Here is a 72089-nt window from a genome sequence, read left to right as displayed (position 1 = left end):
CCTGGCCCCGAACTCATGCCTCCCCTGGGCCCTGATCACATCCCTCTACAGTCTCTCACCGCTCCTTCGCCCCGATCTCGCCGCTCCTGCTGTACGTGCCCACGCTCCAATCATCGACCTGAACCTTGATGACGTCACTCTTCGCTGCAGCCGCCCTCCTGCACCAGCTCGCACTGCTCCCTGGAGTAGTCTCCCGGGACCTCCAAGCTGCTCCCAGGGCCGCTCGCCGTTCCTTTTATGGCCCCGACCTGCCGCTGGTGTTCTCCCGTTAGTGCATCCAGGCTTTGGGTGGCCAACCCGAGCGCAGCAGAGGGGTTTCTGCATGAGTTCTGGGTGGGGACAGTATCTTTCCCCTTCTCTCTTCCTCTTGTCTTTCTCCCTGTGCTTTTATTTCTCTATTTATTCCCCCTGTCTCAGTCTCTAGCGTTTGAAAGGGAACAAAAGATGAAATGGATGTCACTGTGGAACAATTTCTCTCACTCAAAGTTAGATGCACTTCCATTGCACCATGAGGTCTAGGTAGCTAGCCATTGATATTCAGGTTCAAATAAGAATATATATAAATATATCTACTTGTATCATAACTGTTCCCTGGTGGTCGAGGGGTTAAGATCCGGCGCACTAAACTGGTTTCAATTGTCGATAAATTCATCGCATAAAAATGATTGAGGTCTGTGAGACGATTAATAATTGCTGTCATTACCATGAATACCAATACTTTCTGTGATAGACCGAACTGACAGACTATCTGGCTTCTCCTGCCCTTTGCCGGGCACGTGTTCCGGGTTTAATTTTGTAAACAGGGCGAGTTCGCTGATGGCGGGGAGACGGTAGGAACCTCTGTGATCCCACTGTGAGGATGTGGAAGTGAACACGGTGGCTGGGTGATCCGTGACATTTCTGTAAAGGGCAGTGGAGGAGAAGGATTGAGAACTTTCAGTGTGGGACAGAAGTTGTTTAAGGTGAGCCAACACATTCCCGATCAGCACAGAGGGAGCTCACTGGTCAGCTCCCCTCTGTTGTGCCAGCTGTGCCAGAGGTTTCTGTAGTGTAGTGGTTATCACGTGTGCTTATCACGTTTGCATTACACATGAAAGGTATGAGGTTCGATCCCGGCAAGGAGCATTATGTTTAAACTTGCTTTCGAGGAACAATCAGAGGCGAGTTTCGTCTCCTGGCAATTGCTGCCTGACCTGCTGAGATTTCCAGCATTTGCTGTTTTTATTTGCTATTTATTCTCCTGGCAAAAGTGATCCCTTATTCCTTAAGTGCTCTTTATTTCACTTCAATAAATAGATAACTTTCAGTGAGAGAAAACGGATCCACCGGGGACATTTCGCGTGTGAGGCCAACGTGATATCCGCTACACTGCAGCCCATCAAAGGGCGAGAAACCACTGAATATAAAGGATGAGCTCACAAATATCAGGGGCAGTGCAGTCTGGTCAACGTCAAACCCTCCTTTCTTATTCAGCAGAGGCATGAACGGGAATCAGACGCCACAAAGTTTAATTAAAGACACAAATACAATAACACTTCCAAAACTTTTCACTGTAAAATTCTTAAACTTTATTTGAAATCCTACTGCGTTGAATATGAAAATGAGCACTTCACTACTGATTTTATTTTCTGTGCATGGTCGGAATAACCGGTGCTGTTAAATTTGAAAAAAGTTGCCCCAGATTCCTGATGTCATCGGCAATGAAGATTTTGAACCAGATCCTAGAATACAGTGTGTAAAATGGGTCAACATGCAGAATAACATAAGAACATAAGAAATAGGAGCAAGAGTCGGCCATACGCCTCTCGAGCCTGCTCCGACATTTAATGCGATCATGGCCGATCCGATCATGGACTCAGGTCCACTTCCCTGCCCGCTCCCCAAAGCACAGGACAAATGATTGAAGTATCGACTGTCCCTCAGTTAGCATTTCTTTCATTGTGCAAAAGAAGGTGATGGGTTAATTAATGATGCTTTCCCATGAAAGCAACACAAAAGTTTAAGAAAAAAACATACAGTGACTGGGAGGTGAGCGCTGCTTCTGACACCAGGTGGGAATGGGCGGAGATTTTAAAGCTCCTTGTATTGTGACACCTTCATATCGACGAACATCTGAGTCTTATGACGTAGACCTCGTGGCGCAATGGTAGCGTGACTAATTTCAGTTCCGAAGGTAGCGTGTTTAAATCACATCAGGGTTACTGTACTTTTAGATATTGTTCTTCCACAATTAATATATTCTTTGCTGTTTGGCAATAACCAGACCCTTGCTCCAAGGTCTGTCTCACTGTTTCCCCGGTGTCAGGCAGAGATACGCCTGCTGCCCTCATTTTTTTCATGTGACAGGATACAAAAGTTCAAAATCAACCTGCAGATGGCCACATACAGCATTAAATAGTCAGGATGGCCGAGCGGTCTCAGGTGCTGTGTTCAGGTTGCAGTCTTCTCTCGAGGTCTGTGTTTAAATCTGACATTTCTTATTTTTAATCATAAAGTGAAACTCATTGTTTGACACCACGATCAACTCCTTCAAAGTGGGATTCAGCAGTTCACCTGCTCGCTTAACATTTCCGTCTGACCTGGTGCTGAAAGTGGAGATGTTTCCGCAGTGTAACGGTTAACACGTTCGCCTCACACGCAAAAGCTAACTGGGTGGGAATATTTTCTGGAGCTATCTCCTCATGTATGCTCAGGGGCGAGTTTGTTCTCCTGTGAAAGGTCATAAGGTAATAAACATGTGAGGATTAGGGGCCGGATTAGGCCATTCGGCCCCTCGAGCCTGGTCCACCATTCAACAAGATCCTGGCAGTTCCTTGACAGCAAGTTTAAACATCTGGGGCGGAGCCAACAGGCGCCTGGCTGCAATCAACGACAAAAACGTCTATTTGATAGAAGCCCCACGAGATCAATCGGTCGAGCATGAGAATCTTAATCTCGAATTTGGGGGTTCGAGCCCCACGTTAACTGTTAAAGCATGTCCCATTTTGCACAGTGTGTTTTCGGTGTCTGGTTCAAAATGTTCATTGCTGGTAACATCAAAAGGAGACTGGGGAAATAGTGAAAAAGACTTTAGAGCAAAGGTCTGGTTATTGTGAAACAACAAAGGAAATATAAATTCAAGAAACATATAAAACATAGAAAATCGGTGCACGGTTCGGCCATTCGGCCCTTTGAGCCTGCACCGCCATTCAATGAGTTCATGGCTGAACATGCAACTTCAATATCCCATTCCTGCTTTCTCGCCATAGCCCTTGATCCCCCTAGTCTGAAGGACTACATCTAACTCCTTTTTGAGAAGAATAATCTCAAAAAAAATGTGACCCCGACACCCAGGAAGAAGTGTTGAGGCAGAAGATTAAATGCTGCATTCCTCTGTTCAAAAAATTCCTTTCACAAACATTTATCTGACCGTAACTGCACAAAACAAAAATGTTCCTTTCCAAGTCATTAAACTCCCGAATTTCCGCGCCCCCCGACTCTCCTGAATCAGATGCCTCCAGTTTTGCCGACTCAATCCATGTCCCTTTGCAATGTTCTGCTTCCACCCACACTATGAAATGTGCCACTAACTTATAGAATCATAGAATGGTTACAGCACGGAAGGCCATTCGGTCCGTCGAGCCCGTGCCGACTCTCAGCGAGTCCCACTCCCCCGCCCTTTCCCTGTAGCCCTGCAATTGTTTTTCCTTCAGACACTGATCCAGCTCCCGTTTGAAAGATACGATTGAGTCTGCCTCCACCACCCGTTCAAGCAGTACATTCCAGATCCTAACCACTCGCTGCTAAATGGCCACCTCCTGTTCCTATGTGTAAAGTCTGGGAAACACTCGATCAATTCCTGCCACACTCACAGACTTCCTAAATATAGCACCGTCTTTCTATTCTCATAAAACCAGGTCCTGAAGTATAGGCCAGCTGTGTCGGTTAAAGCTCTGGTTATATTCCGAACATTGCTGTAGTGTTTCCGTAATGTAGTGGTTATTAGATTCACCTCACACGCGAAATGTCCCTGGTTCAAAACTGTTGGGAAACATTTTGAAAACATGTTCAATTAAATATTTGAAGAAATGGATTTATTCATATTAGTGGTTCAATATTAACAAAAAACAATGTCCCACAACCTTGTTAAATTTTCTGATGTCTCTGTTCAGTTCTGTATACACTCAAACTGAATGCTCATAAAAATATTGGAGTGGGAACTCACTGGATAACAGCACAGCTGGCAATGTTTGTGGAATATATTCGCGCAGCCAAAACGCACAATGACAACCTGGAATCGTGCAGCATCGAATCCACGGGGAAAAACAGTTCAATGCTTTGTCCCTGGGTGGTCTCGAACCACCAACTTTTCGGTTAACAGCCGAACACGCTAACCCATTGCGCCACAGAGACTGACACAATTACACACTGCAAGACATCCCAAACCAGGGTGTCAGTCAGTTAAAGCTTCAGATTGCTCTGACCGGGATGGAACTTGTCCACTCTCAGTTGTACTTTTCCCAAGTAAAGGTTGGGACATTCATTGTGGATGTGTGGAAGCAGTCTGGTCCCGCACACTGCAGACACTTCCATGTCACCACCAACCAGCTCTCCCACAACCGGTGTGATCTACCTTCCAGCCTTCCGGTGCCTTGTCTGTGACGAAGTCTTCTGATTGTCCCGAAGCAGGTATTAGGTTTTAATTCCTTTTCAGCTCCTGAATGTGGATATTGCTGTGATTAAACGCGAACACAATGCTTACAGGGACAGTTCAATTCTCCATTTCTTTGCTTGGTGAAATTTCAAAGATTGAAAGCGACGCACATCAACCCCAAACCTCGTCACCTACTCGCTAACTCGACAAAACTTTGCATTTTCTTTCCATGCCAAGCATTTTACATTAATACATTGCAATGCCAACGCACATTTTACCTGGCAAGACTGAAGTACAAGCTGTGATGAACAGTGTGAAACAGAAACAGCTACTTGTAAAACCATAGCCTCGACGGTATCTGTGTGAATTGTTCTGCATCGATAATTAGCAGAGAGCAAAGAGAGGAAACTGATGGTGTGATTGAGAAAAGGCCGAGCCAAAGTGTACTGTTGGAGATGATTTTGTTGTTTTTGAGAATTGTTTCAAATATTTTACCATGGTTGGTTCCATAGTGTAATGGTGAGCACTCTGGGATCTGAGTTCAAATCTCGGTGGAACCTGATTCCTTGTTGTCCCAGCTGCTGAAAATTTGGGACAAACAAGTGAAAGACATATGGTGCTGGTGGGCAGTTTTGTTGAATTTGTCATTGATGCTTGATCTACAAGTCTAGTTATCAAATCGTGTGCTCAACCATCAGTTACCTGTCACAAAATGTTGTAAACGGCTGTCTTGCTCTTTTTGCTTCGTTGCATTTAACCTCGAATTACCCGCACACATTCAGTTGTAGTAAAGGGCAGGATCGGGTCTTTGATTTAAACATTCATACCAAACAAACCAAGTATGAAAGTTACTGAGAACACTTCACAAAGGCAGCTTGCTTCGATTTCCGTGGCTGCTTGAGACACACACCTTCCGAATGTCCAGTGTCTCTGGTGTCTGCGTGTGTGAGTCTCATCTTTATACTCTTATTTCTTTACATTTAGACAATCACGGCTAACGGCTTTGTGAATTGTTTAACATACAGACTTAACATTGCTTGTTTGACCTACAGATGTCATTAAATAGTAACAAAGGTACAATCAAATATTTAACATACAGACAATGACCAGTTACTCATTTCAATGGCTGAAGGCACCACATTGTCTAACAGTCTCTTTCGATCCAAACTTCAATCTTCCTGTTCTTTAATCCAAACTTCAGACTGCGTGCTGAAGCAAAGAGTTCAGCAATGCGGGACTGTGCTCCCACATTCCCCCACTTTTTCTCCTCGCCTCTCTGCAGGTCTTATCTGGGTAACATACATTTGCATGGTGGCTCGAGCTCGTTCAACAGCATTGTCCAGTTGTTGTCCTTGTTTTCCATCACGACATCCGCAGTAAATCAAAATGACCAGCACGACCAGCTGAACCAGCACCAGCATAAGGACAGGGTGTATCAGTGTGTTCATCACGCCTGTTGCCGTCGGGCTCCATCCCAACAATGACTCCCACCAGCTTACATGTCCAATCTGGTCCAAAGTTGTGTGCACGTTCTCGATTTCCGCAGTGTGATGGTTAATGTCCACAACGATTGCTTGATTCAAACTCTGTAGCTGTTGACATGTTGTATTCCATTTCCGTATTTCCTTCTTCCAAATAGCAGCACGCTTCGGTTCAAAGTAGGGTTCTTGTAGATTCAGATTCTCAGGATGCCATTTTAAAGTCCGTTGGTCTGTGATCACCATATCCATTTTTACTTAAAAGTCAATTTTAAATTTTTGATGTTTCCAACTGAATTCCATGCTGTTTACATTCAGAAATGTAAACTCACAATTGGTGTCTTCGACTAAGTCTGTTACCCTCTGCACAGGTTTTAACAATTTCCTCTGCTTTCTGGGAGAAGTGTAACAACATCGAGTAAAGGATGGCGGAAATGCTGAATAGTCAGTCGAGAGACCCAGTCCTTCCCTCAGTTCACCCTTCGGAACTGCTGTAATTCACTCTCTCGACATTAGCAACAATCCAACTTCTATTTCACATGCTTTAAGATCATGTTTGTAACTCCCACATTTGAGCTTTTCACTGAACATCTCATCAGTTCTGAAACAGCCCATTCCTGCTGACACTTTAAATGTTTCTGAACAAGCTTCTCCCACTGCTTTCATCTCTGACTGTTCAGTAACTGCTCCTCGTGTATCTGGGGTGTTGGGGAACTGTCTCTGAAGAGGGGAATCCCCTTCCTCCAGGAGAACCTTCATTTGTCCGGCAGACCCGGTGTCCATTTCCCGCTGCCCTTCCACACAAGCCTCGATAAGGGTATGGCCACCCCTATCCTGAAGTAAGGGTCTTAAGGAACGACATGTGTGGTTGAGGCGCGGCATCCCTATAGGGATCCTCCCTCACCTGCGGAATCTACCCCCGACCTCAGCAACTGAACCGACGTATCATTCCTGTCTGTGTCTCCAGCTTCTCTTTCCTGATTCTTCAACTTTTCTTTTAACTTTTCTAATTCTTTAGCCAGTCTCTCCCTGTCCTCTATCAACTGACGGCCACCACCTGGTCCTGCTCCTTTTATGTGACTCCTCGCGGGATTCATCCACTCAGGCCATTCTGCCTTCCTTCGCTGTAACCCCTGTCTCACTTCCATGACTGAAATTCCTTCAGCTCCCTGATACAAGCTTTCTACCGTTGCCAACCGTTTATCAAAATGATCGTCCCCACCCCAAGCATCTACTTCCAGAACTACTGACGGGGATAGGAGATTCAAAATGATCTCTCGATGTGTACCATCCCCGTAATGACTGATATCAATCCAATTACTTCCCAAACTTTTACACAACTGGAATATACATTCCCCAGCTTCCCTGGGTCCTTCCCCTCGTAATAATGCAAGCCGCTTTATTAACTGTGGCCCGAGTGAGTAACAAAGATTGCAGCTATTATTCTACCAAGCATGAGACCTGGAAGTTGTTTCAAAACCTACTCCCGTTCCCCGGTGATTCCCTAAAGCTCACAGAACAATGTGAACCCTCGGTTTCTCTGATATGTTCCCTGACTGCCACCATCCCAGAATATTACACCACCACTGGGCAAACGTATTAAGATCCTGAAGGTGTGCGGGTCCCACTTCACTAAGGATAGCTCTCATGTCCTATAACTTTACCCCTCCTCGCTCATACCAGGTATCCCCAAAACCACTTAAGGTCGTGTTCCCTTCACGAGCTCCACAGGGTGTAGAGGAATCGTGATCCTGCTCTCGCCTTGTCCGTTCGAGCGTGCTTCCCCCACTCTCCACATTACCGGAAGGTCGTGTGTAATGTTGTGGGGTGTTAAGCGTCTGAGTAACCGAAGAGGCACCTAACTGCTCCGCCTCTGATCCTAACGTTGCCATGCGAACCACACGGGTTCGAGGCTCCAAAGTCAGAGAAGACAAAGGAGCTGTGGATGGGAACGGTGGGCATTCTCCCTGTCCTTTATACCCCTTTTCAACTCTCAGACCCGGGGAATCCTCCGAATACCACCCGGCTTTATCAATTGCTGTCTCCGTGGGCAAACTAATACCACCATCTGCTGCAGCTTAGATATTCCTTTCTCTAGATCTTGATTACGCTTCTGTTCATCAGCAAGATGCTGATCCAGTGTCAGAACAGTCCTGGCTGCCCCGAGTGCCTGAAATCACCAATTCTCTACTTCTTTACTCACTGCTGTTAGCTGCTCTCTGAGTTCTGAGACTTCCCTAACTCGAGCCTCAGCCTCTTCTCCTAACGTTTGAATCCACAGCATGAGACACTGCAACACTAACGCTTTTCACTTTTTATCACTTTTTAACCCAAACACTTTAATCTTTTTTAACTGGACACTCTCCACTAAGGACTGCTGTGTCTCTGTCCATCTCCTGTCATTGTTTCCTGTCTTATCCCATAAGGTCCCCCTTTTGACTCAATCAACTCATTAAGAAATAACCGGACTTCAACTGGAATATCCCCTTAGCCTCCCATTACTAACTGAAGATCCCTTTAATCACGACAACGAAGAGAATGCTCACCCCTTAAACTGATGTGTGGGAAACACTTCTTCCAACAACTCAGCCAACTTTCTGCTTCACCTCGGGGTCTTCGAATAAGCCAACGAACTTTCGAAAATCACGTCGCGGTCACCAAAATGTTGTAAACAGCTGTCTTGCTCTTTTCGCTTCGTTGCTTTTAATATCGAATTACCTGCACACACTCCGTTGTAGTAAAGGCAGGATCGGGTCTTTTAGTTAAACATTCATACTAAACAAACCAAGTATGAAAGTTACTGAGAACACTTCACAAAGGCAGCTTGCTTCGATTTCCGTGGCTGCTTGAGACACACACCTTCCAAATGTCTAGTGTCCCTGCTGTCTGTGTCTCTACAGTCCATAAATATCTCATCTTTACACTGAAAAAGCCTTTGAACTCTTATTCTTTCCATTTAGACAATCCTGACTAACTGCTTTCTGAATCGTTTAACAGACAGACTTAATATTGCTTGTTTAACCTACAGATCTCATTGTATAGTAACAAGGTTACAGTCAAATACAGAACATACAGACATCATCAAATCGTTTAGTCCTGAATTTCCATTATTCCCACCGTAACAAGGTACTCAAATGTATAACATCCAGACAATAACAATTTACTCATCTCACTGGCTGAAGGCACCACATTGTCTAACGTCTCTTTTCCATCCAAACTTCAAACTTCCTGTTTTTTAATCCAAACTTCAGACTGCGTGCTGAAGCAAAGAGTTCAGCAATGCGGGACTGTGCTAACACAGAGCACAGGATTTGACAACTAGACTTGGAGATCAAGCATCAATGATAAAGGCAACAAAATTGCCCACCAGCACCAGGTATCTTTCACTCGTTTGTCCCAAATTTTCAGCCACTGGGACAACAAGAATTGAGGTTCCACTGAGATTTGAACTCAGATTGTTGTATTCAAAGCCCAGAGTGCGCACCATTACACCATGGAACCAATCACACAAAAATCATTGAAATAGTTATCAAAATCATCAACATTACACTTTGGCTCGGCCTTTTCTCATGTGAAGCATCAGTTTCCCTTCTTTACGCTCTGCTAATTATCGGCGCAGAGCATTTCACATAGATGCCGTCGATGTGGTTTCTCAAGTAGCTGTTTCTGTTTCACACTGTTCATCACAGCTTGTACTTCAGTCTTGCCAGGTAAAAAGTGCGTTGGCATTGCAATGCATTAATGTAAAATGCTTGGCATGAAAAGAAAATGCAACGTTTTGTCGAGTGCGAAGGTTCACCAGACTGATTCCCGGGATGGCAGAACCGACATATGAGGAGAGACTGGATCGACTGTGCCTTTATTCACTGGAGTTTAGAAGGCTGAGATGGGATCTCATAGAAACATATAAAATTCTGATGGGACTGGACAGGTTAGATGCAGGAAGAATGTTCCCAATGTTGGGGAATCCAGAATGTTGGAACACAGTTTAAGCCATTTCGGACCAAGATGAGGAGAACCTTCTTCACTCAGGGAGTTGTTAACCTGTGCAATTCACTACTGCAGAGAGTTTTTGATGACAGTTCGTTGGATATATTCAAGAGGGAGTTAGATGTGGCCCTGACGGCTAAAGGGATCAAGGGGTATGGAGACAAAGCAGGAAATGGGTACTGAGGTGAATGATCAGCCATGATCTTATTGAGTGATTGTGCAGGCTCGAAGGGTCGAATGGCTACCGCTGCAAGTATTTTCTGTGTTTCTATGTTTCTATGTTTCTATGCGTTGCGTTTATTCATCCTGCGGAATGCATATTGCACAGATAATCTCAGCACACATTGTGCAGGTAAAGGCAGCATGAGATAAAAAACTGGTTTCTCCTCCGCTGATTTGTAACAGGTAACTGACGGTTGAACACACGATTTGACAACTAGACTTGGAGACCAAGCATCACTGACAAAGGCAACAAAACTGCCCACCAGCATCAGGTGTCTTTCACTTGTTTGTCCCAAATTTTCAGCAGCTGGGACAGCAAGAATTGAGGTTCCACCACAATTTGAACTCAGATCACTGATTTACTGAGTCCAGCATGCTCACCATTACACCATGGAACCAATCATGCCAAAGTTTTTGAAACATAGAAACATCGAAACATAGAAACATAGAAAATAGTTGCAGGAGTAGGATTGCAAAAATTCATGGGACAACCTCCCCTGTGTTTGGACTCATTGGAAATGAAATTTAATTTGGAACTATCAACCAGAAAGTTTGGGATCCTAAAGTGCACATGGAAGAAACTACGATTTTTAAACGAATTTGGGATTTTACAAGGCAGATTGGGTCCATGTGGAAAGGGCTGAGAACTAAACGATCATTCAAAGAAACCAGTTTGGGTATTGAAGCTGTCTGGGATATTGAAGCTGAACAAATTGTCTGGGGAATTGTGTAAACTCGAAAACCCATCTCCCTGGGAGACATTAACATAGCAACAATCAACCCAGAGATAGCCAGCCATCACTCTGAGCAGGAAACCCATCCAGTGTATACATAATGACAATGGCCCATCCAGCCCGCATGGAAAACCCAGGCCTAGGCAGACATTGCAAATACCAAAAATCTAATTTTCCCGATCAAGAAACAAATTCAAAAGATCGACACATCCGAGACAGGTTACCATTAATGGGCCCGCCAAAATATAACAAAGAGATATCAAGCCCGCCAAAATTAAATCAAAGAATCGGGGCTCAATTGGCACGCAGATTAGAACGGCTCCCAAAGTATAACTGGGGCCCTGTTTTTTAGAAACATAGAAACATAGAAACTCGGTGCAGGAGCAGGCCATTCAGCCCTTCTAGTCTGAACCTCATTCAATGAGTTCATGGCTGAACATGAAACCTCAGTACCCACTTCTTGCTTTCTCGCCATACCCGTTGATCCCCCGAGTAGTAAGGGCTTCATCTAACTCCCTTTTGAATATATTTAGTGAATTGGCCTCAACTACTTTCTGTGGTCGAGAATTCCACAGGTTCACCACTCTCTGGGTGAAGAAGTTTCTCCTCGTCTCGGTCCTAAATGGCTTAGCGCTTATCCTTAGACGGTGACCCCTGGTTCTGGACTTCCCCAACATTGGGAACATTCTTCCTGCATCTAACCTGTCTCAACCCGTCAGAATTTTAAACATTTTTATGAGGTCCCCACTCATTCTTCTGAACTCCAGTGAATACAAGCCCAGTTGATTCAGTCTTTCTTGAAAGGTCAGTCCCACCATCCCGGGAATTAGTCTGGTGAATCTTCGCTGCACTCTCTCAATAGCAAGAATGTCCTTCCTCAAGTTAGGAGACCAAAATTGTACACAATACTCCAGGTGTGACCTCACCAAGGCCCTGTACAACTGTAGCAACACCTCCCTGCCCCTGTACTCAAATCTCCTCGCTATGAAGGCCAACATGCCATTTGCTTTCTTAACCGCCTGCTGTACCTGCATGCCAACCTTCAATGACTGATATATCATGACACCCAGGTCTCGTTGCACCTTCCCTTTCCTTAATCTGTCACCATTCAGATAAAGTCTTTCTCTCTGTTTTTACCACCAAAGTGGATAACCTCACATTTATCCACATTATACTTCATCTGCCATGCATTTGCCCACTCACCTAACCTATCCAAGTCACTCTGCAGCCTCATAGCATCCTCCTCGCAGCTCACACTGCCACCCAACTTAGTGCCTTCCGCAAATTTGGAGATACTACATTTAATCCCCTCGTCCAAATCATTAATGTACAATGTAAACAGCTGGGGCCCCAGCACAGAACCTTGCGGTATCCCACTAGTCACTGCCTGCCATTCTGAAAAGTACCCATTTACTCCTCCTCTTTGCTTCCTGTCTGACAACCAGTTCTCAATCCACGTCAGCACACTACCCCCAATCCCATGTGCTTTAACTTTGCACATTAATCTCTTGTGTGGGACCTTGTCGAAAGCCTTCTGAAAGTCCAAATATACCACATCAACTGGTTCTCCTTTGTCCACTTTACTGGAAACATCCTCAAAAAATTCCAGAAGATTTGTCAAGCATGATTTCCCTTTCACAAATCCATGCTGTCTTGCACCTATCATGTCACCATTTTCCAAATGCGCTGCTGTGACATCCTTAATAATTGATTCCATCATTTTACCCACTACTGAGGTCAGGCTGACCGGTCTATAATTCCCTGTTTTCTCTCTCCCTCCTTTTTTAAAAAGTGGGGTTACATTGGCTGCCCTCCACTCGATAGGAACTGATCCAGAGTCAATGGAATGTTGGAAAATGACTGTCAATGCATCCGCTATTTCCAAGGCCACCTCCTTAAGTACTCTGGGATGCAGTTCATCAGGCCCTGGGGATTTATCGGCCTTCAATCCCATCAATTTCCCCAACACAATTTCCCGACTAATAAAGATTTCCCTCAGTTCCTCCTCCTTACGAGACCCTCTGACCCCTTTTATATCCGCAAGGTTGTTTGTGTCCTCCTTAGTGAATACTGAACCAAAGTACTTGTTCAATTGGTCTGCCATTTCTCTGTTCTCCGTTATGACTTCCCCTGATTCTGACTGCAGGGGACCTACGTTTGTCTTTACTAACCTTTTTCTCTTTACATATCTACAGAAACTTTTGCAATCCGCCTTAATGTTCCCTGCAAGCTTCTTCTCGTACTCCATTTTCCCTGCCCTAATCAAAAGCTTTGTCCTCCTCTGCTGAGCTCTAAATTTCTCCCAGTCCCCAGATTCGCTGCTATTTCTGGCCAATTTGTATGCCACTTCCTTGGCTTTAATACTATTCCTGATTTCTCTAGATAGCCACGGTTGAGCCACCTTCCCTTTTTCATTTTTACCCCAGACAGGAATGTACAATTGTTGTAGTTCATCCATGCGATCTCTAAATGTCTGCCATTGCCCATCCACAGTCAACCCCTTCAGTAACATTCGCCAATCTATCCTAGCCAATTCACGCCTCATATCTTCAAAGTTTACCCTTCTTTAAGTTCTGGACCATGGTCTCTGAATTAACTGTATCATTCTCCATCCTAATGCAGAATTCCACCATATTATGGTCACTCTTCCCCAAGGGGCCTCGCACAATGAGATTGCTAATTAGTCCTCTCTCATTACACAACATCCAGTCTAAGATGGCCATCCCCCTAGTTGATTCCTCGACATATTGGTCTAGCAAACCATCCCTTATGCACTCCAGGAAATCGTCCTACACCGTATTGCTTCCAGTTTGGCTAGCCCAATCTCTGTGCATATTAAAGTCACCCATTATAACTGCTGCACCTTTATTGCATGCACCCCTAATTTCCTGTTTGATGTCCTCCCCAACATCACTACTACTGTTTGGAGGTCTGTGCACAATTCCCACGAACGTTTTTTGCGCTATGGTGTTCTGCAGCTCTACCCATATAGATTCCACATCAATTTGTATGCCACTTCCTTGGCTTTAATACTATTCCTGATTTCCCTAGATAGCCACGGTTGAGCCACCTTCCCTTTTTTATTTTTACCCCAGACAAGAAAATGCAAATTTGTTCGAGTACAAAACATGCAGTGCCTGCATTTCAAAAAGCGTTGATTTTATTGATCCTGCTCAAAGCATATTGCACAGATAATCTCAGCACAGATAATTGTGCAGGTAAAGGCAGCATTAGATAAAAAAACTGGTTTCTCCTCCGCTGATTTGTAACAGGTAACTGATGGTTGAACACACGATTTGAAAACTAGACTTGCAGATCAAGCATCACTGACAAAGTCAACAAAACTGCCCACCAACACCAGGTGTCTTTCACTTGTTTGTCACACATTTTCAGCAGCTGGGACAGCAAGAATTGAGGTTCCACCACAATGTGAACTCAGATCACTGGTTTACTGAGTACAGAATGCTCACCAGTACACCATGGAACCAATCATGCCAAAGTTTTTGAAACATAGAAACATAGAAAATTGGTGCAGGAGTTGGATTGCAAAAATTCGTTGGACAACCCCCCAGTGTGTGGACTCATTGGAAAGGAAATTTAATTTGGAACTATGAACCAGAAAGTTTGGGATCCTAAAGTGCACATGGAAGAAACTACAAGTTTTAATCGAATTTGGAATTGGGTCCGTGTGGAAAGGGCTGAAAACTAAAGGATCATTCAAAGAAACCAGTTTGGGGATTGAAGCTGTCTGGGATATTGAAGCTGAACAAATTGTCTGGGGAATTGTGTAAACTCGAAAACCCGTCTCCACGGGAGACATTAACATCGCAACAATCAACCCAGAGATAGCCCGCCATCACTCTGAGCAGGAAATCCATCCAGCCTATACATAATGAGAATGGCCCATCCAGCCCGCATGGAAAACCCAGGCCTCGGCTGACATTGCAAATACCAAAAACCTAATTTTCCCGATCAAGAAACAAATTCAAAAGATCAACACATCCGAGACAGGTTACCATTAATGGGCCGGCCAAAATATAACAAAGAGATATCAAGCCCGCCAAAATTAAAACAAAAAATCGGGGCTCATTTGGCACGCAGATTAGAACGGCTCCCAAAGTATAACTGGGGCCTTGTTTTTTAACGAAAGAAGGAGAACGGGAAGGAGGGAAAAAGGAGAGAGATCGCCACAGCAGTTTGTAACAAGCCTTCCAGAGAGCTTGCTGCACAGCCTCCTGTACAGCTCTTCTGAGCTCCAACATCTTCAGCCTCGACGACACTCCTGGACCACACTGCCCTGCTACCGAAGGAGAAGGAAGAACATCATCACAGCAGAGAAAGCAGTTCCCAGTAACTTCGGACATCATCATCGCGGCAGCAACTGACCACAGCCAACGTGGTAACATCGAAAACACCGCGATCGGCAAATTCTAAGAACAAAAGTCCTCAAGAAGAAACCGAAGCTTCGAAAGTTTCCCCTCTACAATCTGTTCCTCGATACCAACAGGTGAAACATTACCTAAAGAACTTTAAAACCAACTGCTGACGGAAGAAAGTGAGTACTGACCCCATAAATCCAATACGCACCCAACCGCATCAGCGGACACCACCCAACTGAACACTACGCAGTAAGAAGTCTTCCACGATGTTCGGGGTACGGCAAGCAGAACATACAGAGTCCAGCGAACCACGAAACTGCAAACCACCGCCAACTGACAATAAGAGGATTGGTGAGCATAATCCCTGTTTGCCCTCGAGTTTCACCGAGTCAGAGTTAGGCATTGGGAGGTGGGAGGTGTATTATTTTTCTGTAACCCCTTTAAAGTGTGATAAGTGTTTTTTTATTCGAGTAATTACAAGCTCGACATTTTACGTTCTTGCCCTTAATAAAATTGAGGTTCTTTGCACCAAAACCAATTCTCTCTTGCACTTTGTCACATCCCCAAATAAATCCAAAGTCTAGAACCCAGAAAGTGCGAGCGATTGAAACCGCTCAGAAGGTCAGAGGTGAACCTCACCCCACACACCACGCCCGACAGAATGGCGACCACGGCAGGACTTTGGTCTAAAGGATGTGATGCAGAGATTGCTGTTTTGGAGGAAAGAACAAAGATGGAAGAGAGGATTTCCTCCTTTGTGTATAAGAAAGTGAATGTCACTAAGGAATGAGTGCTTGGTCTGTTGCACGCTGAGCGTTCAGGAGACGCTGCGGCCCAGTGGACAGCAAGCAAGTACCATAAGGAATCAGTAGAAAAGGCAATTTGGTTGTCCTGACGACAGCAACAGGTCCAACCCCTAGATAAGAACATCGAGTCACTGCAGGCAGAACAATGTGAATGTGCAGAAACATCACATGACAGGGCTATGGCAGAAGAAAGGTGTGGGGGGAACTCCGTAAACTAAAACATGGAAAGACACAGCGAATGAAAAGGTTCAAAAACAGCCAGAACTATTTACAGTGTCAGGTTACCGAGGCTAATAATAATGATAAGATACTGTGGGAGGAAAACACTCGCCTCACCCTTCAAGTAAAAGAGCTGGAGGATAAGTTAAGAGACGTACAGCAGCTTATAAAGTAGCCAGCACGAATGGGTTTGAGTCAGGAGACCACGGTCCCTGCCAGCAACAAACAAAAGTTTAACCCTTGCTCTGTGCAAGGCAAAAGGCAAGGTATTCCTAATAAACCCGGGAACGGCCCGGGTAAACCTGGAAGAGAAGGAGGAAACTGTTCAACCACCACCTGTGGTGCCGGTGACTATACCGGTTCGGCAGCAGGAGGGTGAACGAGTTGTGGGGCGGACAGGGATAGCGGACCACCACCACCTGTGGCACCGAGTTTCAGCTTGGCTTGGCAGCAGGGAGGAGGGGTAGGCGACCCAGAACAGGAAGGGCCAGAACCAGGGCCAATGTGCCAGGTCCAGCAACAAATGTTTGGCCCGCCCACCGGTGCTGGGGGTCTGGGGCCCCTGGAAAGTCAGTTTGTGGTTCCCCACACGACCCAACAGCTCAGGGCTATGATAAGTCACCTGGGAAACTCACCCCAAAGGGGGACACCTCGGTCCACTTTATGGAAGTGGAACAGGCAAGGGATATTAACGCGTGTGATGATGCTGAGATAGCAAATATGCACCTCCTCTCACTGGACGGCAAGCTGTACCAGTCCCTCTCTGCCGAGAGTAAAAGGGGGCAGAGGACATGTGCCGCTGTCCAGGAAAATATTCTAGAAGCCATGGACTGTAATGATGGGAGTCCCAACAGTGCAGCTCACAGGGAAAACCCGACAGGTTTTCGCAGACAGGCTGTGGCCTGTGTACCAGAGCGTCTGTGGAGGGGACCTCGACCGGAATCACCTAAGCCGGGATGAGAGAGCCCACTGGCTCTGAAGCCTGATGGCAAACAATTTACCTCGTATAAGGACAAAGGCTGAGGCCTGGTTTGACCCGAGAAATCCCCAGGCCACCGAACAGGGAGTGGTCAGGGAAATGACCCGAGCCTACTGGAACGGCAGGGGAATGGAAGAGCACCCACCCAAGGGAAGGGTCCTCGAAATCAGACCTAGTCAGGACAAGAGGGAATGGTGCCACGAGGGGGGCAACCCCTCCGGTACAAAACGTACCTGTTTTGGGTGCGGAAAGAGTGGGCACTGGAGAAAGGATTGTAGAAACCCATGGAAGAGTAGCGCAGGGAAGAGTTCTCCTGCCCTTCCCCAAAAGACCGAGACCGAGAAGCCAGCCCCTCCCCACACGTTTGATACCTTTCTGACTGCCCTGCGAACAATGCTGGATGGCTCTGGGAGGGTACCACCGCCACCGGTACCGAAATCCCATCTGCCCCATCCCAGCCAAAATAGTGACTAGAACAGACACAGCCTGTTCCCCTGTGTTCCCTCGAGTACGATGCGTGGGGGAGACCGACCGTTCAGATGGAAGTGGAGAAGTTGAAAGGGACTGACCTGCTGGATACCGGTGCATCAAGCACTCTTGTCTATGTAAATAACCCCGCCGCCTCACCTCTGTCTAACGGGGTCCCCGAGAGCTTAGTGGGTTTCACAGGCACCGAGCAGGTTGGCTCATTCTCCATTCCGCTCTCTGTTCATTTAGGAACACTCCATACCAAGTGGACTTGTGTCCTGATGATGTGGGAACAGGAAGGGAGAGGGATCCTGGGGGCTGACTTTATTCTAGGCCACGGGATCCTAGTGGATTTAAGAAACGACTGTCTTTGGGGGTCAGTCTGTACGGGACAGGAGAGTGAGGTAATGGTTATCCCAGAAAAACGGGGAAAGGGGACAGTGTGCACCATGAAGCCAAAGGAGTGTTACGACCGTGAATCACTGGTCAGTAACACTCCGATGGAGTACCAAAAGTATGTAAGGGCAAACCTTGCAGCTTTTGCCTCTCACAAACACGACTGTGGGAGGATAAACGGGGTTGAGGTTAGCATAGATGGGGACCCTATGACCCGACTGTAGAAACAGTATAACTTCCCCAGGGAGGCGGAGGCAGACATGGAAACAGCCTTCGGTTCTTTAGTGAAACAGGGGTATTGAGACCAATAGCTACCCATGTGAACTCTCCGTTGTGGCCGGTTAAGAAACAGGACAACTCCTGGAGAGCCACGGTGGACTATCGAGTACTCAACCGTAACATCCCCGCCTGTGCACCCACTGTTGCTGCTGTCGCCGACCTCATTGGACATATCCCAGCCTCCGCGACCACCTTCACAGAGCTGGATATTTCCAACGGGTTTGGTCCATACCTTTAAGAAGGAACGATCAGTACAAGTTTGCTTTTACCTTTAAAGGACAGCAATACACTTGGAACTGTCTCCATCAGGGCTTCCACAAAAGACCCAGTATTTTGCATCAATGTATGGCCAACTGTTTAAAGAGCCTCAGCAGACCCCAGCAGCTGGTACAGTATGTGGACGACCTGCTCCTGTTCACCGATGAGGGGGAGGAGCATGGTCCACTGCTGGCTGAACTGCTGGAGCTGCTGAAAGAAGAAGGGTTTAAAGTGAATCCCACAAAGGCACATATCGGCCTGAAGGAAGTAAAATTCCTGGGACTGGCTGTGCGCATTGGGGAAAGGGACACTGACAAAGCTAGAAGGGAAGCAGTGCAGAAGTTACCAGCTCCCGACACAGGGACAGAAGCAAGATCTTTTCTCGGGCTAACCGGGTACAGCAGACATCACATTGAGGATGATGTAGCCACAGCAGCCCCTCTGCTCCGACTCCGACACAAGGGAGTGGAGTGGGAATGGGACGAAGGCTGAGAGGCAGTATTTATCCAACTCAAGAAAGACCTGCAGATCGCACCAGCTCTAGGGGCTATTGATGGGGGTAAAGAGTTTTTCCTGGAGGTAGCAGCCAGTGAAGGGGCAGCCTGAGTGCAGTACTGCTCCAAGAGTGGCATGGCCGGCTGAGACCAGTGGTCTACTCCTCCAGGATACTCACGGATGTGGAGAAGGGATACTCCAACTGTGAGCGGCATCTCCTAGCCACTCACTGGGCTGTGAAAAGTTCACTGATCTTCACAGGGGGGTCGCCTATCACACTCCTTTCCCACCATACGCCCACCCAAATGCTCCTGGACGGTCGGATCAAGGTCGGGACAGAGAACATTGCCTGCATTGCTCGCTGGACCCTACTCCTCTCCCAGATGGACCTGAGGGTAAAGGGTCTCTGCGAGCCAAGACTCGCAGCCAACATGATCTATCCAGGGACCGCCCACCGGTGTACGGTGGGAAATTAACATAGGTTTTCGGGCTGGGTTACACCGCAGAAGCCGAGAGATCCTTGTGGACGGTTCAAGCACGGATCTGCGGGTGAACGACTCACAGGCTGCGGAGTTTATGACCCAGAGGCAGGCATTGCCCTGGTGATTAAACTCCCCAGTACGATGAGTGCCCAGCACGCTGAACTGTCTGCGGTGGTGTATGTAGTCACACACCCCGAAGAATTCCCCAGCCAACACACGATTTTCTCGGACAGTATGTTCACATGCAATTCGTGTCTGGAGTACTTGGCTATCTGGTCCCGTCGCGGATACACATCTGCAGACGGGAGACCCCTGGCAATTAAGCCCCGACTGGAAAAGATCATGACAGCCGTGGGGGAGGAAGGGAAGATCTATATACATAAAGTGAAGGCACATTCCAACACTGAACCCCGTAGCGAGGGAAACCAGCATGCTGACATGTTGGCCAAGCAAGGTGCGCGCACAGGCAAGCTCTAGGATCTGGACAACCCAGGCCCCATCGCAGCAGTCAGGGGCAGGATTGGGATGACAGGGAGGGCAGGGGTAGCATTGTCCCCGGACCTAAAAGCGGTTCAGATCCAAGACCCCGTCCCCAAAACTGTCCTGAACACGCTAGAAAAATGGGATAGGTTAGACGGCCCGTACAGAAGGCATGCTGTTCAGGGGGGAGCAATGGGTAGTACCCCAACAACAGCGGAGAGAATTCCTCCAGCTGGCCCACGAGGGTCCAAGAGCAGGACACCCTGGATCTGAGACCACTTGGCAACGGGTGGAACAGGCAGGGTGGTGGCCGGGACTCAGGGAAGACGTCCGCGAGTTCTGTGCCAGCTGTCTGGTGTGCGCTGCCAACAACCCCGACCCCCAGAAAAGGAAGGTGTCTATGGGACATATCAGGAGGGTAGAGGGATCCTGGCAGTCGATCCAAGTCGATTACATTGGGCCCCTACCCACTGCCCAGGGAGGTTACAAGTACTGTCTCGTGTTGGTGGATGTAATCACCAAATGGGTGGAAGCCTTCCCATGCCGAACAGCCACTGCCCTGGGAACAGCCAGGATCCTGGTCAGGGAGGTGTTCTCCCGATGGGGACTACCCCAGTACGTGAAGTCCGACTAGGGGAGCCACTTCACCAGGCAGGTGATGCAGGAAATCCTTAAGGTGCTCAGCATTAAAGGTAAATGGCATGTCGCCCACAACCCGCAGTCATCCGGGCTGTGGAGCTTTTAAACCGCAACATCAAAGAAAGGCTGCGCAAAGAGACCGGGGACTCACCCAAGAGGTGGGTAGAGGTCCGACCACTGGTCCTCATAGGGATCCGGGCCAGCCAGTCAAAGATCACGGGGTACTCCCTGTATGAGCTCATGACCGGCAGAGCCAGGTGATCCCCCACCCATGTATTAGCCCCGGTACTCACGGAAGGTCAGCTTAGGGAAGCGAGCCGGGACAGCTTTGTCAGGAACCTGTTTGAACACATTAAACAGATTCACTGGCAGGCTGCTGACAATATGGGAAAACAGCATTGGAGCAACTGACTGCTGCTAGAGCCCCTCAAACACCACGAATGGGAGATAGGGGACCAGGTTATGGTCAGCAACTACGCTCGAGGAGGGATTTATGAGGCACTGTACATGGGGCCGTACCACATTGTCGACAAGGCAAGCCCCATGGTCTGTGCCGTGAAAATGCCTCGCCGTACAAAGTGGTTCCACATAAACCAGTGCAAACTTTTCAACCCTGGGACAGCAGCGAAACTTAAGGGGCAGCCAGGAACAGGGAACCGTGTTAAAGGCAGGGACCATCAGCCAGCAGCCGCCGACTGTGGAAATCCCACAGGGGACGTGGCAGACCCACAGACTGTACCCAGAGGGGCGATGGACTGAGTTACTGGAGGAGCTATACCCCCAATCATTTGGAACTTGGACGCACCCCCAGGGGTCAAAATCCTGAGAAGGACTCTCCGCACGCCACGACCTAAGGCACCGTGGTCACCAGCGCCCCAATTTAAGTGGTTCAGCCCCGGGAGAGGGACCTGCCGTGAAAGGGTACCTAAGATCAGGGACCTGTCTGCGAGCAGGGACACCCAGCCGGTAGCCTCGGGCGATGAGGGAGCCCCAGAAGAGATAGTGGTGGACCAGCCACTAATTGGGGGTCCCCAGCCCACGGCCCTCAACCAGGTAGAACCCCCAGGGGACAAAATGAACCAGGCAGCCACCCCCAAAGGAGCGGTGTGCTGGAGCACCGGAGGGGACATTCCCCCAATAGTGTGGGACTCAGACCCACCTCCGGTCAGGACACTCCAGGTCCTGCGGTACAGTCCGACCTACTACCGGCCCCGCTGGAAACCCAGAGGCCAGAGAAGAAAAGACAAGGACAGGAATTAACCTGGCCACCCGGAGATGGGTGGCAGATGTACATAAATAATACGATATGTGGTATGGTATGTTTAGTAAGAATCTAGCGTAGTGTAGATTTTGCATGTAATGATTTCAGGGCACCACAACCGATAAGAAACCACATGTCTGGAAGGTGTGAAACGAGTAGAAAAGGATAAGGATGTTTATATGAATATAGAAGTTGTACAGGGCATTGGTGAGGCCACACCTGGAGTATTGTGTACAGTTTTGGTCTCCTAACCTGAGGAAGGACATTCTTGCTATTGAGGGAATGCAGCGAAGGTTCACCAGACTGATTCCCGGGATGGCGGGACTGACCTATCAAGAAAGACTGGATCAACTGGGCTTGTATTCACTGGAGTTCAGAAGAATGAGAGGGGACCTCATAGAAACATTTAAAATTCTGACGGGGTTAGACAGGTTAGATGCAGGAAGAATGTTCCCAATGTTGGGGAAGTCCAGAACCAGAGGTCACAGTCTAAGGATAAGGGGTAAGCCATTTAGTACCGAGATGCGGAGGAACTTCTTCACCCAGAGAGTGGTGAACCAGTGGAATTCTCGACCACAGAAAGTTGTTGAGGCCAATTCACTAAATATATTCAAAAAGGAGTTAGATGAGGTCCTTAATACTAGGGGGATCAAGGGGTATGGCGAGAAAGCAGGAATGGGGTACTGAAGTTGAATGTTCAGCCATGAACTCATTGAATGGCGGTGCAGGGTAGAAGGGCCGAATGGCCTACTCCTGCACCTATTTTCGATGTCTATGTCTAAGAGTTTCAGCCGACAGTCGGTGACTAAATAGTGACAGATGTATTGGGGAAAGGAAAATACCCCACCTTGTCGGCAGTAAAAGAGGCACTACAAGATCGATAACAACATGAACAGGGTCCTGTTCCTGCTCACCCTGATAAGGATGAGCAGTGACAGCTGAGGAGACGTGGAAGAATCCCCCATTTATGGTCTCAGGAGAGAGAGCACCGATCGTCTCTGCATGGGGTGACACCCAGGGTGTGGAAGAGCTCGCCGTGTACGCCCACGAGGGAAGGTGGCCAGGGTGGATGGGGTCTCATTCCACCCACTACTCCAGCCAGGAAGGGTTTACCTCTGGGGAGGCCTCCGTTCCATGCCCCAGGATACGGGACGTTGCTGCGTGGGTCAGTGTCACGGAGGGAAAACGTGTGTTTGACTTGTAAAGGAAAGATTCCCCTGGGTAGATGGTGCTGGCTCAGGAAGCTGAGCAAGGATGTGGAGGATCAGCACTCTGACTGGGAAAGACTCGGGAATGACACGTGCCGTACCATCACGGGGACACGGGGAGGAGTGAAGGTGTGTTAGAACAAGTGGTGGGAGTCTGAACAGGGAATTTACGTCTGCATGTGGTGGTCAGAGGAGATCTGTCCTGCAGGCATATCAATCGCCTTTGCCAGGCAATGGCAAGATGACGGGGAAGGGATGGGGTGGGATTCCAGCCTCCACGGGTGTGTGGTCCCACACTCCCCACTCCCAATTAACACCACCGAACTTATAGCACCCATTAAGAAACCCCTGCCCACGACCCCGCCAGTGAGAACAATAATAGAAAGGTGTCCGACCACCACCAAGTGACCAGGGAACAGATTAGTATTGGTACCAACCGAAAAGGTGTTATACCAGGGGCTACATTATGCAGTAGCTTCAGTTATTTTAAACTTTACCGAGGTGCATATACCTGACTGGTGCCCGAAGGAAACAGAGCAGCTATACCAGGCCCTACTCAGAGAAATGTTCAAGAACTTTTATGAGTTAGAATTTGAGAATGTAGACAAAACAGATATATACATCCTATACACTAGGGACACCATGGGCACGGGAAGACCTAGAAGGGGCACCTTGAACGACATTTTAACTGCATATCATGCAGGATCCTCTGTGATAAATAGCCTGGATGATATAGAACTACACATGCAGATAAATGGTCGAAAGAACCAACTGAGAAACATCATTAAAGAAGAAAACACAGGAGAAGGCTCAGAGCTACACGAGGACCAGGCTATGATGATCCATTGAAAGGAAATCGTGGCTGAGCTGGAAAAACATGCACAGACAGGGAATGCACTCATACGGGAGGATAGGAATGCTTCTGACCAGGTTGCACAGAACGAGGTGTGTGTGCTGTACGGGGCATGGTTGTTGGGCGAGGGCCGCAACAACCTGGAGGATTTAAAACAAGGTTTAGTCCCCTACTGGATCAGTAACAAGCACCTCGCAGCCCTCCACCCGTACAGTAACTCACTAAGCCCGTGCCAGCTCGGCCTAGCTTCTGAAACTTACCCTGTCCCAGTCGATCGCGATGTTCTAATCACACCATCATGGGGATAGTACTAAGGATATCGGTCATGGGTGGGACAGCCCTTGCCACACTGTATACAGGGTGGAGAACATTGGAGTCATTCAAGGAGGTGCACATGTTCATTTCACAGCAGTCCCACCCTATGTCATAAAGTGGGAACACGCTGTGACGGGTACTGACCTCTCCGGGTGCACACATAATACTGTGTCCCCAGCACTTGAACACCTATTCTAAACCACAGTGTGGGTTTAAAGCTGCTGGTGCACAGTCTATCAACTGTACCATGGAGGTAATGGCACAAAACCATGTCCCTCCACAGGGTGCATACATCGGGGGTGGGACATATTGTGTCACCACTAGTGCGCCCCACTACCAACATAGACACTTCTGGTGTCCGGTCAGTGACAGCAGTTTTTGCTTTAAACCCGAGGCAGAAATTCAAGTGTCCCAGGAACGGATTGTCCCCATTCCTGAACCCTCCACTGTTCACCTCACTGTGAGAGAAAACATCACAAACCTGCAGGATTATGTTGTACATTTGGCGATGAAATTCCCCCACTACCCGAACAACTTACTGCTCTGCTAGCAGCTGTAGTAATCTCACAAAAACATTTCGATTCTCGAGAACAGAAAACAATTGAGATAGGGAGAAAGATTCTCGAGATCACAATTCCACCTTGGTGGGACATTTTCAGAAATATAGAAGTTCCTGCCGGGATCAGAATAGCTTCCCACTTTTTGGTTGTCTGTCAACTCGCGATTATTCTTTACTTATGGTGTTTCACTTGTTGAGTGAAACGCAGAGGCCGTCAGGTCAGGCTGTACGCTCCCTGGCCAAACTTGGGGATCGCACAGGTAGGAGTAACACCATACTACCATGAACTCATCCTTTTTTGGCGTGGAAGCAAGTCATCCTCATTTCGAGGGACCGCCTATGATGATGATGATGATGGATACATTAACGTCCTGACAGCTCATTGACTGCAGGAGTGGGACCGTGTGGCGCTTCAGAAGACATGTCAAAAATCAGGAATAGCAACAAACTAAAAATGCTTAATAATGGTTACACCTTATCTCCAAATAAACTACATAGTTGGCTTGTTGGTCTAGAGGTATGAATCTCGCTTCGGGGTTGTTATTTGAAATATGCGAGAGGTCCCGGGTTCAAATCCCGGACGAGCCCTCATTTTGCCGCGAATTTTGAATTTGCATCGAACTTTTGCAAAGAAGGACTTGCATTTCTGCAGCGTCTGTCAGGAACTCATGATGCCCCAAAGTGCTTTACAGTCGTTGAGTTGCCTTTGAAATGTTGTCACGTGAGGAAAGATGTGCCCAATTCACCTCACACGCACCTCAACTCTTTGTGAAGGAGATGATAGAGTCATAGAAGTTTACAGCACGGAAGGAGGCCATTTCGGCCCATCGTATCCGCGTCGGCCAACAAGAGGCTATCCAGCCTAATCCCACTTTCCAGCTCTAGGTTCATAACCCTGCAGGTTACGGCACTTCAGGTGCACATCCAAGCACTTTTAAAATGTGGTGAGGGTTTCTGCCTCTACCACACTTTCAGGCAGTGAGTTCCAGACCCCCACAACCCTCTGCGTGAAGAAATTTCCCCTCTTAACTTTCTACCAATTACTTTAAATTTATGCCTCCTTGTTGATGACCCCTCTGCTAAGGGAAATAGGCCCTTTCTATCCACTATATCTCGGCCCCTCATAATTTTATACACCTCAATGAAGTCTCCCCTCAGGCTCTGTTCTATGGAAAACAAATCCAGCCTATCCAATCTGCCCTCATGGCTAAGATTCTCCACTCCCGGCAACAGACTCGTAAATCTCCTCTGTATCCTCTTCAGTGCAATCATGTCCTTCCTGTAATATGGCGACCAGAACTGCACGCAGTACTCCAGCAGTGGCCAAACCTGCCCCACCGACCACATCTCTTCTATTCTATTCCTCGGATAATAAAGGCAAGCATTCCATATTCCTTCTTAACCACCTTATCGACCTGGCCTGCTACTTTCAGGGATCTGTGGACATGCACTGCCTGGATTCTGGGGAGGACCCAGCAGATTGGAAAACTGCAAATGTAATGCCCCTATTTAAAAAAGGAGGAAGACAAAAAGCAGGAAACTATAGACCAGTTAGCCTAACGTCTGTGGTTGGGAAAATGTTGGCGTCCATTATTAAAGAAGCAGTAGCAGGACATAGAAACATAGAAACGTAGAAAATAGGTGCAGGAGAAGGCCATTCGACCCTTCGAGCTTGCACCACCATTCAATAAGATCATGGCTGATCATTCAGCTCAGTACCCCTTTCCTGCTTTCTATCCATACCTCTTGATCCCTTTAGCCTTAAGGGCCACATCTAACTCCCTCTTGAATATATCTAACAAACTGGCATCAACAACTCTCTGTGGCAAAGAATTCCACAGGTTAACAACTCTCTGAGTGAAGAAGTTTCTCCACATCTCGGTCCTAAATGGCTTCCCCCTTATCCCTTAGACTCTGACCCCTGGTTCTGGACTTCCCCAAACATCGGGAACATTCTTCCTGCCTCTAACCTGTCCAGTACCTTCAGAATTTTATATGTTTCTATGACATCCCCTCTCATTTTTCTAAATTCCAGTGAATGCAGGCCCAGTCGATCCAGTCTCTCCTCATATGTCAGTCCTGCCATCCCGTGAATAAGTCTGGTGAACCTTCGCCGCACTCCCTCAATAGCAAGAACATCCTTCCTCAGATTAGGAGACCAAAGCTGATACACAATATTCCAGATGACGCCTCACCAAGGCCCTTTAAATCTGCAGTAAGACCTCCCTGCTCCAATACTCAAATTCCCCAGCTATGAAGGCCAACATGCCATGTGTCTTCTTCACCGCCTGCTGTACCTGCATGCCAACTTTCAATGATTGATGTACCATGCCACCCAGGTCACGTTGCACCTCCCCTTTTCCTAATCTGTCACCATTCAGATAATATTCTGCCTTCACGTTTTTGCCACCAAAGTGGATAACCTCACATTTATCTACACTATACTGCATCTGCCATGTATTTGCCCACTTACCGAACCTGTGCAAGTCACCCAACAGCCAATTAGCATCCTCCTCACAGCTCACACCGCCACCAAGCTTAGAGTCACCTGCAAACTTGGAGATATTACAATCAATTCCGTTGATTCCATATAAATCGTTGATGTATATTGTAAATAGCTGGGGTCCCAACACTGAGTCCAGTGGCATCCCACTAGTCACTGCCTGCGATACTGAGAAGGACGCATTTATCCCTGCTTCCTGCTACCTGTCTGCCAACCAGTTCTCGACCCACGTCAATACATTACCCCCAATACCATATGCTTTAATTTTGCAAACTAATCTCTTGTGTGGGACCTTGTCAAAAGCCTTTTGAATGTTCAAACACATTACATCCACTGTTTTTCCCTTGTCCACTCTGCTAGTTGCATCCTAAAAAAATTCTCGAAGATTTGTCAAGCATGATTTCCCTTTCATAAATCCTTGCTGACTTGGACAGATCTTGTCACTGCTTTCCAAATGTGCTGCTATTTCATCTTTATAATTGATTCCAGCATTTTCCCCACTACTGATGTCAGGCTAATCGGTCTATAATTATACATTTTCTCTCTCCCTCCTTTTTTAAAAAGCTTTGTTACATTAGTTCCCCTCCAGTCCATAGGAACTGATCCAGAATCGATAGACTGTTGGAAAATGATCACCAATGCATCCACTATTTCTAGGGCTACTTCCTTAAATACTCTGGAATGCAGACTATCAGGCCCTGTGGATTTATTGGCCTTCAATCCCATCAATTTGCCTAACACAATTTCCTGACTAATAAAGATTTCCTTCAGTTCCTACTTCTCGCTAGACCCTCTGTTTCCAAGTATTTCCGGAAGGTTATATGTATCTTCCTTCGTGAAAACAGAACTAAAGTATTTGTTCAATTGGTCTGCCATTTCTTTGTTCCACATTATAAAGTCACCTGATTCTGACTGCAAGTGACCTACGTTTGTCTTTACTAATCTTTTTCTCTTCACATATCTACAGAAGCTTTTGCAGTCAGTTTTTATGTTCCCTGCAAGCTTTCTCTTCTACTCTATTTTTCCGCTCCTAATTAAACCCTTTGTCCTCCTCAACTGAATCTAAATTTCTCCCAGTCCTCAGGTTTGCTGCTTTTTCTGGCCAATTTATATGCCTCTCCTTGGAATTAACACTGTCCCTAATTTCTCTTCTTAGCCACGGTTGAGCCACATTCCCAGTTTCATTTTTTTCTCCAGACAGGGATGTACAATTGTTGAAGTTCATCCATATGATCTTTAAATGTTTGCCATTGCCTATCCACCATCAACCCTTTAAGTCTCATTTGCCAGTCTATTCTAGCCAATTCACATCTCATACCATTGAACTTACCTTTCCTCAAGTTCAGGATTCTCGTCTCTGAATTAACTGTGCCACTCTCCATCTTACTAAAGAATTGTACCATATTGTGGTCACTCTTCCCCAAGGGGCCTTGCACTACAAGATTGCTATTAGTCCTTTCTCATTCCACATCACCGAGTCTAGGATAGCCAGCCCTCTAGTTGTTTCCTCGACATATTGGTCAAGAAAACCATCCCTAATACACTCCAGGAAATCCTCCTCCACTGTATTTAGAAACATAGAAACATAGAAAATAGGTGCAGGAGTAGGCCATTCGGACCTTCTAGCCTGCACCACCATTCAATGAGTTCATGGCTGAACATGCACCTTAAGTACCCCATTCCTGCTTTCTCACCATACCCCTTGATTCCCCTAGTAGTAAGGACTTCATCTAACTCCTTTTTGAATATATTTAGTGAATTGGCCTCAACAACTTTCTGTGGTAGAGAATTCCACAGGTTCCCCACTCTCTGGGTGAAGAAATTCCTCCTCATCTCGGTCCTTAATGGCTTACCCCTTATCCTTAGACTGTGTCCCCTGGTTCTGGACTTCCCTAACATTGGGAACATTCTTCCTGCATCTAACCTGTCTAACCCCGTCAGAATTTTAAACGTTTCTATGAGGTCCCCTCTCATTCTTCTGAACTCCAGTGAATACAAGCCCAGTTGATCCAGTCTTTCTTGATAGGTCAGTCCCGCCATCCCGGGAATCAGTCTGGTGAACCTTCGCTGCACTCCCTCAATAGCAAGAATGTCCTTCCTCAGGTTAGGAGACCAAAATTGTACACAATACTCCAGGTGTGGCCTCACCAGGGCCCTGTACAACTGTAGCGACACCTCCCTGCCCCTGTACTCAAATCCCCTCGCTATGAAGGCCAACATGCCATTTGCTTTCTTAACCGCCTGCTGTACCTGCATGCCAACCTTCAATGACTGATGTACCATGACACCCAGGTCTCGTTGCACCTCTCCTTTTCCTAATCTGTCACCATTCAAATAATAGTCTGTCTCTCTGTTTTTACCACCAAAGTGGATAACTTCACATTTATCCATATTATACGTCTTCTGCCATGCATTTGCCCACTCACCTAACCTATCCAAGTCGCTCTGCAGCCTCATAGCATCCTCCTCGCAGCTCACACTGCCACCCAACTTAGTGTCATCCGCAAATTTGGAGATACTACATTTAGTCCCCTCGTCTAAATCATTAATATACAGTGTAAACAGCTGGGGCCCCAGCACAGAACCTTGCGGTACCACACTAGTCACTGCCTGCCATTCTGAAAAGTCCCCATTTACTCCTACTCTTTGCTTCCTGTCTGACAACCAGTTCTCAATACATGTCAGCACACAACCCCCAATCCCATGTGCTTTAACTTTGCACATTAATCTCTTGTGTGCGACCTTGTCGAAAGCCTTCTGAAAGTCCAAATATACCACATCAACTGGTTCTCCCTTGTCCACTCTACTGGAAACATCCTCAAAAAATTCCAGAAGATTTGTCAAGCATGATTTCCCTTTCACAAATCCATGCTGACTTGGACCTATCATATCACCTCTTTCCAAATGCACTGCTATGACATCCTTAATAATTGATTCCATCATTTTACCCACTAACGATGTCAGGCTGACCGGTCTATAATTCCCTGTTATCTCTCCCTCCTTTTTTAAAAAGTGGGGTTGCATTGGCTACCCTCCACTCCATAGGAAATGATCCAGAGTCAATGGAATATTGGAAAATGACTGTTAATGCATCCACTATTTCCAAGGCCACCTCCTTAAGTACTCTGGGATGCAGTCCATCAGGCCCTGGGGATTTATCGGCCTTCAATCCCATCAATTTCCCCAACACAATTTCCCGACTAATAAGGATTTCCCTCAGTTCCTCCTCCTTACTAGACCCTCCGACCCCTTTTATATCCGGAAGGTTGTTTGTGTCCTCCTCAGTGAATACCGAACCAAAGTACTTGTTCAATTGGTCTGCCATTTCTTTGTTCCCCATTATGACTTCCCCTGATTCTGACTGCAGGGGACCTACGTTTGTCTTTACTAACCTTTTTCTCTTTACATATCTATAGAAACTTTTGCAATCCGTCTTAATGTTCCCTGCAAGCTTCTTCTCGTACTCCATTTTCCTTGCCCTAATCAAACCCTTTGTCCTCCTCTGCTGAGTTCTAAATATCTCCCAGTCCCCAGGTTCGCTGCTATTTCTGGCCAATTTGTATGCCACTTCCTTGGCTTTAATACAATCCCTGATTTCCCTTGATAGCCACGGTTGAGCCACCTTCCCTTTTTTATTTTTACGCCAGACAGGCATGTACAATTGTTGTAGTTCATCCATGCGGTCTCTAAATGTCTGCCATTGCCCATCCACAGTCAACCCCTTCAGTATCATTCGCCAATTTGCTCCTGAACCAGCAATGCTACCCCACCTCCTTTTCCTTTTATTCTATCTTTCCTGAATGTTGAATACCCCTGGATGTTGAGTTCCCAGCCCTGATCATACTGGAGCCACGTCTCCGTAATCCCAATCACATTATATTGTTAACATCTATTTGCACAGTTAATTCATCCACCTTATTGCGGATACTCCTTGCATTAAGACACAAAACCTTCAGGCTTGTTTTTTTAACACCCTTTGTCCTTTTAGAATTTTGCTGTACAGTGGCCCTTTTTGTTCTTTGCCTTGGGTTTCTCTGCCCTCCACTTTTCCTCATCTCCTTTCTGTCTTTTGCTGTTGCCTCCTTTTTGTTTCCCTCTGTCTCCCTGCATTGGTTCCCATCCCCCTGCCATATTAGTTTAAATCCTCCCCAACAGCACTAGCAAACACTCGCCCGAGGACATTGGTTCCGGTCCTGCCCAGGTGCAGACCGTCCAGTTTATACTGGTCCCACCTCCCCCAGAACCGGTTCCAATGCCCCAGGAATTTGAATCCCTCCCTGCTGCACCACTGCTCAAGCCACGTATTCATCTGCGCTATCCTGCGATTCCTACTCTGACTATCCCGTGGCACTGTTAGCAATCCCGAGATTACTACTTTTGAGGTCCTACTTTTTAATTTAGCTCCGAGCTCCTTAAATTCGTTTTGTAGGACCTCATCCCTTTTTCTACCTATGTCGTTGGTACCAATGTGCACCACGACAACTGGCTGATCTCCCTCCCTTTTTAGAATGTCCTGCACCCGCTCCGAGACATCCTTGACCCTTGCACCAGGAAGGCAACATACCATCCTGGAGTCTCGGATGCGGCCGCAGAAACGCCTATCTATTCCCCTCACCATCGAATCCCCTATCACTATCGCTCTCCCACTCTTTTTCCTGCCCTCCTGTGCAACAGAGCCAGCCACGGTGCCATGAACTTGGCTGCTGCTGCCCTCCCCTGATGAGTCATCCCCCTCAACAGTACCCAAAGCAGTGTATCTGTTTTGCAGGGGGATGACCACAGGGGACTCCTGCACTACCTTCCTTGCACTACTCTTCCTGCTGGTCTTCCATTCCCTCGCTGGCTGTGGACCCTTCTCCTGCGGTAAGACCAACTCGCTACACGTGATACTCACGTCATTCTCAGCATCGTGGATGCTCCAGAGTGAATCTACCCTCAGCTCCAATTCCGCAACGCGGACCGTCAGGAGCTTGAGGTGGATGCACTTTCTGCAGATATAGTCGTCAGGGACACTGGAGTCGTCCCTGAGTTCCCACATGGTGCAGGAGGAGCATAACACCCGATCGAGCTCCCCTGCCATGACTTAACCCCTTAGATACACTTAAATTGGCAACAACAATGTTAAACGTTACTCACTGATATAGAAGAGATAAAAGAAAAGAGAAAAACTACTCACCAATCACTTACCCTCTTGGCTGTGACGTCACCTTTTGATTTCTTTCTACTTCTTTTTTGCCTTCTCTCCCCGCTGCAGCTGCACAGGTACGCCTCTCGGACTGCCGCCGCCTCTCGCTGCCGCTGGGTCTTTATAGGCCTCACCAACCACGCACTCCCGCCTCTCGGACTGCCGCCGCCTCTCGCTACCGCTGGGTCTTTATAGGCCTCACCAACCACGAACTCCCGCCTCTCGGACTGCCGCCGCCTCTCGCTGCAGCTGGGTCTTTATAGGCCTCACCAACCACGCACTCCCGCCTCTCGGACTGCCGCCGCCTCTCGCTGCCGTTGGTCTTTATAGGCCTCACCAACCATGCACTCCCGCCTCTCGGACTGCCGCCGCCTCACGCTGCCTCTGGGTCTTTATAGGCCTCACCAACCACGCACTCCCGCCTCTCGGACTGCCGCCGCCTCTCACTGCCGCTGGGTCTTTATAGGCCTCACCAAACACGCACTCCCGCCTCTCGGACTGCCGCCGCCTCTCGCTGCCGCTGGGCCTTTTATAGGCCTCACCAACCACGCACTCCCGCCTCTCGGTTTGGTTAGCCCAATGTCAATACAGATTAAAGTTGCCCATGATAACTGCTGTACCTTTACGCATCCGTAATTTCTTGTTTGATGCTGTCCCCAAACTCACTACTACTGTTTGGTTGTCTGTGCACAACTCCCATGAGTGATTTCTGCCCTATGGTATTCCGCAGCTCTATCCATACAGATTCCACACCATCCAAGCGAATGTCCTTCCTTACGATTGCGTTAATTTCCTCTTTAACCAGCAACGTTACCCGACATCCCTTTCCTTTCTGTCTATCATTTTTGAATGTTGAATACCTCCGAATGTTGAGTTCCCAGCCTTGGTGACCCTGGAGCCATGTCTCTGTAATCCCAATTATATCATATTTGTTAATTGCTGTTGATGCAGTTAATTCGTCCATCTTATTACGAATACTCCTCGCATTGAGGCATAGAGCCATCAGGCTTGTCTTTTTAACATACTTTCTCCCTTTAGAATTTTGCTGTAATGTGGTCCTTTTTGATTTTTGCCTTGTGTTTCTCTGCCCTCCACTTTTATTTTTCTTCTTTCTATCTTTTGCTTCTGCACCCATTTTACTTCCTTCTATCTCCCTGCAGAGGTTCCCATCCCCCTGCCATATTAGTTTAACCCCTCCTTAACAGCACTAGCAAACACTCCCCGAGACATTGGTTCCGGTTCTGACCAGGTGCAGACCGTCCGGTTTGTACTGGTCCCACCTCCCCCAGAACCGGTTCCCATGTCCCAGGAATTTGAATCCCTCCCCCCTGCAATACTCATCAAGCCACATAGTCATCTGAGCTGTCCTGCAATTTCTACTCCGACTAGCACGTGGCACTGGTTGCAAACCTGAGATTACTACCTTTGAGATCCTACTTTTTAATTTAACTCCTAGCTCCCTAAACTCAGCTTGTAGGACCTCATCCCGTTTTTTCCTATATCGTTGGTACCTATATGTACCACGACAGCTGGCTGTTCACCCTTCCCCTCCAGAATACACTGCAGCCGCTCCGAGACATCCTTGACTTTTGCACCAGGGAGGCAACATACCATTCTGGAGTCTCGATTGCAGCCGCAGAAACATCTATCTATTCCCCTTACAATAGAATCCCCTATCACTATAGTTCTCCCACTCTTTTTCCTGCCCTCCTGTGCAGCAGAGCCACCCCAGGTGCCATGGACTCGGCTGCTGCTGCCTTCCCCTGATGAGTCATCTCCTCCAACAGTACCCAAGGTGGTGTATCTGTTTTGCAGGGGGATGACACATGGGTACTCCTGCACTACCTTCCTTCCACTGCTCTTCCTGATGGTCACCCATTCCCTATCTGCCTGAGTAACCTTTACCCGCGGAGTGACCAACTCACTAAACGTGCTATTCACGACATCCTCAGCATCGCGGATGCTCCAGAGTGACATCATGCGCAGCTCCAGTGCCGCAATGCGGCCTGTTAGGTGCTGCAGCTGGATACACTTCCTGCACATGTCGTCATCAGGAACACTGGAAGCGCCCCTGACTTCCCACATAGCACAGGAGGAGCATGACACGTGTCCGAGCTCTCCTGCCATGACTTAACCATTAGATTACTTAATTTGGCAACATGCCAAAGGTTTCTTGCTGATAAGAACAAGAAGAAAGACAAAGAAACAGAAAATAACTCACCACTTAACCAGCCAATCACTTACCCTCTTGGCTGTGACGTCACCCTTTGATTACTTGTGACTTGTTTCTTACTTTTGACCCTGCACCAGCTGTAGCTCGCTGCTCGCTGCTCCTCCAGCCGCTGCTCCTCCGACTGCCGCCGATCCCCGGACTCCCGCTGGGTCTTTATAGGCCGCTGCTCACACCTCCGGTCACTGCTCCTCCCACTTTTGGAAAAAAATAATTCAGTCAGGCAGAGTCTGCATGGATTTATGAAAGGGAAGTCATGTTTGACAAATTTGCTGGAATTCTTTGAGGATGTAATGAACAGGGTGGATAAAGGGGAACCAGGGGATGTGGTGTATTTGGACTTCCAGAAGGCATTTTGACAAGGTGCCACATAAAAGATTACTGCACAAGATAAAAGTTCACGGGGTTGGGGGTAATATATTAGCATGGATAGAGGATTTGCTAACTAACAGAAAACAGAAAGTCGGGATAAATGGTTCATTCTCTGGTTGGTAAACAGTAACGAGTGGGGTGCTGCAGGGATCAGTGCTGGGACCCCAACTATTTGTAATCTATATTAACGACTTGGAAGAAGGGACCGAGTGTAACGTAGTCAAAAATTGGAGGAAAAGCAATGTGTGAGGAGGACACAACAAATCTGCAAAACAACATAGCCAGGCTTAGTGAGTGGGCAAAAATTTGGCAGATGGAGTATAATGTTGGAAAGTGCAAGGTTATGCACTTTGGCAGAAAAAATCAAAGACAAGTTATTATTTAAATGGAGAAAAATTGCACAGTGCTGCAGTAACAGCGGGACCTGCGGGTACTTGTGCATGAAACACAAAAGATTAGTATGTAGGTACAGCAATTGATCAGAAGGCCAATGGAATCTTGGCCTTTATTGCAAAGGGGATGGAGTATAAAAGCAGAGAAGTCTTGTTGCAGTTATAAAGGAGATTGGTAAGGCAAGACCTGGAATACTGCGTGCAGTTTTGGTTTCCATATTTAATACTGCTTTACTTGCTTTGGAGATGTAGAATTTACCAATATTTCGCAAAGATTCCTTGTACCTGTTCCCCTGCAGAGGAGAAGAATCCCTTTCTGGACTTTTAAAATGGAAGGACAAACTTCGGGACACAAATGAGTTTAAAGAGGAAGACGAGGGCTGCAGGGGATAAAAGGGGATGCATTCATGGAGCCCCCACAGTGTTTTAACTCATAAGAAAGATAATTTAATTTGGACCTAAATTACAGAAGCCTGAGATCCCCTAAACATATCTGGGAAGCAGCATATCAATTTTAACATTCTACAACATTTTGGCTGCGAAAAAAGAGTTACCGAATACATGACATGGGGCTAACCTCTGTGAAGCAAGTTCGTGTATTAAGGATCCCAGACTGTCTGGGGGAACTATGCAACACCAATTCACACCCAAAGAGATAATCAAATTACCAACCATTATCTAAACTACACAACTAAAACAAATTACTGCTGAACAAGCCATACAAATTCTGACAAAGAAGAGAGCTCAAAACTAATGAGCAGCTCCCTTGAAACAAAGAGCTGGGCCAGGTTTGGTGGGAGATAAGGAAGCCTTTTTGGGATATATCTATTCCCAGTTTTACAAGGAAAAGAACACAAGCAGCCGGAAGTGGGGAGTGAAGAAATGGAGTAGTGGAGAAAACTGCAAGAAATCATCAAGGACCGACCGAGCATGCAAACAGCAATCGGCCCACGAAACGAAAGGTTGTCAGCAACCAAATTGACAATCCGGGCCACCACAACCAGCGAAACGACCAACCGAAACCAACTCAGCAAAAACCGAAGAATCGACATTTATTTCCACTCTACAATCTACTTCTGAACGACCAACGGGTGAGAAATTACCAAAAAGGACTAACTAAAACTATTCCTAACCAAAGAAAGTGGGTACTTACTCCATACATCCAAAACGCAACTTACCGCATCACCCCAACTGAAGACGATGCAGTCCGAAGTCCTCTCCTCCGTCCGGGATACGGCTCGCCTAGAAGGCCAAGTGCAGTGAACCCCGAAACCGCGATTTCGCGGCAACTGTCAAAAGCGATTGGTGAGCATAGCTCCTGAACCCCCAGAGCTATAACTTAGTTAGTCAGGGGAATTGAGAGCGGGGAATGCTAGGATAACTCGTGTAAATGTATCTGCATTCTCCTCTTTACCCCATTTAGAGTTTAAGCTATATTCTTTTCCCCATAGGCAGTATGTTGACAATTTATTCAACGTGTTGTACCCCTTAGTGTCTATTGCTATTACTATTCTGTGTGTGTTATCAAAGATGTGCCTTTTACTTCCTTTTAAACACAATAAAGCCATACCTGCTTCCTATCTTGAAACCGATTGTTTGCCCAAGTCTGTCACAGCCCCTTTATAATTCAAGTGTCTAGAACCAAGGGTGTGGGAGCGATTCATTTAAGGGCAGAAGGGAAAGCTGACCCTCCGAAAACCACCCCTTACATAATGGTGACCACCAAGGGCCTCTGGGGCAAGGGACGTGATAAGAGAGAGTGTGGTTTCATGAAAAGAAGCAAAAAGGAAGAGGGGCTTTCCTCGTATGTGTTTAAGAGGGTAAATGTGGCGAAGGAGTGGGGACTCGATCTATTGTATGCTGAGCGTCCAGAAGATGCTGCAGCTCAATGGACCGAGAGCAAGGACCATAAAAAGTCAATAGAGAAGGCCATTTGGCTAATTTGCCTTCAGCGACAGATCCGGCTTCTAGATGAGGAGAATGAGAAATTAAAGGGAGTATTGAGGCAGGCAGAAGAGAGGTCGAGTGCAAGGGACACAGTCGGGGAAAGGCTGTGGACAGAGGTGGGACAGTGAAAGGAAAGTAGAGAGCTCACTAAAGAAAGGCACAAAACCGAACTGGACCTTTTACAGTGTCAGATTATTGAAGCCAAGAATAGCGAACTTGCATTGCGGGAATATAATTCCTGCCTCGCCAAGCAAGTTAAAGATTATGGGGAGAGGGTGAAAGACATTCAGGTAGCCTATAAGGTAGCCAGTACCAGGGAATTTGAGGCTGGTGACCATGGCCCATGCCAGCAGCTGATCCAAGGTTTGAACCTTGCTCTATCCCGGGCTAAAGGCATGGTGTGCCTGATAAACCCGGGTTTAGCCCAGGAATACCTGGTAGAGCAAGGAGAAACCCCTAAGTCACCGCCTGCAGCTCCCGGGAACAGCCCAGAGCAGCGGGAATGTCAACCAGAGTGCAGGGCAGGTAATGATTGCGAACTACCAACACCGGCGGCCCCGAGTTTTAAATCGGTTTGGTAGCAGGGGGAAGCAGGCAAGCCAATACAAGGAGGGCTGGAACAAGGGCCAATGCACTCGGTCCGGCAGCAGACGTTTGGCCCACCTGGTGCAAATGGGGCAGCAGGACCCCTAGTAAGCAATTTCATCGCCCCCATGACACCCAAAAACTGAGCGCTATGAAAGGCCACCGAAGTAAGCTCACCCAACAGGGGGATCCCTCGGTACACTTCCTGGAAGTGGAACACACAGGGGATATTAACGGGTGCAATGATTCAGAGCAGGCTAAGCTGTTGCTCCTCTCACTCGACACCAAGCTGTGCCATTTCCTCTCTGCAGACTGCAGAAAGGGGCGAAACACGTACGCCACGGTTAAGGAGGAGGTTCTAGAGGCCATGGGTATGAACGACGGGAGTCCTTTCTCCCGAGTGGAGAAAACAGTGCAGCTCCATGGGGAGACGCCACAGGCTTTCGCCGACAGGTTGTGGCCGGTCTACGAAAGGGCCTGTAGTGGGGTTCTTGACCGGGCCCACCTGGCCCCTAACGAGCTGGCTCACTGGCTCCGCAGCCTGGTGGCAAACAGCTTAACTGGAGTGAAGGCCAAAGCCCAGGTCTGGTTTGATCCAAGAGATCCCAGAACCACCGAGAAGGCAGTGTTCAGACAGTTGACCCTGGCTTACCGGAACGGGAAGGTCCATCAGATTAAACCCAGCCAAGGCAAGAGAGAGTGGCATCAGGAAGGTGGGAACTCTCCCCACAAAGGGGGTGAATGTTTTGGGTGTGGGAAAAGTGGGCACTGGAGGAAGGACTGTCGGAACCCATGGAAAGAGATTAAGGGAAAAGCCACTTCAGCCCCAGCCCGTAAGGCAGGGGCAGGAACACCCGACTCATATGAGACACTCGTAGCCACCCTACAGACACTTATAAATGGACTGGGAGCAGTAGCTACCGCAACCGGTACAGTAGCCGGTACGGTAAATCCCTCTGCTCCAACCCACCCATGTGTATGACTAGAGCCAGCGCAGCCTGTGTACCTGTGTTCCCTGGAGTAAGATGCCTGGAAGAGACCGTGCGTTACAATGGAGGTGGAGAAAGTGAACGGAACCTACCTGCTAGATACCGGTGCTTCCTGCACCCCTGTACATGCAGATAACCCGGCTACCTCACCTCTATCGAACGGGGTCCCATACAGTCTAGTGGGGTTCACAGGCAACGAGCAAACTGGTTCGTTTCCCATCCCGCTCACCATTCAGTTAGGGACACTCAAAACGAAATGGAAGTGTGTCCTGATGAAATGGGAGCAGGAGGGAAAATGTATCCTGGGGGCTGATTTTATCATTAGCCACTAGATCCTTTTGGATCTGAGGAACCACTGTCGATGGGGAGCCATAGAGACAGACAGGGAAGGTGAGGTGGCGGTGATGCCAGAAAAAGAGGCCAAGGGAACGTTGTGTACCGTGCAGCCAAAGGAGGGTTATGACTTGGAATTACTGGTCAGTAACACCCCAGTGGAGTACCAGGCATATGTACGGGCACACCTTGCAGCATTCGCCACCCACAAACATGACTGTGGCAGGGTAATGGGGGTGGAAGTTAATTTAGAAGGGGACCCCATGACCCAACCACAAAAGCAATATAACTTCCCCAGGGAGGCAGAGGTAGTCCTGACAACGGCGCTGGGATCACTGGTAGAGCAAGGGGTGTTAAGACCAATAGCAACCCATGTGAACTCTCCACTGTGGCCGGTTAAGAAATGGGACAACTCATGGAGGGCCACCGTGAACTATCGAGTGCTAAATAAGAATATCCCTGCCTGTGCACACACTGTAGCAGCCGTAGCGGACCTCAGAGGGAGTATTCCAGCATCCGCGACCACTTTCACGGTGTTGGACATTTCAAATGGGCTCTGGTCCATTCTTTTAAATCGGGAGGACCAGTACAAGTTCGTCTTTACCTTTAAGGGCCAACAATACACGTGGAACTGTCTTCCCCAGGGCTTCCACAACAGCCCAGCATTTTTCACCAATGCATGGCGAACTGTTTAACGGGCTTTAGCAGACCCCAGCAGTTGGTGCAGTATGTGGATGACCTGCTCCTGTTCACCGATCAGGGGGAGGAGCATGGCCCACTGCTGGCTGAGCTGCTGGAGCTGCTAAAAGAAGAAGGGTTTAAAGTAAACCCGAATAAGGCACAGATCGGCCAGAAGGAAGTCAAATTCCTGGGGCTGACTGTGCGCGCTGGGGAAAGAGCCATAGACAAGGCTAGAAGGGAGGCAGTACAGGAGTTACCAGCCCGCAACACAGTGACAGGGGTAAGATCCTTTCTAGGGCTCACCGGGTACTGCAGAGACTTCATTGAAGATTATGCAGCCACCGCAGCCCCTCTGCTCAGGCTCCTACACAAGGGGGTAGAGCGGGACTGGGATGAGGGGTTGTGAGGCAGCATTTAATCAGCTCAAGAAGGACTTGCAGACCGCGCCAGCCTTCGGAGCGATAGATGTAGGAAAGGAGTTTTTCCTGGAGGTGGCAGCCAGCGGGGACAGTTTGAGCTCAGTGCTGCTTCAAGAGCGGCACGGCCAGCTGAGACCGGTGATTTACTCCTCCAGGATCCTCACAGATGTGGAGAAGGGGTACTCCAACTGTGAGAGACACCTCCAAGCCACACATTGGGCAATGAAAATATCCTTGATCTTCACGGGAGGGTCTCCTCTAACACTCCTAACCCACCACACACCTACTCAGATGCTCCTAGATGGGATGATTAAGGACGGGACGGTGAGCAGTGCCCGCATTGCTCGCTGGACCCTGCTCCTCTCCTAGATGGACCTCAGAGTAGAAGGCCCCCATGAGCCAAGGCTCGCAGCCAACCTAATCTAACCAGGGAAAGCCCACAGGTGCTCCATAGAAGGGGTATGGGAGGTGAACATTGGCCTTCGGGCTGGGTTACACCCTACAGGCCGGGATATCTACGTGGACGGGTCCAGCATGGTATCTGCTGGCAAACGACTCACTGAGTGCGGAGCCTATGACCCAAGGTCAGGTATTGCCCGGGTAATCAAGCTCCGCAGCATCATGAGCGCCCAGCATGCTGAACTGTCCGCCGTAATGTACATGGTGTCCCACCCTGAGGAATTCCCTACGCCGTACACGATTTGCTCGGACAGTATGTTCACCTGCAATTCGTGTACAGTGTACCTGGCTATATGGTCCCGTCGCGGATACACGTCCGCTGACGGGTGACCCCTGGCAATCAAGCCCCTGCTGGAGAAAATCATGACAGCGGTGGGGGAAGAAGGAAAGGTCTACAGACAGAAGGTGAAGGACCATTCAAAAACCGAACCCCGTGCAGAGGGAAACCAACAGGCTGACAAACTGGCCAAAGAAGGTGCCCGCACGGGAAAGTTCTGGGACCGCTATGTCACCGGCCGCATAGCAGCAGTCAAGAATAAGAACAGGGCAACAGAGAGTACAGGGATAGCTTTGGCCCCGGACTTAAAAACAGTTCAGGCACAGGACCCAGTCCGTTAAGGAAGGCATGCTGTTTGAAGAGGGACAATGGGTCGTGCCACAGCAGCACCAGAGGGAATTCCTAAAACTGGCCCATGAGGGTCCAGGAGCGGGACACCCTGGGCCTGAGACCACCTGGCAACGGGTGGAACAGGCAGGATGGTGGCCGAGACTCAGGGAGGATGTCCGTGGGTTCTGTGCGAACTGCCTGGTGTGTGCTGCGAACAACCCTGACCCCCAGAAAAGGAAGGTGTCCCTAGGACACGTCAGGAGGGTAGAGGGACCATGGCAGTCAATCCAAATTGACTACATCGGGCCCCTACCCACCGCCCAGGGTGGCTACAAATACTGCCTAGTCCTGGTGGACGTGTTCTCAAAATGGGTTGAAGCCTTGCCCTGCCGAACAGCCACCGCACTAGGGACAGCTAAGATTCTAGTGAGGGAAGTGTTCTCCTGGTGGGGACTCCCACAGTATGTGGAGGCGGACCAGGGGAGCCATTTCACCGGGCAGTTATTGCAGGCAACCCTTAACCTGCTCGGCATTGAGGGGAAATGGCACATTGCCCACAATCTACAGTCATCGGGTAATGTGGAGCTTTTAAACTACACCATTAAAGAAAGGCTGCGGAAGGAGACAGGAGACTCACCCCAAAAGTGGGTGGAGGTCTTACCGTTGGTCCTAATGGGGATCCGAGCCATCCAGTCAAAGAGCACGGGGTATTCCCCATGCGAGCTCATGACTGGCCGGATAATGCGGACCCCCACACATGTCCTAGCACCGGTGCTCACAGAAAGTCAGCTCAGAGAGGTGAACTGGGACTGGTTTGTCAGGAACCTGTTTGATTACGTCAAACAGATTCACTGGCAGGCTGCGAGTAACATGGGCAGACAGCATCAGAGTAATCGATTGCTGCTAGAACCCAGCAAACACCACGAATGGGAGATAGGAGGCCAGGTCATGGTGAGGAACCATGCTCGGGTCGGGGTTTGTGAAGCATTATATATGGGGCCATATAGCATTGTCGACAAGGCAAGCCCGATGGTCTATGCCATAAAGCTGCCCCGCTGTACTAAGTGATTCCACATCAACCAGTGCAAGCTGTACAACCCAGGGTCAGCCAAGCACAGAGGGCAGCCGGGATGTGTGAACTGTCCTCAGGACAGGGATCCTCCGTTGGCCGCCCCCGATGGTGGAGGGCCCACAGGGAATGTGGCAGGCTCAGAAACCGTGCCTTTCGGGACGGTGAATTGCAGTACTGGAGGGGCTATCCCACCCATCGTTTGGGATTTGGACGCACCCCCAGTAACCCAAGCCCTGAGAAGGACTCTCCGTACACCACGGCCAAAGATACCGTGGTCACCGGCATCTGAGCCTCAGCGATTCTACCCTAGGAGAAGGGCAGCCTGACAGGAAAGGCCGAAGGTCAGAAGTACAGAGGCCACTCAGAGTAGGGACCCCCAGCCAGCCGCCTCCAGCGGTGAGGGTCTCACAGGAGCAGTAGCATCGAGCTCTCCCAGAGACAAGTGTCTCCAGCTCACTGGCTGCGGGGAAACCCTAGCATCCAGGCGGCTATCAGACCGCACCAGGCATGGGCCTGACAGGGACTAACCAGGCCACCCGGAGACGGGTGGCGGCTGTGCATAGCTCTAATTTTTAGTCTAAGGTAGCTGACTGCAACATTTTAAATTTTAAGGTTTAGTTTAGAATTGAGGGTAATGTTGCAGTAATGTTTAGGTGATTGTTTTGAGTTTGTCTTGTGTGTCAGCCAGCCTGAGAGCAGTCCTCAAGGACAGGATCCAGACATTACCAGGTGATGGACAAACCTCAGGAGACCAATTGATGTTGTTTAATTTTAATCTATGTTCTTCCTTCTGTAATGTGGTTGTACGTTGACTACATGCTGGTGAATATAATGTAATTGAAATGAAATGCAACTGTGCTGAAATTCAATTGTAGGGATGGAACCCCTTCCAAGCTGGGAGGGTGTAAACGTAAAAAGTTTGTACCTGTAAAGGGAAAAGTGTGTATCTGTGGTGATGTTGCATAAGTGTAATGCATATTTTGGTATTAGTTTAGTTAATTTACAGGGAAGGTTATTTCTTGAGAGCCAGGAACTTTGCTCACCTGTAAGATGATACAATAAATGACATGGTATCACAGCGGGGAATGTAGAATTTACCAATATCTCGCAAAGATGCCTGGTACCTTTCCCCTACAGAGGAGAAGAATTCCTTTCTGGGCATTTAAAATGAGTTTAAAGGGGCAGATGACGCCTGCAGGGGATAAAAGGGAATGCATTCATCGAGACCCCCCCGTCCCCACAGTGTTTGGACTCATAGGAAAGAGAATTCAAATTAGACCTAAATTTCAGAAGCCTGAGATCCCCTAAACATCTATGCAAAGGAGCAGATCAATTTTAAGATTCTACAACATTTTGGCTGCGAAAAAGAGTTACCGAATACAGAAGGTGGGGCTAAACTCTGTGAAGCAAATTCATGTATTAAGGATCCCAGACTGTCTGGGGGGAATTATTCACCCCATAAGAGATAATCGAATTACCCAATCAAGCACAATGGAAATCATGGTCAGGAAACTGGACAATCCTCAAACAATGCAAAACCAGTGATAGCACATTCTCACACCCTTATCGAGTTACTGCCGACAAAGGAGACATTTGAAAATCAATGGACAGAACAGTTTAAACAGAGCCCAAGAGATTTGATGGGAGATAACAAAGCCTTTTTTGGGGGATATATCTATCCCCCAGTTTTACAAGGAAAAACTAACAGAACACAGACTAGAACTCGCACTGACTCGAACAAGGACATAGACTGGAACACAGACACAGACACAAGCAGCCTGCTTCCTCTGCAGTGAAGAAATGGAACAGTGAAGGAAACTACCAGAATTCATCAAGAACTGACCGAGCACGAGGCCCACGAAACGGAAGGTTGTCAGCAACCAAATTGACAATCACTCTACAATCTACTTCTGAACGACCCAACGGGGGAGAAATTACCAAAATGGACTAACTAAAACTATTCCTAACCAAAGAAAGTGGGTACTTACCCCATACATCAAAAACGCAACTTAGCGTATCAACGGACGCACCCCAACCGAAGACTACGCAGTCCGAAGTCCTCTCCTCTGTCCGGGGTCCGGCTCGCCTAGAAGGCCAAGTGCAGCGAACCCCGAAACCGCGAATCATCGGCAACTGTCTAAAGGGATTGGTGAGCATAGCCCCTGAACCCTCAGAGCTATAACTTAGTTAGTTAGGGGAATTGGGAGGTGGGAGGCTGGGATAACTTGTGTAAATGTACCTGCATTCTCCTCTTTACCCCATTTAGAGTTTAAGCTGTATTCTTTTCCCCACAGGCTGTAATTTGACAATTTATTCAATGTGTTGTACCCCTCAGTGTGTATTGGTCTGTGTGTGTTATTAAAACTGTGCCTTTTACTTCTTTCTAAACACAATAAAGCCATACCTTCTTCCTACCTTGAAACCGATTGTCTGTCCAAGTCTTTTACAGTCCCTTCATAATTCCAGTGTCGAGAACCAAGGGTCAGGGAGCGATTTGGAACCGCTCATATAAGGTCAAAAGGGCAAGCTGACCCCCTGAAAACCACCCCTTACACTGCCGGCCACAACTCCTTCATAACCGATCTTATTCCTCTCACTACTTCTTTACCCATGGATTCCTCGTGAGGTTGTGGTGACCTGAAATTTCTAAAATCTTAATTTAAAACTAGAACTCTTCAACATTCTTAAACTCATATCGTGCTATTATATACATCTGCCACCCGTCTCTGACTGGCCAAGTTAATCCCTGTCCTTCTCCTTCCCTTATTCAGCCTCTGGTTTGCCTGTGTGGCCGGCGGTAAGGCGGTCTGTACCGCAGGACCCAGAGTGTTCTGACTGGAGGTGTGCCTGAGTCCCACATTATCGGGGGAATGGACCCTCTGGGGCAACAACACACTTCCCCTTTAGGTGTGGCTGCTGAGTTCATTTCATTAACTGAGGATTCTGCACAGCCGGGGGCTGTAGGCTGGGGACTCTCAGTTCGTGGCTGGTCCACCACGACCTCTCCCGTCAATCCCTCACCGCCGAAGGCTGCCGGCTGGGGATCCCTGTCCGTAGACTGATCCCTGATCTTGCGTATTCTCGAACGGATGGCCAACCTCCCGGGGCTGACCCACTGAAACTGGGGCACTGGTGACCACGGTGTCTCCGGGAAGCGAGCCGGGACAGCTTTGTCAGGAATCTGTTTGAACATCTTAAACAGATTCACTGGCAGGCTGCTAACAACATGGGCAATGAACTCAGCACTTTAGCTCGAGTGTTCAGGACAGAACGCGTCCCTGAGCATGTATGAGGAAAAAGCTCCAGAAAATATTCTCGGCCAGGGAGCTTTCGCTTGTGAGGTGAACGTGTTAAGCGCGACACTGCGGAAACATCTCCACTTTCAGCACCAGGTCAGAAAGAAATGTGAAGCGAGCAGGTGGACTGCAGAATTCCACTTTTAAGGAGTTGGTCATGGTGTCAAACAAAGAGTTTCACTAAATGATTAAAAATAAGAAATGTCAAAGTCGAACATGCACCTCCAGAGGAGACTGCGATCTGAACACAGCACTTTAAACCACTCCGCCACCCTGAGTATTCAATGCTGGATGTGGCCACCTGCAGGGTGATTTTGAACTTTTGTGTCCTGACACATGAAATAAATGAGGGCAGTAGGCGTATCTCTGCCTGACACCGGGGAAACAGTGAGACAGATCTTGGAGCAAGGGTCTGGTTATTGCCAAACAGCAAAGAAAATATTTTCTGGAAGAACAATGTTGAAAATAATTGCAACCCCAACATGATTAGAACACACAACCTTTCGATTTGGAGTCAGGCGTGCTACCATTGCCTGACAAGGTCCACACATGAAGTCTGAGATGTTCAGCGATATGAAGGTTTCACAATACAAAGGGCTTTAAAATCCCCGCCCATTCCCACCAGGTATCAGAAGCAGCGCTCACCTGCCAGTCACCGTATGTATTTTTCTTAAAATTTTGTATTGTTTTCACGGGAAAGCATCATTAATTAACTCCTCACCTTCTTTTGCACAATGAAAGAAATGCTAACTGACGGAGAGTCGATACTTCAATCATTTGTCCTGTGCTTTGGGGAGTGGGCGGGAAGTGGACCTGAGTCCATGATTGCATCGGCCATGATCATATTAAATGTCGGAGCAGGCTCAAGGGGCGTATGGTTGACTACTGCTCCTATTTCTTATCTTCTTATGTTCTTATGCATGTTGATCTATTTTACTCACTGTATTTTAGGAGTCTGGTTCAAAATCTTCATTGCTGATGACACCAGGAATCTGGGGCAACTTTTGTCAAATTTAACAGCACCGGTTGTTCCGACCGTGCACAGAAAATAGAATCAGTAGTGAAGATAAAATCCTACGCTGCTCATTTTCAGATTCAATGCAGCAGGATTTCAAATAAAGTAAAAGAATTTTACACTGAAAAGATTTAGAAGTGTTACTTGTATTTGTGTCTTTAATTAAACTTTGTGGCGTCTGATTCCCGTTCATGCCTCTGCTGAATAAGAAAGGAGAGTTTGACGTTGACCAGACTGCACTGCCCCTGATATTTGTGAGCTCATCCTTTATATTCAGTGGTTTCTCGCCCTTTGATGGGCTGCAGTGTGGCGGATATCACGTGGGCCTCACACGCAAAAGGTCCCCGGTGGATCCGTTTTCTCTCACTGAAAGTTATCTATTTATTGGTTAAATAAAGAGCAATTCAGGAATAAGGGAGCCCTTTTGCCAGGAGAATAAATAGCAAATAAAAACAGCAAATTCTGCACATCTCAGCAAATCAGGCAGCATTTGCCAGGAGACTCAACTCGCCTCCGATTGTTCCCATTTGGCAAGTTTAAACAAAATGTTTCTGCCTGGGATCGAACCAGGGACCTTTTGCATGTAAAGCAAACATGATAACCACTACAGTACAGAAATCACTGGTACAACAGCCCCAACAGCTGACCAGTGAGCTCCCTCTGCGCTGATCGGGAATGAGGAGGCTCACCTGAAACAACTTCTGTCCCACACTGAAAGTTCTCAATCCTTCTCCTCCGCTGCCCTTTACAGAAATGTCACGGATCACCCAGCCACCGTGTTCACTACCACATCCTCACAGTGGGGCCACAGAGGCTCCTACCGTCTCCCCGCGATCAGCGAACTCGCCCAATTTACAAAATTAAACCCGGAACACGTGCCCGGCAAAGGGCAGGAGAAGCCAGATAGTCTGTAATCTCGGTCTATCACAGAAAGTATTGGTATTCATGGTGCTCACAGCAATTATTAATCGTCTCACAGACCTCAATTATTTTTATGCGATGAATTGATCGAGTATCGTTACCAGGTCAGTGCAGCGGATCTTAACCCCTCGACCACCAGGGAACAGTTATGATAGATGTTGATATATTTATATATATTTATATAAGGACCTGAATATCAACGGCTAGCTACCTTGACCTCATGGCGAACAGCAGTGCATCTAACTTTGAGTGAAGTAAATTGTTCCACAATGAAACCCATTTCATCTTTTGTTCCCTTTTAAACACTAGAAACTGAGACAGGGGGAATAAATAGAGAAATAAAAGCACAGCGATCAAGACAAGAGGAAGAGAGAAGGGGAAAGAAACTGTCCCCACCCAGAACTAATGCAGAAACCCCTCTGCTGCGCTCGGGGTGGCCACCCACAGCCTGGATACACTAACGGGAGAACACCAGCGGCAGGTCGGGGCCATAAAAGGAACGGCGAGCGGCCCTGGGAGCAGCTTCGAGTTCCCGGGAGACTGCTCCTGGGAGCAGTGCGAGCTGGTGCAGGAGGGCGGCGGCAGCGAAGTGTGACGTCATCAAGGTCCAGGTCAGTGATTAGAGAGTGGGCAGATACAGCAGGAGCGGTGAGATCGGGGCGAAGGAGCGGCGAGAGACTGTGGAGGGATGTGATCGGGGCCCAGGGGAGGCATGAGTTCAGGGCCAGGGGCCCAGGGTTAGCACGGGCCAGCCCACACTGCGATATGTGTGCACACTGGGTCTGTGCAGCAGAGCTGGTCTCCAGTCGTCTTGTTTCACCCTTGCCACTGGACCAAGACCTCGGTCTGTCAAGCCTGTGTGATGGCTGGGGTGCAATGGCCATCAAATGTTAAAAAAATCCACGTACAGGCATCATCCACCCTTCAACATACATTTCAGGACCTGGAATATTGAAACACCTGTGAACTCATCCTTTTTTGGCGAGGAAGCAAGTCATCCTCTCTTCGAGGGAATGCCTATGATGATGATGAACTGGATTTGCTGCAGTCCGCGGGCAGCAGGTGATGAAAGCGGGCGTGAGAGGGTGAGTGACAGGTGGGCACTGCTTCTGATGCTGTCTGACCCACGGTGGGAGTGGCCGGGGATTTTAAAGCCCTTTCATTGCACCAATGCAGGGTAAATGAAACTGTGTTTCAGGAACCTTCATGTTTCCAAACATGGACAATTTGCACTGTAGACCTTGTGGTGCAACGGTAGTGTGTCTGACTCCCGATCAGAAGGCTGTGTATCCAAATCATGTCGGGATCATTGTTCTTCAAAAGTTGCAAACTTCTTTGCTGTTTGGCAATAACCTGACACTTGCTCTAATGTTTGTCTCACTGTTTCCCTGGTGTCAGGCACAGATATGCCAGATGCCCTCATTTACTTCATGTAACAAGACACAAAAGTTCAAAATTTAAATGAACTTACAGTCTGGATGGCCGAGCCGTCGAAGGTGCTGCGTTCAGTTTGCAGTCTGCTCTTAAAGCGCGGTTTCAAATCCCTTTTCTTATTTTTAGTCATTAAGCAAAACTCATTTGCTTGGCACCACGACGAGCTCCTTAAAACTGGGATTCAGCAGTTCACCTGCTCGCTTAACATTTCCGTCTGACCGGGTGCTGAAAGTGGAGATGTTTCTGCAGTGTAGCGGTTAACACGTTCACCTCACACGCGAAAGCTCACCGGGTGGGAATATTTTCTGGAACTTTCTCCTCATGCATGCTCAGGGCGAGATTGTTCTCCTGTGAAAGGTCATATGATCATAAACATGTAAGGATTAGGAGCCGGAGTAGGCCATTCGGCCCCTCGAGCCTGGTCCACCATTCAAGAAGATCCTGGCAGTTCTTCGACATCAAGTTTAAACATCTGGGGCGGAGCCAACAGGCGCCTGGCTGCAATCAGTGACAAAAACGTTTGCTTTAGCAGAAGCACAGCGAGCTCAGTTGATACAGCGTGAGATTTTTAATCTCAGGTTCTCGGGTTCGAACACCAAGTTTGTTGATTACTTTTTAACTACTTTTTATGTTGCTTTCACGGGAATACATCGTTAATTAACCGATGATCTTCTTTTGCACAAATAGAGAAATTCTAACTGAAGGAGATTCCATAATTGGATAATTTATCTGTGCTCTGCAAGTTAACTCTTAAACCATAAACCATTTTACACACTGCTTTCGGGGTCTGGTTCAAAATGTTCATTGCTGGTAACATCAACAGGAGACTGGGGAAACAGTGAGACTGACTTTAGAGCAAGGGTCTGGTTATTGTGAAACACCAAAGAAAATATACATTCTGGAAGAATAACATCGAAAGGAAATGAGACCCAACACCCAGAAAGAAGTGTTAAGACAGAAGATGAAATGCTGCATCCCTTTCTGCAAAAAATTCCTTTCACAAACATTTCTCTGACCGAAGCTGCACAAAACAAAAATGTTCGTTTCAAAGTCATTAAACTCCCGAATTTCCGCTTCACCGGAATCTCCTGAATTAGATGCCTCTAGTTTTGCCGACTCAATCCATGTCCCTTTGCAATGTTCTGCTTCCACCCACACTATGAAATGTGCCGCTAACTTATAGAATCATGGAATGGTTACAGCAGGGAAGGCCATTCGGCCCGTCGAGCCAGTGCCGACTCTCAGCGAGTCCCACTCCCCCGCCCTTTCCCCTGAGGCCTGCAGTTGTTTTTCCTTCAGACACTTATCCAACTCCCGTTTGAAAGATAAGATTGAGTCTGCCTCCACCGCCCTTTCAAGCCGTGCATTCCAGATCCTAACCACTCGCTGCTAAATGGTCATCTCCTGTTCCTATGTGTAAAGTCTGGGAAACACGAGATCAATTCCTGCCACACTCACAGACTTCCTAAATATAGCACCGTCTTTCTTTCTCATAAAACCAGGTCCTGAAGTGTAGACCAGCTGTGTAGGTTAAAGCTCTGGTTATGTTCCTAACATCACTTCAATTGCAGTGTTTCCGTAGTGTAGTGGTTGTCACATTTTCTTCACCCGCGAATGATCTTTGGTTCGAAACTGGGCGGAAACATTTTGAAAACCCGTTTAATTAAATATTAGAAAAAATGGATTTATTCATATTAATGTTTCAATATTAACAAAACACAATGTCCCACAGCCTTGTTAAATTTTCTGATATCTATGTTCAGTTCTGTATCCACTCAAACTCGACACTTGAACTGAATGCTCATATAAGTATTGGAGTGGGAACTCACTGGATAACAGCACAGCTGGCAATGTTTGCAGAATACATTCGTGACACCAAAGCACACAATGACAACCTGGAACTGTGCAGCACAGTATCCTCGGGGAAAACAGTTGAAGTCCCTGAGAGGGCTTAAACCACCAACGTTTTGGTTAACAACCGAACACGCTAACCCATTGCGCCACAGAAACTGACACAAGTGTATACTGCAAGACATCCCAAACCAGGGCGTCCGTCAGTTAAAGCTTCAGATTGCTCCGACCAGTTGGAACTTGTCCACTCTCAGTTGTACTTTTCCCAAATAAAGGGTGGGACATTCATTGTGGATGCGTGGAAGCAGTCTGGTCCCGCACACTGCAGACACTTCCATGTCACCACCAACCTGCTCTCCCACAACCGGTGTGATCTGCCTTCCAGCCTTCCGGTGCCTTGTCTGTGACGAAGTATTCTCATTGGCCCGAAGCCAGTATTAGGTTTTAATTTCTTTTCAGCTCCTGACTGCGGATAGTCCTGTGATTAAACGGGAACTAAATGCTTGCAGGGACAGTTGGATTCACCATTTCTTTGCTTGGTGAAATTTCAAAGATTGAAAGTGACGCACATCAACCCCAAACCTCGTCACCTACTCGCTAACCGCTACACGCTGCTCCCGTGAGATGGAAGCCCAGTTGCTGTTTCAAGCTTGAATGCAGGTACAAGCAGAACTCATTCAAAGAAAGTCCAAGTCCCTGAGGCACCTGATTATCTGCACCAAACTCCTTTGTAAAGAGTTGAGGTTCGTGTTGGGTGATTTGTGCACATCTTTCCCCACACGACAACACTTCAAACATAACTCAACGGCTGTAAAGCGCTTTGGGGCGTCATGAGTTCCTGAAAGGCACTGCAGAAATGCAAGTCTACCTTTGCAAAATTTCTATGCAATTTCAAACTCGCCGGCAAAATAATGGACTCATCCAGGATTGGAAGCCAGGACTTCTCACAAATTTCATTTAACTTCGACTCATCTGAAGTCACACCTTTAGATCAATGAACCAACTGCTTGACAATCAGAATGGTAATGTATAGCCATTATAAAAGCAAGTTTTTGTGTGTGGCTACTCTTGATGAGAGAAGCACGTGAGACCGAATCAGTGACTTTGCTTTTTCGACCTGTCTTCTGAAGCGCCGCACGGTCCCACTCCGACAGTCAATGGGCTGCTGGGACGTTAGTGTATCCAGGCTATGGGTGGCCACCCCGAGCGCAGCAGAGGGGTTTCTGCATTAGTTCTGGCAGGGGACAGTATTCCCCTTCTCTCTTCCTCTTGTCTGTATCCCTGTGCTTTTATTTCTCTATTTATACCCCCTGTCTCAGTTTCTAGTGTTTAAAAGGGAATAAAGGATGAAATGGGTGTCACTGTGGAACAATTTCTCCCGCTCAAAGTTAGATTCACGACCGTTGTGCCATGAGGTCTAGACAGCTTGCCGTTGACATACAGGTTCATGTATAAATATATATTTTTATATTGATACAAATTATCGAAGTTGTTCCCTGGTTGATTGGTTAAGATCCCGAGCATTAACCCTTTCCATTCTCAATCAGTTCATCGCAGAAACATAATTGAGGTGTGTGAGAGGATTAATGATTGCTATAATCGCCGTTAATAACCCCACTACTATCTGTTACAGAATGAGCTTACACACACTCCCGCTTCTCCTGCTCTTTGCCGGACACATGTCCCGGGTTTAATTTTACAAACTGGGCGAGTTCGCTGATCGCGGGGAGACGGTCGGAGCCTCTGTGGCCCCACTGTGAGCATGTGGAAGTGAACACGTGACATTTCTGTAAAGGGCAGCGGAGGAGAAGGATTGAGAACTTTCAGTGTTGGACAGAAGTTGTTTCAGGTGAGCCAACACATTCCTGATCCTCCTCTCTTCTTAGGTAATCCCGGAGTCGAGGATGACTTGCTTCCACATTAAAAATCAGTGGTGATCAGCACAGAGGGAGCTCACTGGTCAGCTCCCGTCTGTTGAGGTCGCTGTGCCAAGGGTTTCCCTAGTGTCGCGGTTATAACATTTGCTTTACACATGGAAGGTCACCGGTTCGATCCAGTGCGGGAAAATTGTGTTGAAATTTCCTATAGGGGAACAATCGGAGGCGAGTTTCGTCTCCTGGCAAATGCGAACTGACCTGCTGAGATTTCCAGCATTTGCTATTTTTATTTGCTATTTATTCTCCTAGCAAAAGGGCTCCCTTATTCCTTAATTGCTCTTTATTTCACCAATAAATAGATAACTTTTAGCAAGAGAAAATGGATCCACCGGGGAACTTTGGCGTGTCGGAATAACCGGTGCTGTTAAATTTGACAAAAGTTGCACCAGATTCCTGGTGTCGCCAGCGATGAGGTATTTGAACCAGACTCCTAAAACACAACGTGTAAAATGGGATATGGTTTAACAGTTAACATGCAAAGCACAGAACAAATGATTGAAGTATCGACTGTCCCTCAGTCAGCATTTCTTTCAGTGTACAAAAGAAGATGACGGGTTAATTAATGATGCTTTCCCGTGAAAACAACACAAAAGTTAAACAAAAAACATACGGTGACTGGCAGGTGAGCGCTTCTTCTGATACCTGGTGGGAATGGGCAGGGATTTTAAAGCCCCTTGTATTGCAGAATCTTCATATAGACGAACATCTCAAGCTCCCTGTGTAGGCCTTGTGGTGCAACGGTAGTGCGTCTGACTGCAGATCAGAAGGTTGTGTGTTCAAATCACGTCGAGGTCACTGCTCTTTTGGGTAATCCCGGAATTAATATTTTCTTTGCTGTTTGGCAATAACCAGACCCTTGCTCCAAGGTCTGTCTCACTGTTTCCCCGCTGTCAGTCAGAGAAACACCTGTTGCCCTCATTTATTTCTTGTGACAAGACACAAAAGTTCAAAATCAACCTGCAGGTGGCCATATACAGCACTGGATAGTCAGGACAGCCGAGCGGTCTAAGCTGTTGTGTTCAGTCTGCTCTGAAAGTGTGGGTTTGAATCCCACTTCTAGCACCTTTTATTTTTAGTCATTAAGCAAAACTCATTTGCTTGGCACAACGATCAGCTCCTAAAAAGTGGGATTCTGCAGTTCACCTGCTCGCTCAGCATCTCCGTCTGACCTGGTGCTGAAGGTGGAGATGTTTCCGCAGTGTGGCCGTTCACACGTTCACCTTACTGTCATGTATCTCACACTACTCTGCAGTTCTGAGTCGTTTTGAACATCTCTTTCAGCCAGGTGTGGGTACCTTCAAACGGGCTAAAGTTAAAATCTACATCACACAGGATGCCAGACCGGTCCATCACAAGGCTAGAGCTGTGCCTTATGTGATGAGGGAAAAGGTTGAACACGAACTGGACCGGCTTCTGGAATTTAGCGACTGGTCAAGTCCCATCATCCCCGTCATGAAGCCTGATGGATCCGTACAAATCTGTGGGGATTACAAGTCTACCATAAACAGAGTCTCCCTGCAGGACCAATACCTGCTGCCCAGAGCAGAGGACCTATTTGCCACGTTGGCTGGAGGAAAACTTTTCTCGAAACTAGATCTTACGTCTGCGTATATGACGCAAGAACTGACCGAAGAGTCTCAGCTACTCACCACCATCAACACAGATCGAGGCCTTTTTATGTACAATCGATGCCCATTCGGCATCAGGTTGGCAGCTGCTATATTCCAGCGCAACATGGAGAGTCTGCTCAAGTCCATCCTGGGGACGGTTGTGTTTCAAGATGACATACTCATCACGGGCAGGGACACCGATTCCCATCTCCGCAATTTGCAGGAAGTACTAAGTCGATTGGATCGAGTAGGCCTAAGAGTTAAGAAATCCAAGTGTTTGTTTCTCGCGCCTGAGGTTGAATTTTTGGGCAGAAGAATTGCCGCTGATGGAATCCGCCCAACAGAATCAAAAACCAAAGCAATTCGTCTGGCACCCAGGCCCTGGAATATCTCAGAACTGCCTGCCTTTCTCGGGCTATTCAATTACTTTGGGAACTTTATGCAGAACTTGAGCACGCTGCTGGAGCCTCTCCACATGCTACCCAGAAAGGGGTGCGATTGGTTTTGGGGGGACGCCCAAGAACACGCCTTCAATAAAGAACTCAATCTTCTATATTCCAACAGTGTTTTAGCCTTTTTTGACCCAGGTAAAAAGTTAGTTCTTACATGTGATGCGTCAGCGTATAGGGTCGGGTGCGTTTTACAGCATGTCAATGATGTGGGTAAATTACAACCCATTGCTTATGCCTCCAGGTCACTTTCGTGGGCGGCGTGCGGGTACGATATGGTTGAGAAGTCGGAGCTCGTGTGCGTGTACGATGTCAAAAAGATGCACCAATACCTTTTCGTGGCCAAGTTCGGGTTAGAAACCAACCACAAACCCCTCACGTCCCTGCTATCTGAGTGCAAGGCAATAAACGCCAAAGCCTCGGCACGCATTCAGCGGTGGGCACTCATGCTGGTGTCTTACGACTACACAATAAGGCACAGACCATGCACAGACAACTGTGCCGATGCGCTTAGCAGGCTACCCCTGGCGACCACAGAAGGTTCGGACGAACAGGACTGTGAGATGGTCATGGCAATCAGTGCCTTTGAATCCACAGGTTCGCCCATGATGTCGCACCAAATCAGAGCCTGGACGAAAAATGCGTTTTAACTGGTGACTGGGCAGAGACCCGCAATGCCTGCCCCGAGGAGATCAAACCTTTCCACAGGCGCAGGCATGAACTATCACTACAGGCAGACTGCCTGATGTGGGGCAGCCGAGTAGTTATGCCCTTGCGAGGCTGAGAGGCGTTTGTCCGGGAGCTCCACCGCGAGCACCCGGGGATCGTCCTAATGAAGGCCATAGCCAGATCCCACGTCTGGTGGCCTAGCATTGACGCGGACTTGGAGCTCTGCATCCGTCGGTGCACCATTTGTGCCCAACTCAGTAATGACCCCAGGGAGGCCCCCCTAAGCCCCTGGCGCTGGCTCACAAAAACCGTGGTCGCGGGTGCATGTAGACTATGCGGGCCCATTCATGGGCAAAATGTTCCTCGTAGCCGTTGATGCATTTTCAAAATGGATCGAGTTCACCATTTTAAACTCGAGCACGACCTCCACCACTGTGGAGAGCCCGAGAACCATGTTTGCAATGCACGGAATTCCTGACATATTGGTCAGTGATAATGGTCCGTGCTTCACTAGCGCAGAATTTCAAGAATTTATAGTTGACCACGGCATAAATCACGTGAAGACGGCACCGTTAAAGCCGGCCTCCAATGGCCAGGCGGAGCAAGCATTGCAGATCATTAAACAAAGCATGCTCAGAATCCAAGCAACTGCTGCTGGCATACAGATCTCGTCCACATTCGTTGACTGGGGTTCCCCCCGCGCAACTATTGATGAAATGAACCTTAAATACCAGGCTCTCGTTAATCCTCCCAGACATGCATGAACTTGTTGAGGCTAAGCGCTGGAAGCTAACTGAGTACCATGACCTAAATTTGAGGGGGAGGTGGAATGAGATAGGGGACAAAGTGCTTGTGCTAAACTATGGCAGGGGTCCCAAATGACGTACAGGGACAGTAACAGGCAAGGAAGGAAACAGGCTACTGGTTGTACAAATGGACAATCGCCAAACCTGTCGGAGGCATGTAGACCAAGTAAAAAGTAGATTCACCAACAATACTGCAGGACGAGAGGCAGAATACAGTATGGAACTCACACCACACCTGGTGGGCAGACAGAGGGAACAACCTGAGGAAAGGGCAGTCTCAACAGACAGCCCAGGCGAGATACCAGCAATCACACTGAAAGAAAAACATGCAGCAAGGCAAACAACTGAACCACAACTAAGACGCTCCACGCGAGAGCGTAGACCACCTGAGAGTCTGAATCTATAAAGACAATAAGACCTTGGGGGAGTTTGATGTCATGTATCTCACACTACTGTATATAACTGTATCTTGCCATGCTATACATGACTGTAACTAGATATGACCTGTAACCACAAGCATACGTTACCACCAGGGGTGCACCTGCAGAAGACACTGCATACCTGTTCCACACAGGTATATAAAGGCAGGTCTCAGGCAAGTGTGGCACTTGAGAGCTGTGAAATAAAGGTGCAGGTCCAGAGTGACCTTGACTTCAGCATGTGCCTCGTCTGAGTCTGTACTGCAGGGTCAGGACTTTACACTTGCAAGCGAAAGCTCACCGGGTGGTAATATTTTCTGGAGCTTTCTCCTCATGCATGCTCAGGGGCGAGTTTGTTCTCCTGTGAAAGGTTATAAGATCATAAACATGTAAGGATTCGGAGCCGGAGTAGGCCTTTCGGCCCCTCGAGCCTGGTCCACCATTCAAGAGGATTCTGTCAGTTCCTCGACAGCAAGTTTAAACATCTGGGGCGAAGCCAACAGGCGCCTGGCTGCAATCAGCGACAAAAAGGTGCATTTGGCAGAAGCCCGGCGAGGTCAATCGGTCGAGCATGAGAATCTTAATCTTGGATTCAGGGGTGTGAGCCCCACGTTAATTGTTAAAACATGTCCCATTTTACACACTGTGCTTTAGGGATCTGATTCAAAATGTTTATTGCTGGTAACATCAACAGGAGACTGGGGTAACAGTGCGACTGACTTTAGAGCAAGGGTCTGGTTATTGTGAAACAGCAAATGAAATATCAATTCTGGAAGAATGTCATCGAAAAGAAATGTGACCCCGACACACAGAAAGAAGTGTTAAGGCAGAAGATTAAATGCTGCATTCCTCTGTGCAAAAAATTCCTTTCACAAACATTTCTCTGACCAAAACTGCACAAAACAAAAATGTTCCTTTCAAATTCATTAAACTCCCGAATTTCCACCCCCCCCGAATCTCCTGAATCAGATGCCTCTAGTTTTGCCGACTCAATCCATGTCCCTTTGCAATGTTCTGCTTCCACACACACTATGAAATGTGCCACTAACTTATAGAATCATGGAATGGTTACAGCACGGAAGGCCATTCGGCCCGTCGAGCCCGTGCCGACTCTCAGCGAGTCCCACTCCCCCGCTCTTTCCCCTGAGCCCTGCAATTGTTTTTCCTTCAGACACTTATCCAACTCCTGTTTGAAAGATAAGATTGAGTCTGCCTCCAGTACATTCCAGATCCTAACCACTCGCTGCTAAATAGCCAGCTCCTGTTCCTATGTGTAAAGTCTGGGAAACACTGGATCAATTCCTACCACACTCACAGCCTTCCTAAACATAGCACCGTCTTTCTATTCTCATAAAACCAGCTCCTGAAGTATAGTCCAGATGTGTAGGTTCAAGCTCTGGTTATGTTCCTAACATTACTTCAAATGCAGTGTTTCCGTAATGTAGTGGTTGTCACATTTGCCTCACACGCGAAAAGTTCCTGGTTCAAAATTGGGTGGAAACATTTTGAAAACTTGCTCAATTAAATATTGGAAAAAATGGATTGATTCATATTCGTGGTTCAATATTAACAAAACACAATGTCCCACAACCTTGTAAAATTTTCTGATATCACTGTACAGTTCTGTATACACTCAAACTCTACACTTGAACTGAATGCTCATAAAAGTATTGGAGTGGGAACTCACTGGATAACAGCACAGCTGGTAATGTTTGCGGAATATGTTTGTGCAGTCAAAACGCGTAATGACAAACTGGAACCGTGCAGCACCGAATCCTCAGGGAAAACACAGTTAAAAACTTCGCTTCTGGGTGGGCTTGAACCACCAACTTTTAGGTTAATAGCCCAAAGCGCTAAACCATTGCGTCACAGAGACTGACGCAAGTGCGCACTGCACGACATCCAAAACCAGGGTGTCAGTCAGTTAAACCTTCAGATTGCTCCTACCGGGATGGAACTTGTCCACTCTCAGTTGTACTTTTCCCAAATAAAGGGTGGACATTCAGTGTGGATGTATGGAAGCAATCTGGTCCCGCACACTGCAGACACTTCCATGTCACTGCCAACCAGCTCTCCCACAACCGGTGTGATCTACCTTCCAGCCTTCCGGTGCCTTGTCTGTGACGAAGTATTCTGATTGTCCCGAAGACGGTATTTGGTTTTAATTCCTTTTCTGCTCCCGACTGCAGATATTCCTGTGAATAAACGCGAACAAAGTGCTTACAGGGTCAGTTCGATTGACCGTTTCTTTGCTTGGTGAAATTTCAAAGATTGAAAGCGACGCACATCAACCCCAGAAAATGCTGGAAACACTCAGCAGGTCGGGCAGTATCTGTGGAGGTGGGGAAGTGGGAATAATCGATGGGTTTGTTTGCGGCTTTGATCTGCTGCTGGGAAGTGAGGCAGCGCTGCAGGATGCTTTTTTTCGAGGTGTAAGCAGAGGTTTCCGTCGTGTAACGGTTATCACGTTCGCCACACATGTGAAATATCCTCGGTTTGAGCACGGACAGAAACATTGTTTTGGAGAATATTTTTCTGTGGAATACATTTTTTAAAAGTAGCCCCAGGTTCCTTGTATCATGAGCGATGGGCATTTTAACTCACTCTCCTAAAATACAGTGTGTGTAAAATCAGATAGGGGATAAAACTTCATCAATGATTAAAGTTCCTTAACTCATTAAAGTTCAGTTCTTGAAGTTTCCATCAATTCATTTCATAAACATAATTGAAGTGTGTGAGAGAATTAATAATGGGCTTTAATCGTTAAGGACCCCATTACTTTATGTTATAGACCCAGGTTACACACTCTCTTGCTTCTGGAAGAGTTGAGGTCCATGTGGGGGTGATTTGCGCACATCTTTCCCCACATTACAAGTGTGTCAGGAAATCAACCACCCAAAGCCCTTTCATTAACCACAGGGGTTCCCGCAATTGTCTGGTCTCAAAGCGGTTTTAGTCCTTGTCAATATCTCTTGTCCATTTCCCGATGTTTCCTGATTCTGTCGGTCTCCCTGGCTCTCTTCAATCTGTGTTTGGCCACCTACAGATTGGATTTCAATGAATACCTGTGTTTGTGTTTTCAATAACAACAGAAAAAGTTTCTTATATATTTCTTATGTTCTCTCCAAATCCTCGATATCCTTCCTAAATTGTGGTGCCCAGAACTGTAAACAGGATCCAACTGAGGCCTAAGCAGGGATTTATAAAGCTTTGGTGTAAGTTCCTCACCGGTGTAATCTATTTCATGTTATAAAGCCAAGGGTCCTGTATTCTTTTTTAGTAACCTTATCAACTTGTCTACCCACCTTCAAATATTGCTGTGTGTAAATCTCTCGGTCTCTCTGTTTCTGCATCCCCTTTAAAACAACAACATTTAGTTGAAGTTTCCAAAGATCACCACCGTGTGTTTCCCAGACCTTACACAGAGGGACATAGGAACAGGAGGAGGCCATTTAGCCCCTCGAGCCTGTTCCACTATTCAGTGAGATCATGGCTGATCTGATCTTGGCCTCAGCTCCACTTCCCTACCATCTCCGCCTAACCCTTAACTCCCATATAGTTCAAAAATCTGTCTACCTCCACCTTAAATATATTCAATGACCGAGCCTCCACAGCTCTCAGGGGTAGAAATACAAAGATTCACGGCCCTCTGAGGGAAGAAATTCCTCCTCATCCCCATTTTAAATGGGCAACCCCTTATTCTGAAACTATGTCCCCTCGTTCTAGATTCCCCCACGAGGGGAAAATCCTCTCTGCATCTAGCCTGTCTAGCCCCCTCAGAATCTTACACCTTTCAAAGATATCATCTCTCACTCTGCTAATCTCCAATAGGTAGATCCCAACCTGTTCCACCATTCTTCATAAGGCAACCTTGTGAACCTTCTGTGAAATGCCCCCAATGTAAGTTTATCCCTCATGAAATGAGGAGAGCAAAACTGTACGCAGTACTCCAGGTGTGGTTTCACCTGTGCTCTGTACAGTTGTAGCAGGACTTCCGTACTTTTATATTCCATCCCCCTTGAAAGAAAGGCCAACTTTCCATTTGCCTTCCAAATTACTTGCTGTATCTGCATGCTAACTTTTTGTGATCAGGAAGGCCAATGGTATCTTGGCCTTTATTGCAAATGGGATGGAGCATAAAAGCAGGGAAGTCCTGCGACAGCTGTATAACGTATTGGTGAGGCCACACCTGGGAATACTGCATGCAGTTTTGTTTTCCATATTTACGAAAGGCTATACTTGCTTTGGAGGCAGTTCAGAGAAGGTTCACTAGTTTGATTCTGGAGATGAGGGTGTTGACTTATAAGGAAAGGTTGAGTAGGTTGGGCCTCTACTCATTGGAATTCAGAAGAATGAGAGGTGATCTTATCGAAACGTGTAAGATTATGCGGGGGCTTGAGAAGGTGGATGCAGAGAGGATGTTTCCACTGATGGGGAGACTAGAACTAGAGGGCATGATCTTAGAAAAAGGAGCCACCCATTTAAAACTGAGATGAGGAGAAATTTCTTCTCTCAGAGGGTTGTAAAACTGGAATTCCCTGCCTCAGTGAGCTGTGGAAGCTGGGACATTGAATAAATTTAAGAGAGAAATAGACAGCTTTTTAAATGATAAGGGGATAAGGGGTTATGGGGAGCGGGCAGGGAAGTGGAGCTGAGTCCATGATCGGATAAGCCATGATCTTATTGAATGGCGGAGCAGGCTCGAGGGGCCGTATGCCTACTCCTGCTCCTATTTCTTATGTTCTTCTGTAAAAGGACTCCCAGATCCATCTGCTCCACTGCATTTTGTAATCTCTCCCCATTTAAGTAATTATTAGCTTTTTTTGTTTTACCGACCAAAGTGAATAACCTCATATTTCCCACATTATACTGCAGCTGCCAATTTTTTGCTCACTCACTGACCCTATCTATATCGCTTTGCAGATTGTTTGCGTCCTCCTCACAACTTGTTTTCCCACCATATCTTTGTATCAGCAGCACATTTGTCTACATTACAAACATGCAGAGCCCAGAACAAGTTATTTTGCACCCTGGCGATGTTTTCCCATTGCCTTTGAAGGCGTATATCGCAGATTACCCAGAATGAAACCGTACATTTAAGATTTATACAATGAAGGAAAATTGCACCTTATTTCATTAGTTCGAGGTGTTTCATTAATTGATTTGACATGCTGTATTTGTTTGAGGTGCTGTGGAAAAATGGATCCTTACTCATTGCTGACTCTAAGTTAGAACAAATGAGTGTTCGACAGTAAAATGACCACTGCACTTTAATTGAGAATTACATATCCAGAGTTATAGTAGGCAGCCGCATACCGCAGTGAAGTAGAGCAGACCCGAGAGTCTCAGCTAACATTTGGAAAGTAATCACTGAATTAACACAGAAGAGAGCAAAACATTCATCAGAACAATATACAATCAATACAATGCGTCTGATTGTGTTTGAAGGAACATGGCCATTGGAGAGAGAGCATCGTTTCCAATTACATTATATAATAAGTCTGATCAACATTTTCCAGTTTTGGGACGTCCAGCTTCAATTTCGGAATTTTGCATTTAAACATATTCTATGTCATGAGGGACTCAAATCAGCGGCCGTAATGTGTTTGTTCATACAACTGAAACTAATTTCAACTCTGTTGCATCTTGACTGTCCCAGTGGGGAGCCCACAGGATATAATTGAAAGGTTCCATGAATATTTCAGCGTTTAATTCAGAGAGATTGCCTAAAGCATGAAGAGGCAGCATCGCTTAACACAGAAAATGCCTGATACGTCCTTACTACACAGTATAAATACACACGAGGCCCATGCTTGAGAGAAGGTCAGTCTGTGACCTGTCCTTTATTCCTTCACACTCAAGTGATGAAGGTGGGTGGAGCTTCCCCTTTTATACCTGAAGGTCCAGATTCGGAGTATCTCCCACCTAGTGGTCAGTGTTCTCACGGTGTACAACTTCGGTCAGTTTATACATGGGTTACAATGCTGGTTGAATACATAACATCACCTCCTACCCCAAAGTCTTATTGGGATCACAGGTTGAGTCTCTCTGGTGGTTTACGCTCCCTTGTAGAGCGCCTGAGTTGGGGCTCCAGTTGTTGGGCGCTGGCCTGAGTGTCTGCTGTTTGCAGTGCTCAGGCCTGTCCGGACTGCCCACAGTGACTGGGCTCTCCTCCCTTTGGTTCCGGTGTTCGGTCACCTGTGGTGGAGTGAACTCTATATCGTTCTCTTCTCTGCTTTTTCTATGGGGTTGCTGAACCTCCTTTTTGTTTGATCCACATGTTTGCGGCAGATTTGTCCATTGGTAAGTTTAACTACCAGAAACCTATTTCCCTCTTAGGCAACCACAGTGCCTGCGAGCCATTTGGGCCCTGCAGCGTAGTTGAGGAAAAAACAGGATCATTTGCATCAACACATCGTGCCCTCGCATTCCTCTCATGGTAGTAATATTGTGACTGGCGCCTGCTCTCGACAATTTCTTTCATGGTGGGGTGTATAAGGGATAATCGGGTTTTGAGCGTCCTTTTCATTAGTAGCTCTGCGGGTGGAACCCCTGTGAGCGAGTGTGGACGGGATCTATAGGGCAACAGGAGGCGTGATAAGCAGGTTTGTAGGGAGCCCCCTTGGAATCTGAGCATTCCCTGTTTGATTATCTGCACTGCTCGTTCTGCCTGGCTGTTTGAGGCTGGCTTGAACGGTGCCGTTCTAACATGGTTAATTCCATTGCCTGCCATGAAGTCCTGGAATTCACTGCGTGTGAAGCACGGGCCATTGTCACTGACCAAGATGTCCGCGAGACTGTGGGCGGCGAACATTGCCCGTAGACTTTCTACCGTGGCAGAGGATGTGCTTGAATTAAAAATGTCACACTCGATCCATTTGGAGTAGGCGTCTACTACAACCAAAAACATTTTCCCAATGAAAGGACCTGCGTAGTCCACATGGATGCTTGACCAAGGCTTGGCCAGGGGCTAAGGGGGGCTTCCCTGGGCGCATGGCCCAGCTGGGCACATGTGTTGCACCTGCGAACACAAAGTTCCAGATCTCCGTCTATCCCTGGCCACCAAACGTGTGACCTGGCAATTGCCTTCATCGTGACAATGCCCAGTTGCCCTTTGTGGAGTTCTCTGATGAACACCTCTCTGCCCATCTGGGGCATGACTACGCGGTTACCCCACAGTAGGCAATCGGCTTGAATCGAGAGTTCATCCCTGCACCTGTGAAATGATTTAAATTCCTCAGGGCATGCCCTGTACGTGGCTGCCCAGTCCCCGTTCAGGACACATTTCTTGACTAGAGACAATAGCGGGTCTCTATTTGTCCAGACTTTAATCTGACGGGCTGTCACTGGTGAGCCTTCGCTTCCGAAAGCTTCAACAGCCATGACCATCTCAGCACCATGCTTGGTAGCCCCCTCAGTGGTGGCTTGTGGGAGCCTGCTGAGTGCATCGGCGCAGTTTTCAGTGCCCGGTCTGTGCCGAATTGCGTAGTCATCGGCAGCTAACGTGAGTGCCCACCTCTGTATGCGGGCCGATGCGTTTGCATTTTTGGCCTTGTTGTCGGCCAAAAGGGACGTTAGGGGTTTGTGATCTGTCTCCAGCTCAAATTTTCTGCCAAACAGGTACTGGTGCATTTTCTTTACCACATATACACTTGCGAGCGCCTCCTTTTCTACCATCCCGTAGCCTCTTTCTGCCTGGGACAGACTTCTGGAGGCATCAGCTACCGGCTGTAACTGACCCTTGGCATTGACATGCTGCAACACACACCCAACACCATAGGACGACAGATCGCACGTTAACACAAGTTTCTTACATGGGTCATATAGCGTTAACAGATTGCTGGAACATAACAAATTGCGTGCTCTTTAAAAGCCCTTTCCTGGCTGTCCCCCCAGACCTATTCACGACATTTGCATTGGAGCACGTGCAGCGGCTCCAGCAGCGTGCTCAATTTGGGAAGAAAGTTGCCGAAATAATTCAGGAGCCCCAGGAACGAACGCAGTTCCGTCGTGTTACGGGGTCTGGGTGCTCTCTGGATCGCTTCCATCTTGGATGTAGTTGGACTGATCCCGTCTGCTGCTACCCTCATCCCCAGGAATTCTACCTCTGGAGCTAGGAAGACGCACTTCGCAGTTTTCAGGCGCAGACCTACCCGGTCAAGTCTGCGTCGCACCTCCTCCAGGTTGTGAAGGTGTTCTTCAGTATCGTAACCCGTGATGAGGATGTCGTCCTGAAAAACCACCGTCCCTGGAATCGACTTGAGGAGGTTTTCCATATTTCGTTGGAAGAGCGCGGCGACCGAGCGAATCCCGAACGGACATCTGTTGTACTCAAACAACCCCTAGTGTGTCGTGATGGTGGTCAGCTTCTTCGACTCACTTGCCAGCTCCTGGTTCATGTAAGCTGAGGTCAGGTCCAATTTTGAAAAAAGTTTCCCACCGGATAGCGTCGCAAAGAGGTCCTCCGCTCTCGGTAGCGGGTACTGGTCTTGGAGTGACACCCGATTGATGGTGGCCTTGTAATCGCCACATATCCTGACTGACGCATCCGCCTTGAGCACCGGCACAATCGGGCTCGCCCAGTCACTGAATTCGACTGGCGAGATGATGCCTTCCCTCAGGAGGCGGTCCAATTCGCCTTCTATCTTTTCCCGCATCACGTACGGCACCGCTCTGACCTTGTGGTGTACTGGTCTGGCGTCCGGGTTTATGTGAATCACTACCTTGGCCCCCATGAAAGTGCCAATGCCAGGTTGAAATAATGAGTCAAATTTGTCCAGGACCTGTGAGCATGATACTCGCTCCACAGAGGAAATTGCATTGACATCGCCCCATTTCCAGTTCAAGACAGCAAGCCAACTCCTCCCCAGTAGTGCGGGACCGTCCCATGGGACAATCCAGAGTGGCAACCTGTTCTCTGAATCTTTGTGGGTCATGACTACCTGTAAGTCCGTAGCTGTGCGTCAATCGGCGATAAATTTGGCCTCCTGGCCTTGGATGCCCACAACTTTTTGAACTGTTTGATACCCATCAGGGACTGGCTGGCACTCGTGTCTAACTCCAGTGATACTGGGATGCCATTGAGGAGCACTTTCATCATTATTGGTGGCGTCCTGGTGTATGAACTGTATACGTGCTCCACATGAACTCGCTGAACTTCAGCTTCCAGCGATTTCCCCCAGTGTCCATTTCTGCAATTTCTGCAGGCATTTTGCTCATCTCTGCAAACTCCGGCTGAATGTATGCCTCCACGCCTCCAGCATGAGTTACGGTTTGAAACAAAAGGTCCCTTGCCAGTCGATCGTCCCTGACTGCCCCTGTTATTGTCCTTGAGTGCACCATTAACAGGTGTTGATGGCCCCATTACTGGCCGCATTGTCCCTTGCAATGGCGTGAATCACTGTTCAGCTTGCCATTGTCTCTGTCGAACTCCCCCTCCGGGTTCGACTACATGTTGGGGCATGCCTGACTGCCCTTGTCTGCCTGGAGAACTGTGTGCTGCTTTAACAATGTTGAATCTCTGTCCCAACCATTCCTGAACACAGTACCTCTCGTCTGCTCTGCTAGTGGCCATGCTCGCGTGGTTTAAATCCCAGTTTTTTGTCGCCATTGATACGTCCTTACTTCACAGTATAAATGCACACAAGGCCTATGCTTGAGAGAAGGTCAGTCTGTGACCTGTCCTTTATTCCATAGCACTCAAGTGATGAAGGTGGGTGGAGCTTCCCCTTTTATACCTGAAGGTCCAGGTTAGGAGTGTCTCCCACCTAGTGGTCAGTGTTCTCACGGTGTACAACTTAGGTCAGTATATACATGGGTTACAATGCTGGTTGAATACATGACAATGCCTGCGACATTTTCCATCATTGATAAAATATTCTACGTGATCCTTGCAGTCACTGCTCTTCCTGGTCAGTGATTATAGTCATTGACGTTGTGTAACTCTGTGTGTGATCCATATTAGGCCTTGTTCTGTATCTGACAATGTAGTGATGACCATTAAATGATAGGGGCAGTGACATAATTTCAATAAATCGGAAGTTCACATTAGCCAAATTCCCACTGCTCATTTATGCCGTTCCTTTAACAGAAACCGTAACTCTGTACTCTGCAGACACGCAAATGATGAAGTTATTGCTGTTGTTGGAACACTTTGTATACTTGCACCTGCCCTCAGCACTGAAAGCTCTCTAAAGTTTGTTTCTTACTGGGATTCGCTGTCACAATAGAGTTGTGAGAACTGAGAGGCACTGGGCAGACTGCAATATCTGACCGGACTGAATCTGTATTACTGGGACCATCTGTCATTGTACAACTGTATTGAGTGTCGTTCATTGACTGGGGTCGAACATCTGACCATAGTGGCCATGTAATTACTGGAATTCTTTGAGGATACAACGAGCATGGTGGACAGAGGTGTACCGATGGATGTGGTGTATTTAGATTTCCAAAAGGCATTCGATAACGTGCCACACAAAAGGTTACTGCAGAAGATAAAGGTACGCGGAGTCAGAGGAAATGTATTAGCATGGATAGAGAATTGGCTGGCGAACAGAAAGCAGAGAGTCAGGATAAATGGGTCCTTTTCCGGTTGGAAATCAGTGGTTAGTGGTGTGCCACAGGGATCAGTGCTGGGACCACAACTGTTTACAATATACCTAGATGACCTAGAAGAGGGGACAGAGTGCAGTGCAACAAAATTTGCAGATGACACTAAGATTAGTGGGAAAGCGGGTTGTGTAGAGGACTCAGAGAGGCTGCAAGGAGATTTGGATAGGTTAAGCGAATGGGCTAAGGTTTGGCAGATGGAATACAATGTCGGAAAGTGTGAGTTCATCCAGCTTGGGGAGAAAAAATAGTAAAAGGGAATATTATTTGAATGGGGAGAAATTACAACATGCTGTGGTGCAGAGGGACCTGGGGGTCCTTGTGCATGAATCCCAAAAGGTTAGTTTACAGGTGCAGCAGGTAATCAGGAAGGCGAATGGAATGTTGGCCTTCATTGCGAGAGGGATGGAGTACAAAAGCAGGGAGGTCTTGCTGCAACTGTATAGGGTATTAGTAAGGCCGCACCTGGAGTACTGCGTGCAGTTTTGGTCACATTACTTAAGGCAGGATATACTAGCTTTGGAAGGGGTACAGAGACGATTCACTAGGCTGATTCCAGGAATGAGGGGGTTACCTTATGATGATTGATTGAGTAGACTGGGTCTTTACTCGTTGGAGTTCAGAAGGATGAGGGGTGATCTTATAGAAACATTTAAAATCATGAAAGGGATAGACAAGATAGAGGCAGAGAGGTTGTTTCCACTGGTAGGGGAGACTAGAACTAGGGGGCACGGCCTCAAAATACGGAGGGGCCAATTTAAAACCGAGTTGAGCAATAATTTCTTCTCCCAGAGGGTTGTGAATCTGTGGAATTCTCTGCCCAAGGAAGCAGTTGAGGCTAGCTCATTGAATGTTTTCAAGTCACAGATAGATAGATTTTTAACCAATAAGGGAATTAAGGGTTACGGGGAGAGGGCGGGTAAGTGGAGCTGAGTCCACGACCAGATCAGCCATGATCTTATTGAATGGCGGAGCAGGCTCGAGGGGCTAGATGGCCTACTCCTGTTCCTAATTCTTATGTTCTTATGTTCTTATGTTCTTATAACACGGCGATGAGAATTGTACAGTGTACTGCAAGTGTGGTCCAAAGAAAGTTTGATACCAGTTCAACAGAACTTCACTACTTTTCAACACTATCCATCTTGAATTTACCCTTGGTGCTCCATTTTCTTTTTATGGATATATAACCCGCATCACGACCTTTACTGTTTATTTGTATTTCTACTCTGAGATCCCTTTGCTCCTCGACCTCACTTAGATTCTTATTCTCACGTAGTATTTGACCTTATCTTTCTTACCAAAGTACATGACCTCACTCTGTCTGTGTTGGATTGAATTTGCCAATTCAATGTCCAGTCTACAAGATTATTAATGTCTTGTTGTAGTTTGTTGCAGTCCTCCTCAATAATGTCTATCAGCCCCACCCCAATTTGGCCTCATCTGAAAGTGTAGAAATTGTTTTTTTGATTCCAAAGTCTAAATGGACAATTTAAATTGTGAACAGCATTGGTCCCACACTGATCCTCATGGGAGCCCACTTCACAGCTTCTGCACTCAGAATAACAGTCCTTTACTTCTGCTTTCTGTCTTGGGGTCAGCTCGCTATACATTCCACGACTTGTCCCCTAACACCGCAAGCTCTGACCTTATTCATTATTCTAATATGTGGTACCTCATCAAAGACTTTTTGGAAATTTAAGTATATTATATCGACCACATTACCCTGGTCTACTCTCCCTGTTACTTCTTCAATGAAATCAAAGAAGTTGGTCAACAAGACTTTTGCTTTTGAATCCACGCTGATTATACACAATTATATTTTTGGTTTATAGATATTCTTCTATTCTCTACTTTAGAAGGGATTCCATTATTTTCCTACCACCGAAGTTTCACTGACTGGTCTATAGTTCCCCGGACATGTTCTATCTTCCATCTCAAATATAAGTATTACGTTAGCTATCCGCCATTCCTCTGACACTACACATTTTTCAAACTAATCATTAAATATTTGTAATAGTGCTCCTGCTATCTCTTCGCTGAATTATTTTAAAGTGTATGGATGTAATCCATCCAGACCAGGGGTTCAATCCTCCTTTCATTTGTTTTTTCATTTAATATTTCTCCTCTTTACTTATTGCAGTTATATAATTTCCCATACATTATTCCACCGTCATGTCCATCTGCCCTGTGTCCCTGGTAAATACAGAGGCAAAGTAATTATTTCATATTTTATGTAATTTTTCCATCGCTTCATGTGTTTTAATATTGTCCATCGATTTGTGGCCCTATTCCCATCCGACATTCTTTTTTAAATGAATGTGCCTGTAGAAAGTTAGATGAGCGATTATGTTATCGGCCACCAAATGGTGGGAAGGATAAAGACGTGTAAATTTAGGTAAAATGCAGAAAGATTCAACATCTGTAGTGATAATGTGGGACTTCAACGTAAACTGGGAAAATAACCATGCAAAGGGAAAATGCAGGGGAGGATTTCCTGAAATCTGTATTAGAACTTTCTCCATCAGTATGTTTCCAGCACGATGACGAAGAAAGCAGTTCTTGATCTCGGAAATGGATTAAGTGGAGCATGTTTCTGTGGAGGAGCATTGAGGAAACAGTGATCACAATATCATTAGGTTTACAGTAGTTATGGAAAAGGAGAAAGTATAATCATGTGTGAAAATACCCAACTGTAGGAGGACTAATTTTTTGAGTTGAAAGGGATCCGGCCCAGGTAGATTGAAACCAAAGATTTCTCGGTAAAACAGTAAATGCACATTGGGAGACTTTCAAAAAGGAGATAGATTGGGTAACGACTAGACACGTTCTCATGCAGGGTGCAGAAATAGCATGATAGCTAGCTACAGCTCGGTGGATGAATGAAGATCAACTAAAACACAAAAACGGAAGCTTGTGATAAACTTCAGGCTCATATTTCAGTAGAGAACCAAGCAGAATACAGAATGTACAGAGAAGGACTATCAAAGGAGGAGGAAGTAGAATCAGCAGAAAAACTGGATATTCGCCCATAGTACTTATCTGAGGAAGGACACACTTGCCTTGGAGGTGGTGCAACAGAGGTTCAACAGATTGATTCCTGGGATGAGAGGGATGTCCTATGATGAGAGATTGTGTAGAATATGCCGATTCTCTCTTGGGTTTCGAAGAATCGGAGGTGATGTCGTTGAAACGGACAATATTCTGAAGGGTATTGACTGGGTAGATGTTGAGAAGCCCGGCTAGCTCAGTCGGTAGAGCATGAGACTCTTAATCTCAGGATCGTGGGTTTGAGCCCCATGTTAGTCGATTTCAGTTCCTTAAAATTTATGTTGCTTTCACGGGAAAACATAATTAATGAACACATTATCTTCTTTTGCACAATAAAAGAAATACGAACTGAGGGAGAGTTGATAATTTAATCATCTGTTCTGTGATCTGCATAAGAACACAAGAACCAGGAGCAGGAGTCTACCCTTTGGCCCTTCGAGCCTGCCTTCTTCTGCACCGAAACAAATTATAACTGTGTTTTTAAATTAGCAGTGCCAGATATTTAGAGGGCACCTTCACAAACCAGGAATCGATCCCAGGTGGCTGTTTTGAAAGTAACGTGCTACAGCCACCTGGGATCGATTCCTGGTTTGTGAAGTAAATTTGATATCACCGTTTGTAATTGAAGTGGAGTAATTTTATGAAGTTAGATGGATGTCCCAAAGCACTTCAGAGTGGTGTCAAAACAAATGATTTTGAAATTAAACACAATGAATGTTCGGAGTGGGATTTAAACCCATGCCTCCAGAGAAGACTATGACCTGAGCAGCGCCTTCGACCGCTAGGCCATCCAAACTGTTGGATGTATTTGTTACAAATTATTACTCTGGAAAGTTTCAGACCGGGCACTTGTTCAGTGCAGCTGGAAGTCCCAGTGACCGGGATATCCTCTTCCCTGGGGTTTTCCTCAGCCTGTGCTCGGTGTACAGGGAGCTTTGGCCCAGGCCTGAGGTAGTTTGCATCATGCGTCAATGTACCCTGGAATGTTTTTGTTCAACTTTATTGCAGACATGTTTTTGTTTCAACAACAATGTTTCTGTCCGTGATCGAGCTGCGGACTTTTCACATGTGAGGCGAACGTGATCACCACTGCACTTCACAAGCTGCTGCTTAGCTCAT

General features: G+C 47.2%; 4 non-coding genes across 4 annotated transcripts; 2 read left to right on the top strand and 2 right to left on the bottom strand.

Moving 5' to 3' along the window:
* Positions 1–4318: 4318 nt before the first annotated feature.
* On the bottom strand, positions 4319–4392 carry trnan-guu (transfer RNA asparagine (anticodon GUU)). Its single transcript has one exon. It is a non-coding gene; the product is annotated as a tRNA-Asn (tRNA).
* Positions 4393–47764: 43372 nt separating this feature from the next.
* trnav-uac (transfer RNA valine (anticodon UAC)) lies at positions 47765–47837 on the bottom strand. Its single transcript has one exon. It is a non-coding gene; the product is annotated as a tRNA-Val (tRNA).
* A 6247-nt stretch (positions 47838–54084) lies between these two features.
* On the top strand, positions 54085–54156 carry trnac-gca (transfer RNA cysteine (anticodon GCA)). Its single transcript has one exon. It is a non-coding gene; the product is annotated as a tRNA-Cys (tRNA).
* A 16999-nt stretch (positions 54157–71155) lies between these two features.
* On the top strand, positions 71156–71228 carry trnak-cuu (transfer RNA lysine (anticodon CUU)). Its single transcript has one exon. It is a non-coding gene; the product is annotated as a tRNA-Lys (tRNA).
* Positions 71229–72089: the final 861 nt, after the last annotated feature.

This window comes from Pristiophorus japonicus, unplaced genomic scaffold (assembly GCF_044704955.1).
Source record: "Pristiophorus japonicus isolate sPriJap1 unplaced genomic scaffold, sPriJap1.hap1 HAP1_SCAFFOLD_163, whole genome shotgun sequence".
Lineage (NCBI taxonomy): Eukaryota > Metazoa > Chordata > Chondrichthyes > Pristiophoridae > Pristiophorus > Pristiophorus japonicus.
Note: the sequence above shows the minus strand (reverse complement) of the source record. Positions and strands in the feature narration are given on the sequence as shown.